Below are 62932 nucleotides of genomic sequence, written 5' to 3'. Positions count from 1 at the left end.
GCACCATGCTGCAGCCACCCCACGGCACCCACGGGGGCTGTCCCCACAGGGTCCCCCGCACCGGGCCAGCCGCTCCCCCCACGCACCCCACACCCACGGCGGCTCAGCCCCCGGCACCGCGTCCCGCCGAGCGGCTGCTTCCCCCCCCCCGGTAATGAACTCAGCAGATTATCAGCTCCCAGATTTAATCGAGGCACAGCCACACTCCAGCAGACTTTAAAACAGTCATTATTTCATCAGCAGCCCCATTAAACTGTCAGCGGCTTTTTTCAGGCGCGCTCACATTTTTTTTTTCCCCCTTGCTTTCCCTCCCGCCTTTTCCCCATCCCTGTTTTGTTGTGGGTTTTTTGTTTTTTTTTTTTTTTAATCGGAGCGTGGGGCTGTCTCCCTGCTCGGGATGCTACCAAGGGGTGACCAGGGATGGAGGATCATTATCTCTCTCTGCTCTCAGTTTACCCATCTGTAAAATGGGCTCAAGCTGGGGAAGGATTTTGGGAAACCTGCTGAAAATGCAACCGCCAGCTCCGCTCCCTGACCCCGCACGGAGAACACCCCCCCTCACCCCAGCAGCTCCACTCATTTCCAGTCCAACCAGAGCACTGGGAAGTGGCTCTTGATGGTGGGGAAGGAGGACAAGAGCCTTGGAGGGTTTTAAGAGCATGAAGCGATGGGGCAGAGAAGGGCTCCACTGCTCGAAGCCTTTTATCCATCGCCGTGCTCCCCCCCGCTCCCCGTGCTCCCCTCCTTCCTCCCCAGCAGCCGCCCACTTGCCGCTCCTGGCTTAATAGGAAAAATGAAGGAAATTTAAATAACTAAATAAACGTCGAGCAGGCGCGGGGGAGAAGGGGGTGCAGAGGCGGGTTGTGCCCGGGGTCCCACGGGATGGGGGGATCCGCTTCTCCCGACTCCCGTGGGGTGCCGGCAGCGCCGGGGGGGCTCGGTGCCGAGTGCCGGTGATGGGTGCCGGGGGCACCGGGCAGCTCTGGGCATGCAGAAGGGGGTGTTCGGGGGGGGGCTGCATGCCCAGAGCTGGGCGAGGAGTCACGGCCAAGGCCAGCTGGAGGTGGGTGGTGGGGGCAGGAGCCAAACCCGGATTTTGCCGGTCGGAGGGACCTCCCCAGCGCCGGGGGCTGCCGAGGGCCCGTCCCGAGGCTTGGGGAGCAAGGAGGGACAGGAGGGACAGAAGTGCCGCTCCCTGGGGACCACGGGGCTTTGGTGATGCTTGGGGGGGGGGGGGTGGCCGGTGGTGCAGCCCCGTGCCCCCCTCCAGCCCCGAGCACCGCGCACGGCGGGAGCAGAGCGGGGCAGCCCCCGGCACAGGCAGCTGCCAGACCTCTGCCCAGCCCGCGGGCAGCGCTGGCAGACGCAAACGGTGCCATTGCATCCAGGAGACACACGGATCCGGCACCCGGCGAAGGATGCTCTGGCCGTGCCCTCTGCGGGGGGGGGGCTCAGCTCTGCCGGGTCTCTGTGCCAGGGCTGCCGGGGCGGCTGGGGGACACCGGCACTGCCGCCGTGCCGGACACAGCAGCCGGATTTTGGCAAAGCCCCGGGATGCCGGCGCTGGGCCCCAGCACCTCGCCACATCGGCGGCAGCGGCTGGTTTTCACCTGCCTTCGTGGTGCTCGCTGCGAGGAGGAGCCGGGCTTGTCTTGCTCCGTTAAGCCGATGTCAATTTGCATTTATTTAAAAATAACAGAGCTTTCAATCTCTGTGAGCGTCGCCTCCGCCCCGCCGCCCCCCGCGGTGACGCTCCTGGGTTGTCAGCCTGGAGAATTCCCTGCTCCGTCCCTAGCCGGGGCTGGACACGGAGCAGGGACCAGCGCCAAGGAAGCAGGATGGGATCCCCAGGGCTGCGTGTGCAACGGGGGATGTACAGATATATCTAATTACTGCCTGAGCGTGGCCCTGGGCTGCTGGCTCGATCCTGCACCTGAACCTGGTTTGCACCCTTAGAGGAGCGGGCACGGCTCTGCTTCTCCTCCGTTTCTCCAGAGGAGCCCGCGCTGGGCTGTGCCTGCCCTAACACACGTGTGTGTGTGTGTGTGCACGTGCACGAGCACCCGGGCAGCGCACGCCACTGCAGGGATTCTTGCACTGACACGGCGTGCACGGATCTGCCCCCACACGTGGAGTGCACGAGCAGAACACGTGCCCGTGCGTCCAAACACGTGCACGCACTCGGGTGCACACGCGTTTATTTATCCCAGCGTGCGCGGCTAACGAAACGCCCAGGTAAGAAGCAGCTCTGCGCACACGCGGCCGCGCACGGCCCAGCACCCGCCGAACAAACTCACCCCGCTGCCATATTGGCTGCGGCCAGGGTAAACCCGCTTTGTTGCATTTGACACAAAGAAGTGTTGCGAGTCACCGTCGTACGGCAGCGGTCAGACCTTGAATGCGGCATAGAAGCAAAAACAATAATAATAAAAAGGAAAACCTAAAAAAAAAAAAAAACAAAAAACCAACCCGGTGGGACTTGCTCTCACACACACACGTGAAAAAAAGCTCTTTGAGGAGAATCACTTTAAATTGGCTATTTATCGGCGCAGCATCCCGCCGGGAGGTTTCCATGGCTACCTGCGAGCCCTGGCAGCCCGCTGCTGGGGCGACAGCGTGCCAGCCCCATGTGCCACGGCGCGTGTGCCCGCGGCCCCACCGGTGACAAACCCTCGCGCCGCACCGGCACACGTTGCTGCGGTGCTCGGCAAATTCCCGTGACCTCGGTCCCGGTGCGGGGTGCCAGTCCCGATGCCCGGAGCCCGAGGGTTGGTACCCGCCTGGGGAGACGCTGCTGGGCATCCCGAGGGGCTGGCAGTGGGAGGCAGTGTGGGAAGGGGGGGGGGGTGCCCTTGCAGAGCCCCCCACGCACTGCCGTGGCTGCAGCAGGGTACGATGCCCAGCCCGGGGGTGTCCAGGGGACAGGGTTATCCCGACCGACATCCCTGGCCCCGCAGGGAGGGACCGCCACTGCATCGCTTCCCAGCCCTGGGGGGAGAGCCCGGCGTGCCCATCCCCGAGTCACCGTTTGCTGGGTGATGGGGAGCCCCGCAGCAGTGACACCCCCCCCACCCCAGCTTGGTGTGTCTGGGTGCAGAGCTGGAGCTGGGGATGTCCAGCCCCAAGGGTGTGCTGCACGGCCACGTCCCTGCTCCAAGCATCGGCAACGCAGGCTGAATGCCGGCTGCCCGGTCGTTACGTCCCAGGGCTCCAGGTGACCCCCCCCGCCCTGCAGTGCTGCGTCCAGCTCGGGGGTCCCCAGCACAAGAAGGACATGGAGCTGTTGGAGCGAGTCCAGAGGAGGCCACGGAGATGATGCGAGGGCTGGAGCACCTCTGCTCTGGAGACCTCAGGCTGAGAGAGTTGGGGTGGTTCAGCCTGGAGAAGAGAAGGCTGCGGGGAGACCTTAGAGCCCCTTCCAGTCCCCAAAGGGGCTCCAGGAAAGCTGGAGAGGGACTGGTGCCAAGGGCAGGGAGTGACAGGCCAAGGGGAATGGCCTGAAGCTGCAGGAGGGGAGATGGAGATGGGATGTGAGGCAGAAATCCTTCCCTGTGAGGGTGCTGAGGCCCTGGCACAGGGTGCCCAGAGAAGCTGTGGCTGCCCCTGGCTCCCTGGCAGTGTTGAAGGCCAGGTTGGATGGGGCTTTGGGCAAGCTGGGCTAGTGGAGGGTGTCCCTGCCCATGGCAGGGGTGGCACTGGGTGGGCTGGGAGGTCCCTGCCCACCCAAACCCGTCTGGGGTTCTGGGGTTCTATGTGTCCCCGTTTGCTTCCACAGGGATCTCCCCACCCGACCTGCCAGGAGGAAACGACTGAGAGCGGGTTTGCAGCGAGGGGAGCAGACTGAGCCACCACCCGAGCAAGATGCTCCAGGGATGCTGCAGGGCTACTGGTCCTTCCTGCGACCCTTCTGCAGCCCAGGTGGTCACCAAGTCATGTGTGTCCCCCCCAGCCTGGAAACCTCAGCCCTGCTTTTCCCCACCGCAATAATCCCCGGAGCATGGCGGGGAGCGGGGCTGTCACCCAGGGGACACGCTTTCAGCGCCCTGGGGCGGGGGGGCTGAGCTCTCTCCTCCCCACCGTGGCCCACGGCTCGAGGCAGAGGGATTGGAAAGCGGCCCCTTGGAAAGCGGCTTTCGGTGCCTCGTGCCGTCCCTCGGGGATGCTCCTGGTCGCTTCGGGGGGATGATGTGCGGCAGCAAACGGGTTCCCCAGCTCAGCGCTCGCTCCCTTGGGCTCACTTCAGGGCTGCGGATGCTGCCGGGGTGGGGGGAACGACCGGGAGGCAGAGGGGACATTTCTCAGACCCCACTTAAGCACAGGGCTGATGCCACCTATGGATGTCCCAAATCCCAGGCGCGTGGGTGCCACCGACCCCGGGGCTTGTTCAACGCCAAGACAATTATCTGCACCGCTCTGTGTAGCGCGGCGCCTAATCATCGCCCGACAAAAGCCCCAGCCGCTGCCTGGCATTGATTTTGTGCAATCCATTCCTGCCTCCCGCACGTTTAATCCCTCTCTGCTGCCTTTTGTGGGAGCCCACCCGCGCGTGAAGGAGGCGGGCAGCAACGCTGCTAATTTCCACGGCCCCGCGTCTGGCTGGGCAAGGAGGTTATTTCATTTGTTGGTTTGGGGTTTTTTTTTTTCCTTCCCTTCCTCATTTTCCCTCAGCAGCCACCCATCGGGTTTTTTAGCCCTTGGGGTTTTTCCCCCCCACCCACCCCCGGTGCGTGGATGGGGCCGTGGGGAGGGAGAAGCTCATGGTCCCATCCTGCACCCTGGGTGCACCCGTGGGCTGTGCCAAGGGGACACAGGGTGCGGGGACATGGAGGGTGCAGGCACCCCTCCTCTCAGCTGGCCCAGCACTGTTGGGGTGCAGGACAGCGGGACACCCCCTCCCCCGGAGCACAGAGCCCCATCCTGCTCCTCCCGTGTCCCCGGGGGCTGCTGGGTCCCTGCCCCGTTCCCTGTCCCCAGCCCTTCCCAGCCTCATCTGGAACCCACCCTGGGGGCGAGGGGGTGTTGGGTGGAGAGGAAAAGCTGAAATTCCTGCTTCCCACCACCTCTATGTTGGGTGTCGTCCCCCCCAGCACCGCCCAGGGACGGATGCTGCCACCCCGGCATCGTGCTCCAGCCTTCGGTCTCAGGGACGCGTCAGGCCACGGGACGCGGGAAGCGTTTGACGGGTGATGGAAACGGAGGGTGGAAAGAGGGGGCCTCGTCCCCCCCCGGTCAGCGCTGGGCAAGGGCACCCGCGTGCAGACCTGGGTGCGATGAGGCCGGCGGGTCCGTGTCCCCTGGCTGCGCCCCGGTTGAGGGATGTGACGGGGCAGGGGGGCGGGCAGGGGCTGTAGGGCAGGTTCGGTGACCACCCGCCCTTCTGCTGCCCCCGCACGCGCGGAGCTGGGCTGGGGGCTGCTGGGACCAGCCTGCAGCTGGCACTGGTGTGACACCACCCCGGGGAAGGCGGCTGGCTCAGGTGCCTTCTCCTTCCCCTTCCCCTTCCTCTTCCCATTCCCCTTCCCCTTCCTCTTCCCATTCCCTTTCCCTTTCCTTTCTCCTTCCCCATCCTTCCCTTCCCCTTCTCCCCTTCCCCTTCCCCATCCTTCCCTTCCCCTTCTCCCCTTCCCTATCCTTCCTTTCCCCTTCCCATTCCCTTCCCCTTCTCCTTCCCTGTCCTTCCCTTTCTCCTTCTTTCCCCTTCCTCTTCTTTCCCTTTCCCCTTCCCTTTCTTTTTCCCTCTTTCCCCTTCCCCATCCTTCACTTTCCCCCTCTTTCCACTTCCCCTTCCCCATCCTTCCCTTTCCCCCTCTTTCCCCTCCCCTTTCCCCTTCCCCTTCCTCTTCCCTTTCCCCTTCCCCTTCCCCCCCCAAACCACTTTCCCAAAGCCAGGGGAAGTCCTGCCCCCCTTCCCCCAAGCTGCCCGAGCCCCTTCCCAGGACTTTTGGGGTGCTCCGTCCGAGCCCAGGAGGAAACTGGGATCCCGGCACCGCAGCCGTGGGCTGTGCCAGCCCTCCACCGCGGCCGCAGAGCCCCGGCACCGTCCCGGCAAGCGGCACGGAAGCGGCGGCTGGCCCGGGGCAGGGGCTGGCAACGCAGCGGCAGTTCTGGGTGGCCAAGTGAGCGCGGCCACCAGCTCTCGTTTCTGCTGCCGAGGAACAGAACGACAGCAAAAAATGGGGAAAAAAGCGTATAAAACGAAGGCGGGGTACTGAGCGGGGGTGCTGGGAGGGGAACGGGGCTGCTGGGCACGACCGGGGCGTTGGTCAGAGCCCCCCACCGAGCACGCCGCTCCCCCCGACGCCTCGTCCCCGTTGGAGGTGAGCAGGCGAGCGGGTCGCTGGCTTTCGTTTCCCGTCCCTAATCTGCTCAGAGGATCTTCTCATCGGCAGCTCCCTCCGGTTCCCCGGGCTGACGGGGCAGGGCATGCCGAGAGCCCCCCCAGACGTCCCCCCCTTCTTTGCTCCCGCTTGCTTTTGGGGAAGGCAACCGGCTTCGGCATGGGATGGTGAGAGCCGGCGTCGCGACCCGCCTCTCCCTCCAGCCTCTTCCCCCGCACGGGGACCGGGATTCGGTGGGATGCTGCACCCCACGACCCCCAAAAAACCTCCAAACAGCTCCCCGGGACCCCCATCCCTGCCCCAAAATACCCGGGGGGGGTCTCCCCGCCCTGCCCACGCCACGCAGAGCTGTTGTACCTGCAGACGTGGGAAATCATTTTCCCGATCATTGAGGATTTCTTTTTTTTTTTTTTTTTTTTTTTTTTTTTTTTTGAGAACAGCTTGTACCGACCTTGTGATAAAAACAAGGCTCCGGGTTCCTCTGGGTGTTGTTTTCTGTTCTTTTTCTGTTCCCAGGATAAATGTCAGTGAAAATGGAAAAGCTTTTCTCCGTTTCACCATTTTCTTCCTTCCCTCTAAGACTCCTCGGGTTTTCGAGCGTGCTGGGGAAAACGACGGAAAAATCAGAGAGGGGGAAAAAAAAAAAAACCCAACCCCACCTCAACTTGTCGAAATTGAACTTTCTCGCAGACGTTTCTACGGGCCGAGCGCTTCCTTCGGTGGAAATACCCACGGTATTGGCCCCGTCCCGTAGGGCCGCATCCAGCCCGGGCGGGCGGCTGGGCTGTGCGGGGTTCACACCATGCAAAAGCGCTGGGGCTTCCCCCAAATCCTCCCTCCTGCCCTGCCGGGGGCTGGGGCCGTAGGAAGGCAGAGGTTGGGGAGCGGGGTCTGCCGGGGGCTGGGGGGGTTGCGTTGCAGCTTGCGCCTGCCCTGGTTTTCTCCCCAGGCTCACCTGGGCGCGCGGGGGGGGGCTCGCAGGGAGAACGCGTTTCGGCGCAGGAGCAAAAACCGGGGCTGCAGACTGAGCTGCGTGCTGCTCCCGAGCCCGACGCTCTGCTCTCCTGCCCCTGGGGACTGCCCCTCGCCCCCAGCACCCCCAGCAACCCCGGCACCCTGCAGCGGCGGCTGCCCCGCTTCCGCCGGGAGCACCCGGCGTTCAGCACCCGACTCCTCCCTGCCCGGCTGTGGGTGCCCGGTGTTTATTCGGGGTGCACGGGGATGTACGCGGAGGGATGCTTGAGAGAGTGGCGAGGAAACCCTGGAGGTAGGAGAGCAGAGCGTGACCCCGTCCCGGGGTGCTGGGCTGAGCTGCCGGGGTACCTCGGGAGGAAGGAACGCTGGCGTGCACAGCAAGGGAGCAAATTGCTGTCTGGAAGCCCGCGGCTCTGAGCGCGGGGTGGCAGCGATGCCGAACCCTTTTGTGGGGAAAGTATCTGCAGAGCAAATTGCTTTGTATCAGCAAATACATCGCCATTAGCGGTGGAATTGGTATCCTGCACAATGAGCACTCGAGGACAATGCGCGGCTACTCAGCGCTCAGAAAATTCAATCCTGTAGCTAAGGAGGCTCCGCAGAAGTCGAACGCAAGGCTTGTTTCGTATTCACGCCACAAATATTGGTACGAGGGCATGGAACTGTAACGACGCCTTTGAAACACCGGCAACGCGTCGTCCTCCTGGCAATAAATAAAGATACAGAGCCCGCGTCAGCGCCGCGAGCGGGGATTGCCATGAACTCCGTTAAAAGGGTGTTTGCTGCAGAATCGCGCCGCGAAACAAGGAGGATTTGTAGGAAACGCCGCGTTGGACCCTCCCGGGATCCTCTCCCTCCTCGGGGTGGGGTGCACCCTTTGGACGCACCCGGAGCAGGTTTCTCGGTGGATCTTGCTGGCCATCACCGGGGCTTCGCTCCTGCGCCACGGCCCAGGTCTAACGCCCGTGCCCACCCTCGGGGTGCCCACCCTCGCGGAGCTCCAGCAGCCAGGCTCAGCACCAGCTCCGGGGGGGGGGTCTGAGCCCTGCGGGACCTCGGCGGGTGCAGGGCAGGTGGAGGTGGCCTCGGTGTGAGAGGGCTCGGAGGGTGCTGCGTCCGTAACGACGGGGTCCTAACGTGGGCTGGGGGCCGTCAGCGACCCACGGAACGGCTCCGGTGGGTGTCCACAGCGAGCACAGACGGTCACACCGGGAATATGGAGAAACCTCTCCACCGCCGAGCAGCGGAGGAGGTGGCCCAAAGAGATCGCGTGGTCCGCAGCCTTGGAGAGGGATCGGTGCAGTCCTGGCCTGACCCACGCTTGAGCAGGGGGTTGCACCGCAGACCTGACATCCCTGCCCTGCCGCAACCCCGCGGGGCATCACGGGGAGGGGACGGGCCACCGCAGCCAGCGCCCGCACCGCCTCACCCAGGCACATCCCTCCTGCTGCCCGCGTGGCACAGGGGCCACCCACCGATGCCCACCCAGTGATACCCACCCAGCGATGCCCACCCAGTGATACCCACCCAGCGATGCCCACCCAGCAATGCCCACCCACCAATGCCCACCCAGCAATACCCACCCACCAATGCCCACCCACCGATGCCCACCCAGCAATGCCCACCCAGTGATACCCACCCAGTGATACCCACTCAGCAATGCCCACCCAGTGATACCCACCCAGTGATGATGCCCACCCACTGATGCCAATCCAGCAATGCCCACCCAGCAATGCCCACCCAGCAATACCCACCCACCTATGCCCACCCACCAATGCCCACCCAGCAATACCCACCCAGCAATACCCACCCACCGATGCCCACCCACTGATGCCCACCCAGCAATACCCACCCAGCAATACCCACCCAGCAATACCCACCCACCGATGCCCACCCACAGATGCCCACCCACCGATGCCCACCCAGTGCCTGCATCCCTCATGCCCACAGCGCTTTGGGTTTGCTCCGGGAGGTCAGAAACCCGGAGGTGTTTGCAAACACCACGGGGGTTGGCTGCAGAAATCCTCGCCTTCTCCGACCGGCAGCGTCTCGGGGAGGCGCGGGGTGGCAGCTCAGCACCATCTGACGGGAGCAGGTAGGGACCGGCCGCTTTGGCGGAGAAGTATCTGCCCACAAAGCACAGCACCCGCAGGAAGAGAAGCTTTGATGGGTGCAGGGACAGTGCTGGAGCTGGTCGGATGTCTCCATCGTGACGATGGGGAGCTGCAGCAGAGGCAGAGACCTCTTTGCTTGAGGCTGGTGGAGAAACCTGCTGAGAAACCTCTTCAAGAGGTGGCATGAAAGCCAAGGCTCGGCGCTTCGGGATCCTCTGCCTTCAGCACCTCTGGACCTGCTGCCCGTTTTCATGGCATCCACCCGAAGGTCTCGTCCTCCTGACATCTGTGTGATGTCCCTCACCCCGGGTGGGGTCCTGTAGCCCTCGGGTGCTTATGAAACCGAGCCAGAAATCCCTCAGGACCTCAAGGCACCAATCCAGCCCTCCTGGGTGCTTCCAAGCAAAAGCAAGCAGGGATTTATATGAACACCCCCCCCCCCAAAAAAAAAAAACCCAAACCAACCCAAAACCAACCCCCAAACCTGAGTATTTTTAATGAAATGCATCAAAACATTTCAGAAGCAGAGGGAGCGTTCCATCAGGCTGTTTAAATTTCTCGGCATTTGTGAAACTCCCGGGACTGCACGCGCTGAGAGGAGGAACCGTGTCTCCTAGGGAGAGAGCCGAGCTGCCGTCTGCAGAAGGACTCTCAGAACCTGCTCGAGGAGAAAATAGCACCAGGCAAAGTGGAGCAGAGAAAAAAAAAACCCCACATCTTTTACACACTGGGAAGAACATTTGGATAGGGAAGAGCGCCAGGCATCACGCTGGCCGCGCAGAGGGATTCACAGGGGGGCGAGAGCGGGTTGGATGCTGGGAATACGCAGAGGCGGTGGTCCCTGCCCCGCATCTGGGGATGGATGGTTCCTTCTGCCGGGCATCGCACCCAGATCTGCTCTGATCTTCTCAGCTGCCTCTGGCTGGGGGCCGTCGCCAGACAAACCCACCTCTTGGGAATAGGAGAGCCTGGGATAAACAACCACGGGACCCAGCTTTTCCGGGAAGGAGCGGATTCCCCGTAGATGTCTTCGTGCCAAGATGATGTGGAAAGGCGGCTCCGTCACACGGGGGTTAGCAGGCTCGATGGGTGTTGCACGGCCCGTACGCAGCACCCGCCTTGCTCCCCTGCGCCCATCGCCGCCGCTGCAGGGTGTAGGGACCGGTTTGGCATCCGCGTGGGTGTCCGGGCACATCCCCTGCATCGTGGACTCGAGGTCAGCCTGAGGTCTTGGGCTCTAGAAAGTCTGCGAGAAGCGACAGCAGAGAGCAGGGCAGCGCCAGTCCTCCTGCGCAGTCCACACCTCCGCCGGACCCAGAAACTGAGAAAGACTGAAAGTGGCAGATCCCCCCCCAAAGGAGTGCAGGATGTGCTCCAAAACCCCAGGTGACCTCAGCCAGAGAATGAAAACGCCATTAAACCTGAGACTCAGGGTGGAAACAGGGATTAGATTAAAGTGATGGTCCTTAAAATAATCTCAAATTAGTCCTGGCTCTGCTGTCAGCTCTTGGGATAAAATTTGGGCAAGTCATCACAGGTCTGGGCCTCAGTTTCCCCCTCCGGACAGTGCAGGCAGGGGATCTCACGTAATTGATACGATACACTGCCTGTTTCTCCAGACCACGGGGATACTAATCCTCGTGAATTTGACAGGAACTGATGTGATTTGCGTGCTAATCTCTTAATATCTATCGCTGCTCTTGAAGTCCCAGCTGGCGGGTTCACGAAGGAGCAGGGGAGTAACCGCACACCCACGCTGCTTTTAAAGCACGTTTCTCCCCTCTGCCCACAAAAAGTGACCCTGGAGGGATGGAGATCCACAGGGCTAGTGAAGAGCAACCAAAATAGCTCCTTTTGGTGGAAAAATCTCCTTACACGAAGCCTAGGTACCGGTTCGGGGGGGTGGGGTGGGTGGGTACCGCTGTGCAGCACATGGAGGATGCAGGTACCTGCGGGGGGATGCTGCGAAGTCTGTGGACCCCAGAGATGCTGCTGGGTTCCCCAGACTAACATCAGGGTGGCTGATGTGGCCAAGGACGAGAGTAAGAGCAGGGCAAGTATATGCAAAAGTTTCCTGAGGCCTTTCCTGGCCTCTGCCCATGTGATGCTCAGGGATGTCCTGAGCTACCGATGTGTACATGAAAATGCTGCCCTTGAGCCATGTGAACTTTTAGCATCCACGACATCCTGAGGCAAGAAGTTTTGCTCCTCACCTTCACCTGCGGGATGATCTCCTCCCGCTCTTTGTTCAGGACCTGGCTCCTGTTAGCTTCGCCTGATGTCTCTAGTGCTTGCCTTGGAAGGAGCTGAAATGCTTAAATATCTTTAAAAGTCCAGGCTGTTCTCGCTCCTTCTTCATCCCCTCCCCTTGTGGCAGGAGATGTGGGGGTTCGTAGCAGTCAAAGCCTGCTCTGACCCTGATTCAGTGTAGGACGGATGCTTTTCCCTAGGGTCGCTCCTGGGAGCGCAGCTCCAGTGCACCAGGTCTTTGGTTGATCAGCCCCGACTGGAGAGCACGGCCGGGGCTGGCACTGGAGCAGCTATTGCCCTTCTCCAGCCACTCTGCCACCGTCCCTGCTCACCCTGACAGCCCAGGGAGGCCCAGGGCAGGAGAACCTGGTGTGGCCGTGGGGCACAAACCGGCTCGATGTCCTGCAAGCCTGAATGGACAATGCAGCGGCAACTCCAGCCCGGCCAAGACAAGCTCCGGCGTTGCTCGGTGCTGCACACGTGCAAAGGGCTGGGTGTTCAGCAAGACTCCCAGAAGGAAGCTGTGCTAATTCAGGAGGTGACAGCATGGGCGCAAGCATGGAGCGGTGCTGCAGGCACCTGGGAGGCTCCAGCTCCTCCACTGCAGCCCTGCCTGGGAGCGGGCTGGGGCCCGGGGCAGGTTCAAGCTGGGGGCACACCCGTGTGGGGTGGCCAGGGGCTCAGCATCCCCTCCCTGCTCCTGGCCCCAGCTGAGCAATGCAGTGGGCAGCATCCTGCAGCCAGCAGCTCCACGCTGCCTGGATGGCCTGGGCAGGGAGCTCTCGGGGCGGGGGGGGGGGCACAGCCACCCCGGTATTACCTGGGCTGGGACCTGTTTGCAGGAGTGTACTGCCCTGGCAGGGACCTGCTTGTGGGCCAGTGCTGCTTGACATTGCTCGATGCCACCCAGTGCCCCCGGTGAAGGAACCCGCCAGCGGGTCAGGTGCTGCCCAGCACCCCTGGGGCAGGGACCTGTGAGACCAGTGCTCCCCAGTATCCCTGGGGCAGGGACCTGTGGGTCGGGTGCTGCCCAGCACCCCTGGGGCAGGGACCTCCCTGTGGGCCAGTGCTGCCCCACACTGCCCGGTGCCCCCGGGGAAGGAAGCTGCTTGCGGGAGCGCGGGGCGGGCAGGGCCAGCGTGTGCCTCGCTAGACAAAGGCGGCGGCCCCTCGGAGCGGCGCGGCGCGGCGGGCGAGGCCGGGCGCGACCCGCGGCGGGCGGCGGCGGGCGGCAGGTGCGGACCCCTTCGGCCCCTCCGCGGGAGCGGCTCGGCCCCCGCCCAGCCCCGCGGAGCCGCAGCGGCGCCGTCAATCAGCGGCGCCCCCCCCACCCCCCCCCTCCGCCCTCCCCTCCCGCACGCCTCGGCGCGCTGCATCGGGCTCGGTGACAGCGGCGGGTTGGAGACACCCTCGCCGAACGCGGCGGGAGGTTCCGCTCCCAGCCGGCACCGAGAGCCGGGTTCAGCGGCGGCTCCTCGCTGTCCGCAACCCGCCGGCAGTCCTCGCCGAGCCCCCGCCGCCCGCCTGGCAGGGCTGCCGAAGCATGCGGAGCCATGGGCCAGGGCTGCGGACACTCCATCCTCTGCCGGAGCCAGCCGTACCAGGCGGCCGCGTCTGACCTGTGAGTCCCCTCCCGGCGGCACCGGGGATGGAGGGGAGGGGGGGACCGCGCCGAGAGGGAGGGATGCTCCGGGGGTGATGCCGGGTGAAGGAGTGAGGGAGCCATTGGGGAGAGGGGAGGCAGGAAAAAGTTCCTCCTGCCTGCCAACTGGCGGGGAGGGGGTGGTGGGGGAATGACAAGCGGCTGCGACCTGCCCCCCCCCCCCCCATTTCCCCGGCAGCCACCTCTGTTAGCCCAGGGCAGGTCATCGCTGGCTGAAGGGCTCAGTGCCGGAGGGCTGATGTGAACAGCGTCTCCCCGTTTCCCTCGCCACCCGAGCCCCACGGCGATTTCCTGCGGGGGTGAAAGGCTCCTGGTCTCCCGGTGGGCTGGGGGGCCCCGGGTGACTTTGTGAAATGCAGGTCAGGCCTCTGAATCGTGGTTTCGGCAGCTCCACGCGGGGCGAGAGAAGCTACCCCCCGCACACCCACCCACCCACGCAACAGGTCTGGGGGTCCTGGTGTTGCCTGCGCCTGTTGGCATGCAGCGAGGTGGGGAAGGGGCTCCGGGAATCACGGGGATCTCGTTCTGCGATGCAGGCACGAGGGGCTTTGCGTGCGAGTGAGGGGTGACCTTGCTGAGGGATGACAGTGCTCCCTGGAAGCGCTGAAGGGTGATGCTCCGGAGAGCCCACGTGGGCAGAGGGGCCGAGCTGGCTAACGGGAAGCATGCGGTGCCTGAATTCCCATCGCCCACGGGCTCAGCTAGGGATGGCGGAGACCCCCGGCTCTGCGCGCGCGCGCGTGTGTAGCGCTCACGAGGCTCCACAGCTGCTGGGTTGCAGGCTGTGCACAGACGATTCGCAATACGTGGGTGCTCTGCCTCCCGGGTACCGAGAGATCTTGGGTGCTCCCGATCCCTTGCCCCTCCCCTCGGTGGCTGCTGGGATCAGACCCCACGTTGCGGAGGGGTGAGCCGATCCGGCGGGGAAGGGATGCGGGTGTAAGGGGACGAGGAGGAAGGCTGCTCACTGCTTGGATTCCTTTGTCTGGCGGTGCCAGCTCCATGTGCTCAGGCATGGGCCGAACTGCCTGGCTCGGCAGCCTGCGCCGGGACCACCGCTCCCAGGAGCCGCCTCGCCGTGCGCGGATGTGCCCAGGAGCAGCCTCAGGTCTCCTGGAGCGGGTGCTTGAGGTGATTACAGAACCATCGGGGCGCGAGGGAACCTGCCGCCCGTTCCTGCCCCAGCCCCACGTTTCCCTCCGGCATCACCAGGTTTTCGCACCTTCACGAGGTGACCTTCAGCTGAAGAAGTTTGCCTCTCTCTACAAAATCTGTCCTGCCTACACGTGCTGTGGGGCTTAGACCCCCCTTCCAGAGGCACCCCTACGCTGCCGTGGGTGCTGGGTCCACCCTCCTCTGCGGGCGGCATCCTTCCCCCTCCCCGGCTCTCCTGGCTGGCTCTCTGGTGCTCGCTTTGTTCCCTGCAGAGATCCTTTCATGCTGCCGCCAGAACATGTGCCCATGTCCTTTTCTTTAAGCAAAACACACAAAGGTCTTGAAATGCCATGCTATCTCCACGTTTCCTCCGGCTGGAACGCCTCTGCTGACTTGCAGCTGCTGTTTAATGGCTTTTAAGAAAGGTAGATGCTATAGAAACTTAGTGCAGCCAGAGCGGCTGCGCCCCTCGAGCCGCCCAGGGCAGGAGAGGCAGGAACGGTGAGCCAAGATGCTTCCCCTTTTTACCCAGGACATCACCTCACGTCCTTCCTAGGAGATGTTTGTCCCTGTTCCTGTACACCCCGGGGGATGCATAGAGGTGGAAAAGCATCCCGAAAGCTTTCGGACGATGCCCTTGCCCGTGCAGCCAGCTGCCCCTTCAGCACTCGGCTGCGGGGTGATGCTGCCTGCTCTCTGCCTCTGCTCCAGCCCCGCGTTGTTTAGCGCTGGCTTGGCTTGCGCGCTGCCAGCAGAACCCGGCGATGCCGATGCCCGCCCTCGCAGAGTGCTGCTGCCAGGCTGGGGATGCTGCGTGGGGCCGAGATCCATCGGTGGGCCAGGTCTCCCACGTGCGTGGTTGATGAGCTCTGATTTATCGCAGGGGAGCGTCGGGTGGCAGCCAGTCAAGTGCCATTTTGTGTTATCCAGGTCACGTTTTAACCCATTTCCTCCTCTTTTTTTCCCCGGTGGGAAGTGTGTTCCCAGGCGGGCGGCTCCTGACCCGGTTAGCGGCGGGGTGGGATGCCAGGGTACCCGGAGCTGCTGCTCTCGCGGCAGCCGACAGCAGCCGGGGCTGGGGGAGAAGCAGCCGAGCTCTGCGGATTGAAAACGCGGAGGAGGAGACGATGCTCTGAGCATCCCTGCAGGGAAGGACCCGGCTCAGCGGAGGCTGGGAAGAGGTCAGGGCTTCCTTCAGGGAGCAGGCAGCCCTGCCTGCTCCTCGTCCAGCTCTCTCCGCTGCCTGGTTCGCTTCTGGCAGTTGCCTGGCAGGAGCAGACACAGGGATGTGTGAACCGGCCGAGTGTCACCACGCTCAGCGCTGGCCCAGTGACGGGGTCGGTGCCAGGCGCGCGATGGAGGAGGGACCGTGGCTGCTGCCGCAGCTGGGACAAGGGGCTCTGTCCTGCCCGGGGCACGGCCAGCTGAGCGGGCGCTGGCACAGGGAGGGACCCGGTGTCCCAGGAGGGGACAAGGATGGTCCTGAGGTGTCTTTGCAGGGCTGCGTTAGGCTCCGTGCTGGTTATTCCAGGTCGATGCCAGGACCCGGACGGTGTGTCCCCATCGAGGCTTGTGCAAGGGCGATGTGTAATGCACCATCCCCTTTTTACCTCCCTGGGAGCCTCTTCCTCCGGGGTCCTGGCCCGGGGGGTGCCCAGGGGAGGGGCTGCAGGCATGAGGTGACACTCGTGATGCTGCTGATGTCCCTACCTGTCACTGCCTGCGTGGCCCCCACACACACATCAGCAGGAGCCCCCGGTCCCTCCCCACCTCGTGCATCCTCACCGTTACTCCCCGCTCCTCTCCCGGAGCACGGCCCGAAGCGCAGCGCTGGCGGCAGGGGGGTGGCATCTGTGGGGGTTGGACTAGGTGACCTTTAAAGGTCCCTTCCGACCCAAACCGTGATTCTGTGGCTTGCTCCGGTGGCGTTAACTCTGCAGGTACCCAGGAAGCAATGCCGGCTGGGACACGGAGGGCACAAGCCGCCTGGCAAAGCGTTTCGGGTGCCTTTTGGAGGTCTCTGAGCACCTGCGAAGCCGAGGAGAGGCTGCCAAGCTGCCGCAGCCCGCCCCGAACCTCTGCCTCGTGGTTATTGCCCGTCCCCAGGTTGCATGTTTAAAGTGCCGCAGAAAATACCGACTCCATCGCCCCGTCCGGCGTAGCCGGGGTGGCTGTGTTCCTCACCGGGCACCCGCTTACCGGGGCCGAGGGGTTCGGTGGGGTTCGGGCAGCCTGGTCCCCGTTGCTGGGTTCCTCGGGCCCTGCACGCGGCTGCGTGCGATGTTCTGCAGGGTGGTGCGGAGCCTCAGGCTGTCCGTGCCTCCGCCTTTCGCACAGCCTGCTGCTGGGGGGTGTCTGGGGCACTTCAGCATCACCCGCCCGCGTGGGCACCCGGCCCTGGAGCTCGGAGGTGCCTTGCAGAGAGGATGGACAGGAAGCTCCTGGCACCCTGCACATCTCTGTGCCCGGGGAGGTCCCCTGGGTGGGCCAGGAGCTTCCTCTCCGTTGCCCCGGGACATCCCCCTGAGCATCCCCAGCTTCGGAGCAGCGAGTGGTTTTACCGTGTCGGGGAGTTAACCTCCGGTGCTAGTGCAGATGCAGGCAATCAGGCCGGCCCCTGCTCCGCCGGGCAGGCTGGCACACCGCGGCCCGGGGCGGCACCACCGGCGGCTCGGCCGGCGAGGGGCTGCATCGTCTCCAGCCGAGCCCCCCGGGATCCGCGCTGCTCCATCAGCTCCGGGAGGACGAGCATCCATGCGGGGCGGGCAGCCAGCTCTCCGGCAGCTCCTCCGTGGGGGATGCAGGATTCCCCGGGGCAGGGGTGGATGCGGCAGCCCTTTCTGGGAATCCCTCCTGCCTCCCGCTCTCCTCCGACCCCGGTCCCTGCTTTCGCTTTTGTCTCCTTCCCGGCTCCCACGTGGCTCGCCGAGAGCTGCGCTGGGCTGCGGCCAGAAATGCAGGCAGGGCCCGGAGCTGCCTGGGACTTTCTGTCTGTCCAGCTTTCTCCTGCAAAAGGCTGAGCTGTCTTCCTTAATGGATGGGCCTGTCTGGAGGGGGGAGCGAGGGGGATGGAGGGCGCCGGGAGATGCTTTGTCTGCTGCTGTGGCTCCGTCGGCACGGCACCGGGCGGGGGGGGGGGTTAGGTGATGGAGAGCCGGCAGAGCGCAGGCAGCGGGCAGCCTGGCAGCTCGCATCCCCCCCCCGTCGAGGTGTTGAGGGTGGGTGGGGGTCTCGCCTGCCTTGCAATGGGTGACGACCCCACGATTTGCTGCTTTGGGGGGTTGGAGCCTGGGTCAGGGGTCTCCGGCTGGTCCTCGGGCAGCCGTTCCCCGTCGATGGTGGTCCCCGACGTTGTGGCATCCCCAGGCAGCAGGAAGGTGTCCCCAAACCTTGTCACCCACGCAGCATCCTCAGGGGACGGACTAGCTCAGCAGCTTGTGGGACTCCCCGAGTGTCGGCTCAGAAATGTCCCCCCGTGGGGGCCGGTTATTTGGCAGCAGCAGCCCTTGGTCCCGCTCCCGTCCCCAAATCCTGCGCCCTGCCTGCCCTGGCACGGTCTGGCAGAGCCCTGCCTGCAACGCCAGCGTGGGGAGGCAGAGGGGAAAGGATGACTTGAGAGCTTGCAGGGAGCATTTTGGGTGGGTTCAAGCCTTCTGGGTCTTTGTCAGCCTGTGTTTTCTGTAACAAATCAAATAGGAAAAGGAGGTGGTTTCAGATGGGTGCATTTCCCACAGGAAATATTAAAACCTGATTTTTTTGGCTGGGGCTGGGGGGGGGGGTGGGGGTCAGGGCTTGGCCCGGGCGTTGCGGCTGGCGAGGACGGCTTCGCAGCGTGTTTCGGCATCCCCGAAGCCCTCTGCTCGCCAGATGCGCTGGAGGACCGCTGCGCCCGAGGAGGGAAAAGGCAAACGGCAGCTGCCGGTGCAGCCCCGTCACAGAAGTGATGACTTAGCCAGAAAGCCTCCCCTGCCTTGTAATCGCTTCCCAGCCCCTTCCCAGTTCGGTGACTCAGAAGACACGGAGGAGCTATTTATAATGAGCATTTGAAAGGCTAAGACGGGCGGAGGGCTGCTTTTCCCCTCCTCTTCCCTTGAGCTGTTCTGGCCAAATGCGGCTGCGCTCCCCATGGCCGCGGGCAGATGTGGCCCCGGGGCAGGCGGCTCCGGCGGGGGACCCGTCCCCGCTCCCCTGAGGTTCAGGGTCTGGTCGCTACGGGGTGAAGATGCTGATGCTCCCCTCTGCAAAGCCTCCGTGCAAACCCCTCCTCGCTGCCGGGCACCCCGAACCTCGCCCCATTGCAGCAGAGCCCTCGTGCTCCTGCCTGCGGGGGCAAGGTACAGGCAGGGCTGCCGGAACCGGCTCCTGCCAGGGGAATCCGGGGAGCCGTAGCCCCGGGGCACGAGCCCTGGCTGGCCTGGACGGCACCCAGCCTGGCTCCCGCGGCAAGCAGCCCTGCCAAGCGGTGGGATCGATCCGGCCGCTGAGGATGTCACGCTGATGGAGCTGGCGTGGGCTTGGGGACGAGGGGATGCGCCGTTTCTAGCCGGAGCCTCTGCTCCCCTCCGGGTGGAACTGGGGTGTCGGGATGGCTTCGCAGCACGTTCCCGGCTGGGGTTTATTCTCTGCGAGGGGATAACGGCGGGGCTGCCCCGTGCCCCTGGTCCCGCGGCCAGGATGGCTCCGCACCCCTGTCCTTGAGCCACTGCTCCGCTGGAGCCCGGCTGGAAGGACACAAGCCATGGCTGCTGCCGCGTTTTTCACCGCTTTCCAGAAAATGGGGCCTTTTCCCATTTTTTTACTATCGGTAAGACAGCCAGGCCGATGGCAGCATCCTTCCCGTGTGGAAAAAGCAGGTGGAAGCCGCGAAGGCTTTAAATAAGAAATCAGGGTCGGGCAAGGCGGCTCCGGCAATGGGGAGAGGCGTCAGTACCAGCAAAGCGTCTCCTGTCCTGGCTCGAGCGGGGCGACGATGCACCCCCTAATGATTTTATTATCAGCTGCTCCAGGCAAGAAATCTCTGCCCTGTCACCGCCACGGAGCCGGGAGCTCCTGCTGCCGGCCGGGCTGCGGCTGCCGGCCACCGGCCACGGGACCCGCGGCTTAGCGGGGGCCGGGGGGCTCGTTGGTCCTGAGCGTGATCATCCCGGGGAGCTGCGGGACGTGGGGATCCCCCCCCTCCCCGGTCCTTCTGCAGCATCTGGGGGTTCTGCTCAGGCGGGAAGTTGGGGTGCGGGGCTGCTCCGGGCTGCGGCTCTGCTGGGCTTGGCCTCCCTCCGGCTGCTGTGCGGCTAGGGCCAAGGTTAAGGCTAAGGCTAAGGCTGTGCTTAGGGTTAGGGTTAGAGTTAGGGTTAGGGTTAAGGCTAAGGTTAGGTTTAGGGTTAGGGTTAAGGTTAGGGTTATGGTCAAGGCTAGGGCTAAGGTTAGGGTTAGGGCTAGGGCTAAGGTTAGGGTTATGCTCAGGGCTAAGGCTAGGGCTGAGATTAGGATTAGAGTTAGGATTAGGGTTAGGGCTAAGGTTAGGGTTACGGTTAGGGCTAGGGCTAGGGTTAGGGTGATGGTTAAGGCTAAGGTTAGGTTCAGGGTTAGGGCTAGGGCTAAGGTTAGGTTTAGGGTTGGGGTGAGGGCTAAGGTTAGGGTTATGGTTAGGGCTAGGCCTAATCTTAGGGTGAGGCTTAGAGTTAGGGTTAGAACTATGGATGAGGTTAGAGTTAGGGTTAGAGTTAGGGTTAGGGTTAAGGCTAAGGTTAGGTTTAGAATTAGAGTTAGGGCTAAGGTTAGGTTTAGGGCTAGGGCTAGGTCTAAGGTTAGGGTTAGGATTAGGGATAGGACTAGAACTAGGTTTAGGGCTAGGGCTAGGGTTAGGGTTAGGGCTAGGGCTAGGGCTGGCTTTCCCAGGACGGGGACCTGGGCACCCTCGCTCTGCTCCCTCAGCACAGCAGGCTGCCTGGCAGTGCGGCCCCGGGGGTCTCCCCGTGCTCCCCCCCGCCTGAGCTGGCGCACGGCTGGGCCCTGCCGCCGTGGGTGGCTTCGTCTCCCACCCTTCCCGGCTTCACCCGGGGAGTGGGACCGACGCTGCGTCAGCAAACGCTCGTGGGTGAAACCCCCGAAACTCGAGTGTTTTGCTAAAGCTGGGGCTGGGCTGGGGGCACTGTGCAGCCGGGCGGGGGGGGCAAAGCAGATCTCAAGGTGGGAGAAGTTGCGGCGAGCCCACGGGTTGGCTGTGGGGTCGTCTCGGCGTCAGACGCCAGGGTGATGGGCACCTGGGCACGCTGCGTTTACTCGCAGAGGGTTCTGGTTGCTCCAGCCCGTGCCTGCAGCCGCCCACAGCAACGGCAGAGCCCTGCGGCTGCGTGCCTGCACCGGCCCCTCTCCCCATGGCCTCCCGCGGCTGCCTTCGGCTGCGGGGCATCCCAGGGGTCCCTCGGGAGGGAGAGGGTTGGGGCAGGCTCAGCGGTGTGAGCCAGGAGCGTCATGACCTTTGTTAATTAAATTTTTGCTCTTTTATTTCCCCTTGGTCCCCTCCAGTGCTCTGCACCGTCGGAGGCTTGGGCTCCTCCAGCGGAGCGCCGCAGTCTGTTAATTATGGGGTTTCTCACGAGCCTGGTATCGCCTGCCCGCGCCGCGGGCGCTGCCGCCCTGCCGTACCCCCGGGACGGGGTGTTTGGGCTGGGTCTGGCTGTGCAGCCACCCCTCACAGAGAAGCCGTGAGATGCTGGCGGGGGGGAGTTTATGTGGGGGATGCTCGAGGTCAGCCGGGCTCCTGCCCCAAAGGAAACCCCAGCCCAGCTGCTGAGGGTCGAGCATCCCCCAAAATAAGCACTAAGGTGCCCTTCGGGTGCTGGTTTCCCTTGGCCAGCCCCGGGGTGCGGAGCGGAGGCGGCTGCAGACCCAAGCAAGCACCCGCTCCGGAGGATGCTGCGGGAAAAGGGGCTGCCGGCGGTGGGAGCCCCAGGGGGGCTCGGGGAGGGGCCGATGGGGCTGGGGGGGGGGGGGGGGTGCGGGCTGTCCCCAGGCAAATGACACCCCTGGGCACGGCCTCCCTGCCAGGCACCCGTCTCCCATCCTGCCCCCGCCAGATGGATGGGATACCCCAGGGCTGCCCGCAGCCCCCGGGGAGCACCGGGGCAGGATACGTGCCGCGCTGTGCCGCGGGCTGGCTGGGAGGGGGCACCGGTGCCCTCCCTAACCCTGGGAGCTGCGTGAACCGCGTCAGGGCAGCGGTGGGGACACGTCCTTGGGCCCCCCCGCCCCGGCTCCAGCCGTGATCGTCACCCCCTCTTTGCGGAGCCGGAGCAGGCTGTCCCGCTGCACCGCTCCCGTGGGAATGCGGGGAGGGAAAGGGGGTCTCTTCCCCCCGGGGAATAGCGTGGGAGCCGGTTCCCGGGGCGCGTGGGTGGGCTGCGGCCGCGGCTGTTGCGGTGAGGATGGAGGGGCTCTGCGGAGGCGGAGGCTTGGCAGGGGCCCGCGGCGCTGCTGGGGACCCCCCCACCCCGCGGTGCTGGCAGGGAGATGGGACAGCAGGTCCGTGGGCTGGCAGCCCGCAGCTCCACCAGAAGCGCAGAGTCAGGCGCGCTCGTGCATCACTCGTGCATCGCTCGTGCATCGCTCGTGCATCGCTCGTGCATCGGAGCTGGGAGTGCGATGGGGAGCAAACCCCCGGCCGTGCCCCCCACTCCCCTCCCTCCGTCCCTCCCGCAGCCCCCAAATCTGCGGGCGCAGCAGCGGGGCACGGTGCTGCCAAGAGGACCTGAGGTGCTGCCCCGGGACCCCGTCTCATCCCTCCCCGCTCCGTCCTCCCCTGCGCCCCTCGGTCGGATCCTGGCACCGCAGCGAACCGGACCCTGCGATGGGGACCCCCCCGAAGGGAAGGGGATGGGGACACTTGGCGGGTGGCACCCGGCTGCCAGCGCCCTGGCCGGGCACGGCACGGCAGAGAGAGCTGAAAAGCCATTAATTCATGGAAAGGGCAATCCAGCATTAGCAGCCTGACCCGCTCCAGCGCCGGCCGCACCGACAGCAGGATTTGGCCTCCCTGCCGAAGCTGATTGAAGAGCCGGTGCCGAGGGGGGGTTGGCAGCACCAGGGACCATCACGGAAGGATGCGGCATCTCCGTGCCCATCCCGGGGTCGAGCTGCCCGCCTTCCCGGCCTTCCCATCGGTGTCAGGACCCGTGTCCCCCCTGCAAGGGACAGCTGGGGACGGCACCGGTGCCCCACCAAGGGAGGGGTCTGTCCCTTGCCACCGCTGCCCCCGTCACCCCCCGAGAGAGACGGAGAGGAGAGAGAGCCAGGGGAAAGCGTCTGCCCCTTGCGTAGGAGGCTTGGTCAGACATAAAACCCGCTTCGTCGCTTGATTAAGGAGCAAGATGCGCTGCCATCCCCGGGGCGTTGTGGCGGCCGGTGGTACACCCCTGGTCCCGGGGGGGGGCGAGCGTGTCCCTGCACCCCTCTAGCAGCCCCGTTCCCCCGCTGACGCCTGTGCCAGCCCTGGTACCTGCATCCCCCATCCCCAAAGCCACGAGCATCGTTTAGCCACATCCTTTCCCTTCCCTGCCCTGACGGTCCAGATCCCCGGGCTTGCTCTTGCCGGTATTAATATTTTGTGTTTGCGCGGTGCCCGCGAGGGGAACGTGCTGCATTTATTTCCCCGTCGTTGAGACCTGGCTCATTCTGGAGGGAAGCTGGCCCGGTGAGCGGCTGCCGCTGGCACCGTGGTGGCACATGGAGGTTTCGGTGAGAAATCCGGGGTGTTGCAACCCGGGAGAGGATCCCTGCTCCGGGAGGGGCATCCCCCAGGGAGGGATGGGGCGTGGACGGCAGCGGTGGGATCCTGGGGTCCTGCTCCATTCCCATGGCATTTTGCTGATGGCAGCAGCTGGAGGGGACCCCGGACCCCCCAAATGTGGGGTTGAGCCCGGTTCGGTGCTGGGCAGGGATGAGCAGGATGAGGAGGGGGCTTGGGGAAGGGGAAAAAAGCCAGGAAAGGGCTAAACCCGCCGCCAGTGCTGAGAAGATAACGCACACACACTAGAACACCACCTCCGGCTGCTTTTTTTTTTTTTTTCTTTTTTTTCCCCTGGTTATCAACTAAACCTACTAATTGAAAGATGAGTTGGCAGAGTCTGTAACGCTGCATTTATCCAAGGACAAATCCCCAGAGATTCGGGGTAACCGTGTGTTTCCTCCACTCCCCCCTCACCGCACCCGGCGCTGCTCCTGCCTGGTTCGGTGCCGGGGCTGCGGCGTGGGCACAGATCCCTCGGGGTGCCGGTGCCCTCGCTTGGAGGTCCCCAAGGCGGTGGCACTTGGGTTTTCCTCTCCTCCCTGCTCCGGTGCTGCCATGCAAAGCTCCTCGTGTCACCCGACATTCCTGGTGTCTCCCCTTGGGGACGATTTGCCGGGGGCTCAGGGCTATCGTCCTGCTTCCAGCGAGCTGGGTCCTGGCGTCTTGGGGTGCCATGCAGTGGGGATGGGGATTTGCAGGCAGGCAGGCAGGGCTGCCATGCAATGGGGATGGGGATTTGCAGGCAGGCAGGCAGGGCTGCCATGCAATGGGGATGGGGATTTGCAGGCAGGGCTGCCATGCAGTGGGGATGGGGATTTGCAGGCAGGGCTGCCATGCAGTGGGGATATGGATTTGCAGGCAGGCAGGCAGGGCTGCCATGCAGTGGGGATATGGATTTGCAGGCAGGCAGGCAGGGCTGCCATGCAATGGGGATGGGGATTTGCAGGCAGGCAGGCAGGGCTGCCATGCAGTGGGGATATGGATTTGCAGGCAGGGCTGCCATGCAGTGGGGATGGGGATTTGCAGGCAGGGCTGCCATGCAGTGGGGATGGGGATTTGCAGGCAGGGCTGCCATGCAGTGGGGATGGGGATGTGCAGGCAGGCAGGCAGGGCTGCCATGCAATGGGGATATGGATTTGCAGGCAGGCAGGCAGGGCTGCCATGCAATGGGGATGGGGATTTGCAGGCAGGCAGGCAGGGCTGCCATGCAATGGGGATATGGATTTGCAGGCAGGGCTGCCATGCAGTGGGGATGGGGATTTGCAGGCAGGCAGGCAGGGCTGCCATGCAGTGGGGATATGGATGTGCAGGCAGGGCTGCCATGCAATGGGGATATGGATTTGCAGGCAGGGCTGCCATGCAATGGGGATGGGGATTTGCAGGCAGGCAGGCAGGGCTGCCATGCAGTGGGGATATGGATTTGCAGGCAGGCAGGCAGGGCTGCCGTGCAGTGGGGATATGGATTTGCAGGCAGGCAGGCAGGGCTGCCAGGCTTTCCAGCCCCGTCAGGCAGGGCTGGGCTGCATTCCTGTGGCTCCTCGAAGCCCCAGGGAGCTGCTCTTCCAGCCTGGCAGCACAGGCAGCTGCCTGCGCAGGACCTAACGCTTAAGGGCTAGACCCGGGGAAGCGCGTTTGCCGTGCAAACAGAGCTCAACGCTCCTGCAGACTTATCGAAGGCACTTAGGGCTCGATGCGTTTGTTAAGCAAATAAATCGCACCCGGCAAGGCTTTGGTGCCACCGTTCCCCTTCCCTCCCGCGCTCCTGCCAGCTGGCGTGTCACCGCCCTGCATCCTGCAGCACCTGCCCATTAATATGCAGGCTCGTAATTACCCGGAGCTGACGACGGCTCCAAATTAAACACGGGCGCTCGGCAGCCACCCCTGCCCATCCTGCCCGCGGATGCCACGGAGGTGCTTAACCACGGGGCGCCCTATGTCGCGATCCGTCCCTCGGATGCGCACGATGAAATTCTCCAGCTTCAGGCTCGGCGATTGCAGTAAACAGGCAATTTTCTGCCGCCGCTTGAGGTTGGGGAAGATGAAACGCGAGTCGGCAGGTGCCAGCGTGGGAGGCTGCCTGCCTCCGCGTGCTCTTCGCCGCTGAAGGATGGGGGAGAGGTGTCCCAGGTGTGCAGGGACCCCGGAGCTCCCCGCCGATGCCTCCTGCTCCGCCAGCCCCAAACACCCCGATTTTGCTGCTCCCTCTGCTCCAGGCTCTCCCGTGTCCCCTCAGCATCTCCCCTCTGACCCACCCCCGTCCTCGTCCCGCCGTCGCAGACGCGATCTCCCGCGTTGCCTTTGCCCGGAGGCCGAGTTACCGGATCCCGGCCAGCCCGCGGGTCCATCTGGCCGGCGTGCCGGTGCTCCGGCTGTCGTGCTCCTCTGCTTCCCATTTATTCCTCCCTTCCAGATACGGTCTCGAGCCTTGGCCGCCTGCGGCGCGGGGCCTCCCATCCCGCTCCCTCCTCTGCCTCGCTCACGCTGGCCTCTCCCTCCGCCGCCCTTTGCCTGGGTGCCGGTGCCCACCCCAGGCTGTGCACCCCCCCCCCCATTGCAGCTGGGGTGATGCCCACCCTGCCCCGTGCCGCCGCACGCTCCCTGGGGAGCCTCTCGCAGCGAGGGGGGGATTTGCCCCCCGCTCGCCCGTCCCTCGGGTGCTGGCGGCATCGCCTGCCGTTTGCCGTCGCACCCGAAGATCTTCGTGCCGAGATGCGGCTGTGGGTACCGATCTGCCCTGCCCTCTGAGCATCCTCTGCGACGAGCCCCAGCTCGCCCCCGTGCCCTGCCCGAGACCGCTGCCTGTGTTTCCCGGCAGAGCCCGGGCAGCTGCCAGCTCTGCAGGCACCGAGGTCACCGTTGTCACCTCCCGTGGGGACACGGGCTCTCGTCCTGCCGAGGACCTCGCTAGCTCCAGGGCTGAGCCGCCCTCCAGGTTTACAGCTCCTCCTCAGTCACCGGAATCACTTGTGCACTTACGGGCCACTAAGTGCTGTAATTACAGATATGCTTTAATTAGCATAATTGTGTTTCTACACAAATAAAACATTTGGTGTAGTTAATTCCTAGTCTGCAGCTCCAAACCCCAGACTTTTCCCCCCACCTCGGTGGCAGGCAGCGGGCAGCTGCCTGCAGTGGGGGCTGGCAGGGGTAGGGGAGCGGGGGTTCCCACCCCCCCGCCGGTAGACCCCCCCCCCAGTCGCAGGGGGCCTGGGCCAGAGCCCCCCATTCACCCCCAGTGCTGAGGTGGGTCCCCTTCCCTGTGGCTTCCCTTTGACTCGTTAGGACACGGCACTGGGCTTGCTGGGACACAGCACTGGGATTTCTGGGACACAACACCGGGTTTTCTGCGGCACCATGCTGGTTTTGCTGGGATGCAACGCTGGGCTTGCTGGGATGCAGCACTGGGCTTGCTAGGATACGGCGCTGGACTTGTTAGGACACGGCACTGGGCTTACTGGGACACAGCGCTGGGCTTGCTGGGTCACCATACTGAGTTTGCTGGGGCACCATACTGGTTTTGCTGGGGCACCATACTGGGCTTGCTGGGATGCAGCACTGGGATTTCTGGGACATGGCACTGGGCTTGCTGGGGCACAGCACTGGGCTTGCTGGATCACCGTACTGGGTTTCCTGGGGCACCATACTGGGCTTGCTGGGATACGGCACTGGGTTTGTTAGGGCATGGCACTGGGCTTGGTGGGACGTGACTCTCGGTTTGTTGGGACACGGCACTGGAATTGCTGGGGACCATACTGGGTTTGCTGGGATGCAACACTGGGATTTCTGGGTCGTGGCGTTGCGTTTGCTGGGACACGGTACTGGGCGTGCTGGGACATGGTACTGGGCATGCTGGGACACGGCACTGGGCGTGCTGGGACATGGTACTGGGCATGGTGGGACACGGCACTGGGCATGCTGGGACACGGCACTGGGCTTGCTGGGATGCAGCGCTGGGATTTCTGGGTCGTGGCGTTGCGTTTGCTGGGACACGGCACTGGGCGTGCTGGGACACGGCACTGGGCATGCTGGGATGTGACACTGGGCGTGCTGGGACACGGTACTGGGTGTGCTGGGACATGGTACTGGGCGTGCTGGGACATGGCACTGGGTGTGCTGGGACGTGACACTGGGCGTGCTGGGACATGGCACTGGGCATGCTGGGATGTGACACTGGGTGTGCTGGGACACGGTACTGGGTGTGCTGGGACGTGACACTGGGCGTGCTGGGACACAGCTGGGGCGCAGGCTCAGCCCTCGGGGCCGTGCTGCTGGGCGCTTGCCGGGGCTGGACACCGCGGATCCGTCCTCTCCAGCCCATCCCGGAGCCTCCTCGGTGCCACCGTCCCCCCCTCCCCGAGCTGGCCCCGGGGTGCTCTGCCCCCCCCCCCCCACACAGCTGGAGCCCCCCGCACCCACAGCCACCCCCCTTAGCAGCACCCCGCAGCCCGCCGGGCTCCCGAAAAGCTTTCGCTGGAGGATGAGGAAGGAGCCGAGGAGCCGGCAGCGGCGGCATCGTCCCGGCCCTTCGCCGGAAAAATGCGGGGAAGAGTTGGGAAAATGGCCGATGCTCGAGCGCCTGCAGGGTTTGCTAAATGCCCTTTTCATTAAAAAAAAAAAAAAAAAGGAAAAAAAATTCCATTTTTCTCCAGCTGAAAATGAAAGTGATTATGTAACGAGCAATAAATTACTTAAAGAGAATGACTCATTAGAGCAAATACAGAAAAAAAGTCACCGCGTATTTTTAGCTCGAACACCCCGTGCCGTACCGGCGTTAACCCTTGCGGGGTGCAGCCCGGCCCCCCCCACCTTGCCCCCGGCGCGGACCGGGGCGGCCCCCCCGCAGGCGCCACGGTTTGTTCCGTAGGGATTTTGTCCCCGTCACGTATTCCCGGGGGAGCGCGGAGGCGACGGGGCCGAGCCGTGGGTTCCCCCGTCCCACGGCCTCCCTCGCTGGGACGCTCGCGGGTGGTCCAGGGGATGCCGCTCGCCCCGGATCCGGGTCCCCGTCCCGGGATGAGTCCCTGCTCCGCTTCACCTCTCGGTCATTCCCGCCGGGATAATTAATCCTGATCCCGAGCAGCACGCAGAGCCAGGGTGCTGCCTGTTTCTCCCTGCCAAAGAACTTGATGAATTAATTTAGAAATAGAAGCGCCGAACAAATTAATTGGAGGAGAACAAGCGAGCGAGCCGGTTTTAATCCAGGTTAAATTGGCGAGTGAATGCATCGTTAACAAAAGAGAGATAACGAGGGGGAATTGGAGCAGGCAGGTGCCAGGAGAGAAGGTGGCAGCGGGCCCCCCGGGCGTGGGATGCCAAGGGACGCCCACGGAGAGATGTCCTGAGAGGGGGACAATCCTGGGCACACCGGTGGGAACCTGCACGAGGGAGGGGAGCGAGAGCCGGGTGTCACCCCCATGTCGGGGTCCCTGGGCGGGGGGGGTGTCTTGGGGACGGTCCTGCCCACATCCCAGCTCCTGCCCTGGCCGGACTGGAGCATCCTCATGGCCGGATTTGGCTCCAAGGAGATTTCGCCCGGGGTCCCCGTTTGTCCCCGTTCTAAGGATAGGTCTCGTTGGGTCCTGAGGGGGAAACTGAGGCACAGCACGTCTCAAAGCGTCATCGTAGCAGGCTGTAGCGCCCGGGTGGCCGTGGTGCCTTCGGGGACAGAGCTGTCCCTCCCCAGGAATACAAGCGGGTGCTGCCAGCGAGGGCGCGTGCGGGGAAACGCGTGTGCTCGTGTCCCTGGGACCAGAGGAGGGTTGCAGCGGGAGCCCAGCGGGGCTCTTTTGAACGAGGTGTCCGTAAATCCACCGAATCCGCCCTCCTGTCCGTGCCGGGAGGGGGAGGGCAGGTTTGGGGGGCAGGGGCACAGACACCTGTGCTGGCCACATGCACCCAGCCCGGGATCGCTTCAGTGCGGTGCTGAGCATCCCCAGGTGAGGGTCAGAGCATCCCCAGGTCAGGCTCAGCCCATCCCCAGGTCAGGCTCAGCCCATCCCCGGTCAGGCTCAGCCCATCCCCGTGTCAGGCTCAGCCCCTCCCTGGGTCAGGCTCAGCCCATCCCGGGTCAGGCTCAGCCCATCCCCATGTCAGGCTCAGCCCATCCCAGGTCAGGCTCAGCCCCTCCCTGGGTCAGGCTCAGCCCATCCCGGGTCAGGCTCAGCCCATCCCGGGTCAGGCTCAGCCCCTCCCTGGGTCAGGCTCAGCCCATCCCAGGTCAGGCTCAGCCCATCCCCATTTCGGGTCAGGCTCAGCCCATCCCCATTTCAGGCTCAGCCCATCCCAGGTCAGGCTCAGACCATCTCTGGTCAGGCTCAGCCCATCCCGGGTCAGGCTCAGCCCATCCCCGGTCAGGCTCAGCCCTGGACTGGCACCCTGTTCCCTGTGCACCGAATTTCTCCGGAGTCTCCAACGTGCCGGACACCAGCCCCACGTCTCCCTTCCCCGGGCTGCTCCTGGTGGCACCTCAAGCTGTTGTCCCCTGGACGCCATCCCAGCGCCCGGGCGAGCGGAGGGGACCGCAGGGAGCGGGTGACAGACGTCCTGGAGCGGGGCCAGCACAGAGTGCCGCGGCCCGTTGCTAGCAGATATCACCTATTATTCTTTTATTTAATCCGGCAATAAATTCACATCCTCCGTATGCCCGGGCCGGTCTGGGGTCTTCCTTATTGCCGCTCGGCCACCTGGAATAGCCGGCATGGCACAGTCATTAGCGCGCTAACGATTTGCGTAAGTACTTCTGGAAGAACATTGCCCGCCTGGCTCCGATGCTTCATTTATTTTTTGCACCTGGAATGTATCAGAAGGGAGATTTACGGTGATAAAAGGGGGGAAACCCAAGGCGAACCCAAACGAAGCCGCTAAACGAGGCTCCTGTCGCGCCGGGCTGGGTCAGTCTGCGCCCCGCTGCCGTGCCCGCTGCCTGGGGCAGCCCCGGGGGTTTGGGGGGGGCGTCCGGGGCTGTTTTCTTGGGGGGAAACTGAGGCACGGGGGGGTGGTGGCAGGTCAGGCTCCAAGCTTCGCTCTCCGGAGTCCCAGCCCGTTGTCTGGGGCCGAACAACTCGCAGCGGGGGGCCGTGGGGCTGGGGGTGACCCTGCACCCTGCTGCACGCAGCGGGAGGGGGCTGTGTGCCTGGGGTGTGCTGGCCCCCGGGCGCTTGCTGTCCCCCTGTGCATGCTGTCACCCCAATGCACGCTGTCCCCCTGTGCATGCTGTCCCCCCAATGCACGCTGTCCCCCTCGATGGATGCTGTCCCCTGATGCACGCTGTCCCCTGCCCCGTGCATGCTGTCCCCCACCATGCATGCTGCCCCCCCCCGAAGGATGCTCTCCCCCCCATGCATGCTGACCCCCTTGATGCACGCTGTCCCCCCGCCCATGCACGCTGTCCCCCCCATGCACGCTGTCCCCCCCATGCATGCTGACCCCCTTGATGCACGCTGTCCCCCCATGCACGCTGTCCCCCCCCAATGCATGCTGACCCCCTTGATGCACTCTGTCCCCCCGCCCATGCACGCTGTCCCCCCCAATGCACGCTGTCCCCCCCATGCATGCTGACCCCCTTGATGCACGCTGTCCCCCCCAGTGCATGCTGTCACCCTAATGCATGCTGTCCCCCCCATGCATGCTGTCCCCCCCCAGTGCATGCTGTCCCCCCATGCCTGCTGTCACCCCAATGCATGCTGTCCCCCCTCGTGCATGCTGTCCCCCCCAATGCCCGCTCTCTCTCTGGGCACATCCTGTCCCTTCAGGCAGCTCCTGTCCCTCCAGACACGTGCTGTCCCTCGCAACACGCTGTCCCTCAGGTGTGTGGTGTCCTTCCAGATACATGCTGTCCCCAGATGCACGTTCCTCCAGATGCAGGCTGTCCCTCTGGACACAGCTGTCCCCCCAGAGCCAGGCTGTCCCCCCAGACCTATGATGTCCCCCCAGAGCCATACTGTCCCCATGGATGAGCAAGCTGGGCTAGTGGAGGGTGTCCCTGCCCATGGCAGGGGTGGCACTGGATGGGCTGGGAGGTCCCTGCCCACCCAAACCCATCTGGGGTTCTGTGATTCTCTGATGTCACCTGTCCTTGTCCCCCTGAGCGTGCGGTGGGTGGGTGCTCTGACCCCACGCGTGCAGGACGCTCTCAGGGGACAGGGGACAGGCTGCGTGTGCCAGCGGGGCTGAGCCCCCCAGGGTGCAAAACCCAAAACCCGCTGCCAGCCCGGCTGGAGATGCCCATGGCCACCATGGCCGGGGCTTGCCCACCCCTGGCGACCGGCCGCGCTGGCTCCGCGGCGGCGGGGGAAAAGCCCTGGAGGAGGAACGGGAGGGAGCAGCTCCCCCGGGGAGGGGATGGCGGTGGGCACGGGGTCAGGAGATCCCCTGCCGGGGGGCAGCTCTGCCCTCCCGCTTGCCCCCCTCCTTAGCCCTGGCTCCCCGGCCTCGGCTGGGGGATGCGGGGGCTGCCGGCGGCCCCCACCGCGCTCCGAGCTGTCTCCATAGAGACCCTCCGAGGGCTCCATCACTTATTCATCGCCGGCATCGCTCGCTCGGCCAGGCCCCTTCGTTATCCAGCTCAAAACCCGGGGGTGGCAATGACAGCAGCAGCAGCAAACCCTTCCACGTGCGGCCATGGGGTCCCCGTAGCTGGCGTGTCTTGGGGACCGTCCCCGCCGAGGGACACCTGCATCGCTGCTCGGCCCCGGGCTCCCGCTGCGCCTCGGTTCCCGTGGTCACGTCCCTTTGCCCGGGTGCTGGGGGTCTTTGGGGCTCGCAGCGTGCCGGGGTGCCGGGGTGCTGCCAGTTCTTGGGGTTCCAGCGACGGCAGGAGCGGCCCCGGTGGCGGCCGGGGTGGGAATGGGGCGAGGCGGTGATCCCTGCGCGTTGCTCAGCGTAAGCCGGGTGCCCCCCAGCCCGTGCTGGAGAGGGAAGGGGTGACAGAGCCCGTGCCCCGCTGCAGGCAGGTGTGGGGGATCAGGATGGGGCTGAGCTGCCACGGGGCTGCACAGGGTGCAAATGTGGGGCTGCGTGGGGTGCAAACAGTGGGGTGCACAGGGTGCAAGTGTGGGGCTGCGTGGGGTGCAAACCCTGGGGTGCACAGGGTGCAAGTGTGGGGCTGCGTGGGGTGCAAACCCTGGGGTGCACAGGGTGCAAGTGTGGGGCTGCGTGGGGTGCAAACCCTGGGGTGCACAGGGTGCAAGTGTGGGGCTGCGTGGGGTGCAAACCCTGGGGTGCACAGGGTGCAAATGTGGGGCTGCAGGAGTGCAAACCATGGGGTGCACAGGGTGCAAATGTGGGGCTGTGTGGGGTGCAAACCCTGGGGTGCACAGGGTGCAAGTGTGGGGCTGTGTGGGGTGCAAACCCTGGGGTGCACAGGGTGCAAGTGTGGGGCTGTGTGGGGTGCAAACCCTGGGGTGCACAGGGTGCAAATGTGGGGTGCAAACCCTGGGGTGCACAGGGTGCAAATGTGGGGCTGCACAGGGTGCAAACCCTGGGGTGCACAGGGTGCAAATGTGGGGTGCAAACCCTGGGGTGCACAGGGTGCAAGTGTGGGGCTGCAGGAGCGCAAACCCCAGGCTGCTGCCCCCTCAGCTGCTGCTCCTCCGTCGCGGCCCCGGGGCACCGCAGCCTCCCCCTGGGTAGCGTGGGGGCTGCCAGGCTGCGGGGTCCCCCCCGGGAGGCGGCTGTGGGGCTGGGGCTGGGGGGTCCAGCTGCCCACGGGGCGTTTAGCGTGAGCGGTGCCCGCGCTGGCTCTGGGGTCGGCCCTGGGGACCGGCCATCGGCTACAGGAGGGGGGGCGGAGGGAAAGGTGGGGAGTGTGTGTGTACTCACGCTCGCACGCACGCACGCACACCCCCCACATACATCTCATGCACACAAATACACCCCCCCCACATATGTGGGCACCCCCCATGCACGCACCCCCACGCATCAGCGTGCACGTGCCCCTCAAGCGCACGCACACAAACATCCCCTGTGCATATATGCACCCCACGCTTGCACAAGCACACCCACACACGCGTCTCTTGTGCGCGCATGCTCTGCATGCGTGCACCTCCATCCTTGCACCCCCCGTGCATGCACACACAAGAACACCCTCGTGCATCCCCATGTACACCCCCCCCGTGCACTCACCCCCATCCTTGCACCCCCATGTGCACACCCACACAAGTGCACCCCCACGCACCCAAGCGCACGCTCCCCTTGCATGCAGCCCCCATACGTGCAGGCCCTCTTGCACACGTGCACACTGCTAACGTGCAAACCCACGCATACCCGTGCACAGACTCTTGTGCACACACACGCTTGTGCACAGCCATGCACACGCGTCTGAGCCCTCTGCAGCTGCAGGAGCAGGCTCTGCCCTGGAAAGGAGCCACCCCCAGCAGCGATGCCCTCCTGCCCCGCTCTTCCTCCCTGCCCCGCTGCACGTCTTCCTCGCTCCTGCACACGCGCAGGTCTCCCCGCGGGCAGGCAGCAGGGATGTCATCTTTAACGGGAGGGGAAACGAGCCGGCAGCTTCTCCCTGCCGCTCCAGAGCGGTTTGGCTGCGGCCGCCGGTGCCATCGACCGTCTGGGCCCACGGAGCCTCGCGGCGCCCGGAGTTTCGTCCCCGGGACTCGGGGGCGGCTGACCCCGCGCATCGCATCGCCCCGGGGAAGGATGCTGCAGCATCCCCTGCTCCGGCCCGGCAACGCGATCCTCCCGCGGTGCGGGCACGTTTTAGCCACCGCCGGCCAGGGCCACGCTGTCGGGTAGGATTTATCGGTGAAGAACCCATCGTCACCTTCCTCTGAGAGCAGCAAATGAGATATCGATCTGCAGCCGCGTCCTGCGCCGCGTTACAGCCCCGCCGAGCGAGCGGCGAGGCTTGGCTGCTGCGGAGAGCCCCGGCCGGGGGGATTAGCGGCCGAGCGGGAGAACAGATGGATTTATTTCCGCCTGAATTTAGAGCTGGCAGAGTACCCCAGATTAGCAGCTCTGGAGAAATAACACCTCAATTTATCTGTAGATACAGCAGCTTGATTAGCGGCCGCGTCCCCAGAGCTCTGCTCGAGCCGGCTGAGTCCGGGTCGCCTCTGCGGCAGGGACCGCTCCGCAACCGCGCGGCCTCAGTTTCCCCACTCGCCGGTGCCCGGCCACGCACCTGCGGGACGCGAGGAGCCATTTTCAGCGCTGGAGGCGTTGCTGCAGCCCCAGCCATCCCGTCCTGCGTCCCCGGGGACTCCCACGGCCACGTGCACGGCGTCCCCGTGCCTGGCCAAGCCACGTGCGTGTGTGTGTGTGTGTACGCGCGTGTCCCCGCCGCGGGTCAGGGATGCTGTGAGGATGCTCGGGGAGGTGTCACGGTCCTCGCCCCGGCCGTGTTTCCCCGGAGCCGCCGCCGGAGCTGGGATCCGGCCCTGCAATATCCACCCCGGCTCTGCCGCCGCCGCGGCTTAATGAAGCTTCACTGATCCGACATGATTTACAGCAACGCTGGCACAGCTGGTAACCGCCGGGCCACGCTCGCCTCCCGCCCCGCCTCCCCCTGCAAGGTGGCACCCAGCCTCCCAGTCCTCCCAGTATACCCAGTATACCCAGAGATGCTGCTCTGGGGGTGGGTTTCTGCAGGTTCCCCTCCTACGTACACCCTGCAAAGGGGCCTGGGGACAAATGCGCTGCTGGTTTTTCGGGGCTACACGGGCTTCGAAGACTCAGCCTTGCTTCTTAACCCCCCAAAATCCCTCGGCTTTGGTGCTTTGCTGCCGTTTGCTGCCAGCACTTCCCGCTCTCCGGGGAAAAGCCGAGTCTGTGGGGCTTAAACACCAAAGAGGGGTTCTCCAGGTTTCCTTTGTGTGAAATAAGGGTTAATATTTACTAGCCCACATGAACTTTGCTCCCTCCTATGCTGAAGCAGGGCTGGGATGCCTGGCAGGCTGCCGCCCCGAGGCCCTGGGGAGAGGAAGGATGGGCAGCGCCGATCTATCCACCCCGGGTCGTCGGAAACAGGGAAAAAACCACAGGCAGAATGGAACCATAGGAAGCACGGCTGGGAAACGCGCTGCTTTGCCTCTCCCCAGCACCCGGATTTCTTCCCCAGCAGCTCCCAGCCCTGTGCCGGGATGTCCCCCATCCGACCGAGTGTGACGTTCCCCTCCCAGGGATGCCGTTCCCGGGGGGCTGCACGAGCCAGTGAGCCGGAGCAGCTCATAATTATACCGGGTCGTTAACAAGCCGGCTGGGAAGACGAGCTCTGTTGCATGCGTGCTGGCTGAGAAGCAACGCCTGCATGCGACCGTGGTGCTGCAGCCCTGTGTCCCTGCACCGCTGTGTCCCTGCACCCCTTTGTCCCTGCACCCCTGTGTCCCTGCACCCCTGTGTCCCTGTACCGCTGTGTCCCTGCACCCCTTTGTCCCTGCAGCCCTGGGTCCCTGCACCCCTTTGTCCCTGCACCCCTTTGTCCCTGCACCGCTGCATCCCTGCACCCCTGTGTCCCTGCACCCCTTTGTCCCTGCACCCCTTTGTCCCTGCACCCCTGTGTCCCTGCACCCCTGCGTCCCTGCACCCCTTTGTCCCTGCACCCCTGTGTCCCTGCACCGCTGTGTCCCTGCACCCCTTTGTCCCTGCACCCCTTTGTCCCTGCACCCCTGCGTCCCTGCACCCCTTTGTCCCTGCACCCCTGTGTCCCTGCACCCCTGCGTCCCTGCACCCCTTTGTCCCTGCACCCCTGTGTCCCTGCACCCCTGTGTCCCTGCACCCCTTTGTCCCTGCACCCCTTTGTCCCTGCACCCCTGCGTCCCTGCACCCCTTTGTCCCTGCACCCCTTTGTCCCTGCACCGCTGTGTCCCTGCACCCCTGTGTCCCTGCACCCCTTTGTCCCTGCACCCCTTTGTCCCTGCACCCCTGCATCCCTGCACCCCTGTCCCTGCTCCCCTTTGTCCCTGCACCGCTGCATCCCTGCACCCCTTTGTCCCTGCACCCCTGTGTCCCTGCACCCCTGTCCCTGCTCCCCTTTGTCCCTGCACCGCTGCATCCCTGCAGCCCTGCATCCCACTGCCCCATCCTCAGGCCCCCTGTCCCTGCTCCCCTGCATCCCTGCACCCCTGCATCCCTGCACCCCTTTGTCCCCGCACCCCTGTCCCTGCACCCCTGTCCCTGCTCCCCTTTGTCCCTGCACCCCTGCATCCCTGCACCCCTGTGTCCCTGCACCCCTGTCCCTGCACCCCTGTGTCCCACTGCCCCGTCCCCAGCCCCCCCGTCCCTGCAGCCCTGTCCCCGGGCTCCCATGGGTGAGCAGTTGGGGACAGGGAAGCCGGGGACAGCCCCACACTGTGCCCTTGTGCGTGCTCAGCAATGGCTCTCTGTCCCCCGGCAGCTGTGCGGGGCCCGTGACCTGCCCCGTGGGTGGCTCTGGTGACGCTGACGTGCCAGGCTCAGCACGGATCCTGCGAGCCCAGGAGCTGCCGCAGAGCACCCCGCTCTTCGGGGGGTGACTGCTGGCTGCCAGCCCCACGGGGAATCCGCCAGCCCCACGGAGAAATCTGCCAGCCCCACAGGGAAATCTGCCAGCCCCACGGGGAATCTGCCAGCCCCACGGGGAATCTGCCAGCCCCACAGGGAAATCTGCCAGCCCCACGGGGAATCTGCCAGCCCCACGGGGAATCCGCCAGCCCCACGGAGAAATCTGCCAGCCCCACGGGGAATCTGCCAGCCCCACGGGAAATCTGCCAGCCCCACGGGGAATCCGCCAGCCCCACGGGGAATCTGCCAGCCCCACAGGGAAATCTGCCAGCCCCACGGGGAATCCGCCAGCCCCACGGGGAATCTGCCAGCCCCACGGGAAATCTGCCAGCCCCACGGGGAATCCGCCAGCCCCACGGGGAATCTGCCAGCCCCACGGGGAATCTGCCAGCCCCACAGGGAAATCTGCCAGCCCCACGGGGAATCTGCCAGCCCCACGGGGAATCTGCCAGCCCCACGGGGAATCTGCCAGCCCCACGGGGAATCTGCCAGCCCCACGGGAAATCTGCCAGCCCCACAGGGAAATCTGCCAGCCCCACGGGGAATCTGCCAGCCCCACGGGGAATCTGCTTCATGCATGGAGCACAGGACCCGCATCCGAGCCAGCAGGATCCGTCCGGGCTGGGCAGAGCCGTCAGGCTGAGATGACGCTTGGTTGCTGCAGCGGGGTGTCCCCGGAGCTGGGGACCCCAGGGCTTGATCTTGGGGAGCTGGTGGGTCCCGTGGTGGCCCGGTCAGGGTGATGGGCACGGCGTGACCCTGCCCCGTGGGAGCTGACGCACCAGGAGCGGCCCCCGGCCCCCGCGGGGTCCTTCCCCCCCAGCCCTGGTGCTGCCCTGGCAGCTCAGCATCCCACCGCTCGGCCAAGGGGGGCTCGCTGGTTTTGGGGTGTTTTTCCACCCCTTGCACATGGACCTGCACGGCTGATGGCCGGAGCGGCTCTGCGTGACGGGAGTTGCTGTTTTCCAGCCCAAAATGCCCGCTGCTGCATCCCGAGGGGACGGGCAGAGCCAACCTTGCTCCCACCGCCCCGAGCGCGAAGCGCCGGGGTCGGGCAGGGCCGCATCCAGGCTGAGGCAGGGCACCGTGGTGCTCCCGGCGCCCGGAGCCATCCCAGGGGACCCTTGCACGGGCACGGGAGCTGTGCCCTCGTGGGCACGACAGGGTGATGCACCACCACCCACCGGGGCCGGATTCCTGCCCCTCGCCCAGCCCGATGCCCCCCGTGGGCACCCGATCCCCGGGACCTGCTTGGGGATGGGGTGGGGATGGCAGGGTCCTTTCCTTCCCCCCCTCAGCGCAGGGGTGCTGCCCCCCAAACCCCGGGGCGGTTGGCAGCCGCGGCTCCAAAGCTGTTTGCAGCATCTGCTCCCATCTCGGCGGCGCTTATCCCCATTGCCCTGGAAACAAATCCTGCCAGCGCCGATTCCCGCGCAGCGATGGGGGGAAACTGAGGCAGGAGCGGAGGACAAGCCTTTCCAGAGGCTGGTGTGTGGGCGACCTCTCCTTGGCGGGAGGACAAGAGGGACCGGAGCCAAAGTGGCCGCTGCCAGGGATGGGAGCAGAGAGCAAAGCAGCTAACGAGGTGCGAGGCGGGCAGGGGAGCGGGCAGGCGGTGAAGGCAGGCTGCCTGCCTGCCTGCACCATGGGGCTTTGATGGTGGGCAAGGCTGCAGGAGAGATGGAAGCTCCTCTGGCACTGGGCAAGGCGGCGAGGAGCTGAGCCCAGGGGTGCATGTGCATGGCCTCGTACCACTGCCCAGGGTGAGGTGCCCATCGCCATGTGTCACCACCCAGCGTAAGGTGCCCATCGCCATGTGTCACCATCCAGTGTAAGGTGCCCATCGCCATGTGTCACCACCCAGCGTAAGGTGCCCATCACCATGTGCCACCACCCAGTGTAAGGTGCCCGTTGCCATATGTCACCATCCAGGGCAAGGTGCCCATCGCCATGTGTCACCATCCAGGGCAAAGTGCGCATCAACGACTTGGATGTAGGACTAGAAGGTGTCGTGAGCAAGTTTGCGGATGACACCGAATTGGGAGGAGCTGTTGATTCCGTCGAGGGTGGAGAGGCCTTGCAGAGAGATCTGGACAGATTGGAGAACTGGGCAGTCACCAACCCCACGGGGTTTAACAAGGGCAAGTGCCGGATTCTGCACCCGGGAAGGGGCAACCCTGGCTGTACATAGACTGGGCGATGAGACGCTGGAGAGCAGCCATGCTGAAAGGGACTTGGGGTCTTGGTCGACAGCGAGTTGAACGTGAGTCAACGGCGTGCCCAGGCTGCCAGGAAAGCCAACTGTACCCTGGGGTGCATCAAGCATGGCATTGCTAGCCGGTCTAGGGAAGGGATTGTCCCACTCTACACTGCGCTGGTGCAGCCTCACCTCAAGTACTGCGTGCAGTGTTGGGCGCCACAGTACAAAAAGGACATAAACCTATTGGAGAGTGTCCAAAGGAGGGCAACAAAGATGGTGAAGGGTCTAGAGGGGAAGACGCATGAGGAGAGGCTGAAGTCCCTTGGTTTGTTCAGCCTGGAGAAGAGGAGACTGAGGGGAGACCTCATCGTGGCCTACAGCTCCCTCACGAGGGGGAGCAAGGGGGCAGGCGCTGATCTCCTCCCTCTGGTGACCAGTGACAGAACCCGAGGGAACGGCATGAAGCTGCGACAGCCGAGGTTTAGGTTGGATATCAGGCAAAGGTTCTTCACTGAGAGGGTGGTCGGGCACTGGAACAGGCTCCCCAGAGAAGTGGTCACAGCACCGAGCTTGACTGAGTTCAAGAAGCGTCTGGATAACGCTCTCAGTCATCTGCTGTGATTTGGCTGGTCCTGTGTGGAGCCAGGAGTTGGACTCGATGATCCTTATGGGTCCCTTCCCACTCAGGACATTCTGTGATTCTGTGATTCTATGTGCCACCACCCGGGGTGATGTGCCCATCGCCATGTGCCACTGCCTGGGACGAGGTGCCCATCACCCTGCACCCGTGGCCGTGTCACCCTTGGGTGCTGACACGATGCCAGCCAGTGCAGCGCTGAGGGCCAGGGACCCCTGAGCCGAGGCGGGGGCTGTGTCCCAACCTGGGGCTGCTCGCCACCCCCCCGGCCCCCCGGGGCAGGACCCCCCTGCCCGCCGCGGCTGCTCCCGGGGCGAAGCCGGGGTGCTGCGAGTGGGTGCCCCGGGGCACGGCGGGGGCCGGCCGGGGAGAGCCCCCCAGGGTGGCCGGGGTGGCCCCGGTGGCTTTGGCCACTAGATGGCCCTGCGGCTCCGCCGGTCGCCCTGACCCTCCCGCCGGGACCCCCCGCCCTGCCCCCGGCACCGCCCGGGGGCTGCGGGGTGCAGCGAGCGGGGTGCGGGTGCGTGGGGTGCAGGATGGTGGGTGCAGCACACAGGGTGCGGGTGCGTGGGGTGCAGGATGGTGGGTGCAGCGAGCGGGTTGCAGGTGTGTGGGGTGCAGGATGGTGGGTGCAGCACGCAGGGTGCGAGGTGCAGGTTAGAGGGTGCAGCATGCAGGTTGTGGGGTGCAGGGTGCGGGTGTGTGGGGTGCAGGATGGTGGGTGCAGCATGCAGGGTGCGGGTGTGTGGGGTGCAGGATGGTGGGTGCAGCACGCAGGGTGCGAGGTGCAGATTAGAGGGTGCAGCATGCAGGTTGTGGGGTGCAGGGTGCGGGTGTGTGGGGTGCAGGATGGTGGGTGCAGCGCGCAGGGTGCGAGGTGCATCAGGCAGGGAGTGGGGTGCAGGGAGAGGGGTGAAAGGTGCAGGGAGCGGGGTGTGGGATGCGGGGTGCAGGTTAGAGGGTGCAGCATGCAGGGTGTGGGGTACAGGATGCAAGGTGCATCATGCAGGGAGTGGGGTGCAGGGTGCGGGGTGCATCATGCAGGGAGTGGGGTGCAGGGTGCGGGGTGCAGGCTGCAAGGTGTGGGGTGTGGGGTGCAGGTTGGAGGGTGCAGCATGCAGAGTGTTGGGTGCAGCATGCGAGGTGCAGGGTGCCTCACGCAGGATATGGGGTGCAGGGTGCCACAGGCGGGCTGCAGAGTGTGGGGTGCAGGGTGTGGGGTGCAGGGTACAGGCTGCGCATGGGAGGGTCCTGCTGTCAGGCCCCCCACCTCCCCGGGGATCCTGGCCCAGCCACCCAAGGGTGCTTTGGAGCTGCAGCACCAAGCACGGGGCCTTCCCTGACCCGCTGAGGGGGGTTAGCTGGGGGGGGGGCTGCTTCGGTAGCCCCCAAACCCTCCCCCACGTGGCCACTGCCGTGAGGAGGCCTGGCTCTGTCACCCCGTGTCCCCACGGGACACTAATGGGGGTGAGGACGCCAAGGGACTTCTCCCTCCATCCCTCCACCCTTCGGGGACATTTCTGCCTCCGCCAGTGGCCGGGCAGCCAGGCGTTGGTGGGTTGGGTGCTCCCCCGCGGGTTGTGAGACGATGCGAGAGAGGTTGAGCCCCTACGAGCCCCCAGCGCATCCCCACAGCACCCAGTCCCTGGGAGCAGCCCGCGGGCAGGAGGGATCTGCGCTTTGGCTCTGGTCAAAACTCCCCCCGTGCGCCAGGCAGCACGTGCGGCTGCCCGGGCTCGCGCGCGTGTGTATTCTCTGCTGTCTGATAGCGCGGCTGCGCGCACAGCGTTGGTGCACGGGAGGTTCTTGGGGGGGTTTTGCAGAGCCTGTGGAGCAGAGGTCCCGGGGACACCCCTCTGCAGCGGTGCTGAGCCCCAGTGCCGTGAGTGGGGACACGCAGTGGGGGGGGACAGCTCGGCTGGGGCGGTCTCCTCGTGTTCACAACAGCTGTGGCGTGGTGGCGGAGAGGAAGAGTTCGGGAGGAAGGCTAATTTGGGGGCTGTTGGGGCCCTGCAAACCCGGACGTGCTGCCAAAACCTTCCCGGCAGGCTGAGGGCAGCGCCCAGTGCAGGCAGCGGCAGCCCTGGGGCAGGCAGGGATGGGGCCTGGGGCCGGGCACCCCGCAAAGGGCCCTGCACCCTGCAAGGGCTCAGCGCCTGCGAGGGCTCAGCACCCTGCAAGGGACCCTGCACCCTGCAAAGGGCCCTGCACCCTGCAAGGGCTGAGCACCCTGCAAAGGGCCCTGCACCCTGCAAGGGACCCTGCACCCTGCAAAGGGCCCTGCACCCTGCAAGGGCTCAGCACCCTGCAAGGGACCCTGCACCCGATGGATTTCCCACCCCATCCAGCCTCTCCACAAGCCTGGCTGAAGAACTGGCTTAAGATAACAGAGGCGATAGCTGCTGAGCACCCCTGGGAGAGGGCAAGAGCACGAGCAGCGCTTAAGTGGCTGTTACTGCTGGCTTAGGCCAGCTTAGCTCCGATTTAGCTGATCTGGGTGACAAGGAAACATCGAGCGAGCCAAGGGGTTCATGGGGTTTGGAGGAAGAGGAAGAGGCTTTCCTCCCCCAAAACCTTCCTCCTGTGCCCGGAGGAGATGGAGGCGGGGTGCCAGCCCTGGCAGGCCCTTCCTTTGTGGTCTTTGGCATAATATCTCCTTCGATTGCTCGTCTTTCTCCTTCCTCCTTTATTGCCCATTTATTTGTGCTTTCATTTGCTCGCGCTGCCTGCACCCCTCGCAGCGTGGCACGTGGCTGCCATGTCGCATCCCCGCCGGACCGATCCTTAGGGGCTCCTTGCCGTGCGCGGTGAAGCCAGTAACCTGTTGGTTCGTCACCGCCAAAGCCCCGTCTCTTTGGGGTGGGCTCCCCGAGCTGAGCCTGAGCGCCAGGGGATGGCAGGGTGGCGGAGCACCCCTCTCCTCTGGGGTGCTGCGGCGAGGTGGTCCCCGGGGTCCCTGTATGGCTCAGGCTGTGCAGGGGGAGCGGCACCCCCGAAATCCCGGTGCTTGTCCCTGGGAGAGGGTGGGAGGCTCGGCGAGGGGGTCGCTTCTCACCCAAGGCGACGAGGGGATATATGGGAGGCATCTCTATGATGGGGGAGGGTGACCAAGTGGGGTCTTCTCCAGCGTGTGAGATGGGGGTCCCTCCCTATCCAAGAGTGGGGAGGGGGTGCTCTTCCAATGCGGGGCTTGTCAGGGTGGCGGGTGGGACAGGGGGGTTCTTTCCGTCAGGAGTTGCCCTGGAGCCAGCAATGGGCGTCCCTGCCTAAAAATGGGGGGAGGCTTCCAGCACCCGACCAAGGAGGATGGGGGGGGACCCCCAATCCAAGCCTGGGGCACAGCCCTTGACGGGGGGGGGGGGGGGCGCTTTAGCTGGAGTCTGTACGGGGGTGTGTGTGTGAAATTGGGGGGGTGACCCCTGCCCAAGAAGGGGGAAGGTGCAGGGGGAGGCACCTCCCAACCCAAACCCTCCACCCCAAACGCCACGAGGGAGGGTTTACCATGGGGGGGGGTGGTGTGTGCGTACCCCCAGATGCCAGACCTGGGGGGGTACACCCGGTACCTGCCCCATAGCAGAGCACTACCACCCTCTCCCCACCCCGGGGTCCCCCCCCCCTCGGTCCCCCCTCCCTGTCCCTTAGGACCCCGCGGAGCCGGCGCGCAGCAGGTGCGGAGCGGAGCGCGGGGCGGAGCGGGGCGGGGAGCGGCGGGGCCCGCAGCCCCTGCCCGGGGGCGGGGAGCTCAACCGGGCCGTGCCGAGCCGTGCCGGGAGCCGGGAGCCGGCATGGTGCTGGGGCTGCAGCATCTCCTCACCGCCCTCCTTCAATTTTTCAGACGGGGCCAGCAGGTTTTCCTGAAGGTGGAGGACGCCGTGCCCGGCTCCGAGGCGCTACAGGTAGGGACGGCGGGACCCCCCCACGCTCCCCTCCCACGCGGGACCCCCGATCCGCTTCCCTTCCCACTCGCGACCCCCGTCCTAACCGCCTGCCCTCGCGTCCGGGACCCCTAACCCTCCTCCCCTCCCACCCGGGACCCCCATCCCGACCACCTCCCCTCCCACCCGAGACCCGCGACCCACCTCCCCTCCCACCCGGGGAAACGGGGACTGGGACAGCCAACAGCCCACTCCCCACCCGGACCCGGGGGTGCTGGGGGTCCCCGGGTTTATGCCGAGGGGGAACACCGCGGGGGGGGGGGCGCGGAGGAGCCTGGACTCCCGCTCTGCCGTGCTCGGCGCTGCACGGGGTGGGGGTGCGGCGGGACCGGGGGCTACGGGACCCCCCCACTCCGCGCCGGGGCTCAGGGGGGGCTTTCCCGAGCCCACTTATCCCCCCCCCGCCCCCCCTCGGCGGAGGGCTGTGAGCCCCCAGGGAGAGCTGGGGGTGGGCTCCTGCCCGGGGAAGGGGAAACTGAGGCACGGAGCTGCGGGACCGGCCCGGGGGGAGCTGGCCGGGGCGGTCGTGCCCCCGCCGGACCCCCCTGCAGCTGCGGGGAGCTCGCCGGGTGCCCGGCGCTGCACGGAGCCGGCCGGGGCGGGGGGGCGGGCAGGATGAGACCCCCGCGGGCCCGGTGGCTCCCGGGATAGGGGGGCGGGCGGGGGTCCCACCCGGGGTGCCTTGCAGGCGGCGGGGAGGGGGCTCCCGGGGCGGGGGGCAGGAGCGTCTGTGTCGTGTCCCCCCCCCCCGGCCCCCCACTCCGGGGCTCGGGGACACGCTGGGCTCCGTGTCCCCACGCAGGAAGGAGGTGGCGAGGGGGGTGCGGATCCCGCCGGGCCGGAGGAAATGGGCTGGACCGGGCGGCCCCGGCCCCGGTGCTGGTCCCGGCGGGTCCGCAGCACCCTCCCGCAGCCGTGCCGGGAGCCGGGCCGTGCCATGGGCACCCTCCAGGACACCGTAAGCGACCCCGGGGAAACGGGGGTCCCGGGGGGGGTCGGTGGCCTCGGGGCCGGGGGTGCAGAGGGCTGGGGGTCCCGTGCGTCCGGGGGTCCCTTGTGTGCTGAGGGTTTGGGGGTGCGATGCGTTTGGGAGTGCCGGGGTCCTGTATGTCTGGGGGTATCGGGGTGCTGGAGTCGGGGTGCCCACTCCCCCATGTCCCCCTGCCCTGCTCCGCTCGCAGTGGGAGCCCCCAGAGCTCGGCTGCGGGCAAGGCAGGGGCGGGCAGCGTGCCCCCACCGCGGGGCCAGACCTTGGGGGGTTGTACTGGGAAAGGGGGACCCCCCGCAGACCCCCAGCAGACCCCCAGCAGCACCCTGCCCTGAGCACTCCCCTCCCTCCTTGCACGAGTTGCACATTTTGGGGGGGGGCAGGCTGCACCCCAGTATGTGGATGGGAAAATGTTTGGTCCTTTGTGCTCCGGCGCCTTCAAACGCATCCAAATTTGGGGAAGAGGTGGCTTGGAGGGATTCACCCCCACCCGGGCCGGATCCCTGACCCAAGCGCTGGGCAGAGCCGATGGTTTTGGGTGCGAGGGCCGTGGTCCCCCCTTGCGTGCCCGGAGCTGGTCGGTGGCACGGCCCCTCTGCACCGCTCCGGGGGGCTCGGGCTGGGCAGCGGCTCCGGTGGCTCCAGTGGCTCCGGTGGCTCCGGGTTCAAGGCCGGAGCGAGGCAGGGACCCGGGGCTTTGGGCTGGGAAGCAAAGGGAAGGAAACGCTCTCCGGGAAACAGCCGAAAGCTGCTGACAGAGGGAAAGGAGCTGAGCTGGGCTGGCCCGTGCCCGAGGGGGCCGGTGCTCACCGTGGGGTGCACTGAGCCACCCCCCGGGAGGAGCAGGGAGAAGCTTGGGGACATCAGAGCTGTCACCCGGCACGGGGGCAGGACGTGTGACTCCTTACTGGCCAGGGCAAGTGGCCCTCTGCGGTGCGGGGGTCCCTGCGACCCCTCTTGGTCCCAGACCCCAGCACCCAACCCTGTCCCAGGAGGGTGCTCACAGCTGGGTGGGCACCCAGCCCCGGCTGCAGCCCCCTGAGGGCACCCGGAGGTGTGTGGGGGGAGCCACAAACCGCAGTTTGGGGGAGCAAAAGCCACCCAGATATGGGGGGGGGGGGGGGTTAACCCAGACCACCAGCCTGGGCCGGGGCTGCTGGGGTGGCACCGAAGAGGAGGAGGGGGACGCGTGATGGGGCAGAGCCACCCCTCCAGCCGTGCGAGGCCACAGCAGCACGGGGCAAAGGGACGTGACCGGGGACGTGCGAGGGATGGGTGGTGGGGGACGAATCCTGCCGGGCTCCCCGGTCCAGCACACGCCAGCTCGGGGTGGGCGAGGAACAGCTCATGCCCCCCCCAAAATGCTCCAGGCCCCCGGCCCCCAGCGGTGCCCTGGGTGCTGGCTGCATTTGGGACCCCCATCCCCAAGCCTGGGCGGGGGGAGGAGTATATGGGGATTGGGGCTTTATTGCCCCCCCCAACCACCCTGCTCTGGGGTGAGGCTGAAGATGTCTGTGCCTCCTCTCCCTCCCAGCCGCCGGCCCCAATGCAATTACCCGCTGACGGGCCCATGAATCAAACCCTAATTGATACGTGTTCGCAGCCTGGCCAAGCAGGAAGGAGCTGGGGGGGGGGGACACCACGCTGCACCCAGGGGCTGGGGGGGGGGGGACACGCGCGCTCGGGCGCTGCCTCCCCCCGCTCCCCATCCTAGCGCGGGGGATGCCTTTGCCGACGTGCCAGCGCTCAGGGCGCCTCGGCTGGCGGCGTGGGGCTGTTCCTGCCTCAGTTTCCCCATGCGTGGGTCAGCCAGGCGCGTGGGGCGGGGGACCCGTCGAGGGCGGTGTGGGGACATGCGTGTGCGGGCGTTTGTCCCGGCGCTGCCGGCGTTTCCTCCGGCGGACACAAACACATCAGCAGGGCAATAAAGGGGAGGAAAGGGCCGCGGCGCACAATGCGGCAGGGGCGCTTCTTTCCATGAGGTGGAGCAGGGCTGGCTTCCTCCCCCACCCCACTGAGCCGCAGGGCCGGGGGGCAGAGCGGGACCCCCAAACCGGGGTGGGTGGACACATCCTGGGGGTCCCCGGCCTGGGGGTCCCCGCTGGTAAAAGTTCTTTCTGCACGGCTGCTCCAAGGAGCGACTGCTCGCGGGTGCAGGATCAGTCCGTGCTGGCATTACGTGTGTCCTGGCACTGCTTTTTGGGGGGCTGTGGGGTTCAGCCTGGGGGTCCTGGCCCTCTTGTGCCCCACGGCATCACACTGGGCTTGTGGCCGCCTCCAGGCACGTGGAAATCAGGCTGGGGTGCAGAAATGGCCCTGCCACGGTGGCACAGCCCTGTGCCGCCCGGGGGGCTGCACCGCGAGCCCAGAGCCCGGCTGGGGTGCGGGTGCTGCTGCTGCACCCCAGGGATGGAGGAGCAGGGGTGTGGGTGCTGCTGCTGCACCCCAGGGATGGAGGAACCGGGGTGTGGGTGCCACTGCTGCACCCCGGGGATGGAGGAGCAGGGGTGTGGGTGCTCCTGCTGCACCCCAGGGATGGAGGAGCAGGGGTGTGGGTGCCACTGCTGCACCCCAGGGATGGAGGAGCAGGGGTGCGGGTGCTGCTGCTGCACCCCGGGGATGGAGGAACAGGGGTGTGGGTGCTGCTGCTGCACCCTGGGCAGGGGGGAATTGGGGTGTGGGTGCTCCTGTTGCACCTTGGGAAGGAGGGAGCCAGGCTGTGGGTGCTGCTGCACCACGGGCAGGGGGGCTGCGCGCAGGAATCGGCACCGATGGATGCAGAGTCGGGTCAGGAGCAGCTGGCGCGGGGGGGGGGGGGTTGACTTTTGCTGTTTGCGGAGGGGAGGAATTTCTCGCGCAGGGTCCGGCATCGCAGCGTCGTCCTCCCAGCCACGATGAGCACCGCGGCCGGCCTTGGCTTTTGGAGCCGAGCTGAGACATTTTTCGGGGAGGTGATGGCAGAGATCCCCTGCCTGTGGTCGGGCAGCAGAGCCGCGCTGCCTGCAAGGCCGGGATTGGGGGGTGGCTCGGGTGCCCGGGGGGCTCGCTGAGGGGACGATGGCATCCCTGGCAGTGCAGGGGACAGAGGGGTGAATTCAGCGGGGTCTTCTCATCCACCCCATGCTGACGTGGGGGTCGGGGTGTTACTGGGGAGGCCTGAACCTGGGTCTCAGCTGAGCCCCCCCCCGCCAAGGAGCCAAACCAGCTCTGGGGTGACCCTCGCAGAGGTGGGTCCGTGGACCTGGGGACCGGGCTGGGATCTGGAGCTGCTGGATCTTTGCAGCCGGAGCCGGTCACATCCCTGTCCCGGCTGCCCCATGGATGTGGGGGAGAGGACGCTGGGGACCTGCCCCGAGGAGGACGCGTAGGGAGGGAGGTGCTGGGGGATGCGGAGGGGAGCAGATGGGGAGCAGGGCTGGTTCCTGAGACTCCCCGTTCTTGGCGCAGGAGAAGGGATTGCTGCTCCCGGCCTGGCTCCGTCGGGATGCTGCCAAACCCAGAAGCAAATCCTCCCTGGCAGCTGTGTGTCAGCCAGAGCGGGGATTTTCTCTCCGCTTTTTGGCTCGGGCAGATCCCCACAGGCGCGTCCCTCTGCCACCCGCGCACCGGGCAGGATGGTGCCCGCGGCTCTGGCGGGCGCACGGTGCCTGGCACCTTTGGGTGGCCTGGGCATGGCTTTGGGACCAGCCGTAGACAAGGGGGTTGGAGACTGGACCCCCAGCTGGGGGCTGATCCGTTAAATACCAGTGCGTGAACCTTCCCGCGTGGGGAGCCACTGGCTTTGGGCTCCCACTGGCCGTGCCTCAGTTTCCCCAGCTGAATAGCGAGACCCCCGTGATTCCCACGCCCCTCCACGGTGGCTGAGAGCTGGATCCCGTAACCAAACCTTCTTATATATGGAAAATAAAAGGTCTCCGTGCATATAGCGCAACCCCCCCGCCGAGGAGGCGGCTGTGCCAGCCCCCGGCCGCCCGGGCCCTGCTCTGAAGCGCTGCCCCAGATTGAATTCCTCCCCAGCTGCAGATGGCCGGGAATTCAATTTTCCCAGATCCCATCAGAGGCTGATAAATGAACTCCCTAATCACCGCGCAGATCCCATTAGCGCCGGCCACGCCGGGAGGGGATGCGGGAATGCTGCGTCTCCCCTTCCCACCGCTCCAAGTCCCCCGCCATGGGACCCGCCTGTCCCTGTCCCCCCCCAGCCCCTCTCCGGCCGCATCCCTGGAGCGCCTGGGGAGGCGGCTTTGCCCCGATGCTCCCACGCAGAGCCGGGCCAGGGGAGCCTCGGCACGGCTAATCCACCAGAAAACATCGAGGAAAGTCCTTAAAACCCAGCCGGGAGGTGCTGGTGGCCGGCGGGGACAGGAAGGGGACCATGTGCCAGGGAAAGCCTTCCAGGAACGCCGCGTCCCGGGGATGCGCACGGTGCCAGCTCCCCCCCCCGCCCCGGCACTGCCCGCAGCCGGGGCCCCGCGGCAGCGATGCTCAGCCCCGCGCCTGGCTCTGCCGGCGGTGCCAGCACCGAAGGTTCGATACCGGTCACCCCTGGGAGCTGGGTGCCAGGGTGGGCACGGCGCGTGCTGTAAATATCCGCATCCCTCGGGATGAAGGCGGCCGGGTACCAGGGATGCTCTGAAGGATGGAGCAGTTTCCCTGCGGCTGCCTCGGGAGGACGGAGAGGGCTCCAGGGCTGCGGCCGCGGCGCACGGAGGGCGTGCGGTGCCCGTGGTACGAGAGGAGGGTTTTAGGGACTGGCGTGGCTTCGTCCTCTTTCTGTCCCGATGGCCCCCGAGCCCTGGCAGGCGCTGGCATCGCTCGCCGGGATGCGGCCGGTGATCCAAACGGATGCTGGGCCAGGACCATTTTCTGCCCTGAGTTTGCAGGATAACCCCAGCTGCACCCCCATCCCATCCGTGTGATCCTCCACCCCCAACCCCCCGTGGGTCCGGGCACCCCCCTGGCCCCGCGTACCCCACAGCCGGGCCCGTTGTCCCCCCGTCCCCACCTGCTCCCACGTTATTTATCGGCACCGCAGCCTTGGGGGGCGGGCAGCTCCGTCCGGGAACAGGAGGGCGGCCGGGTCCCGTCCCTTCCCGGGGACGCTGGGGTGTCATTGCGCTGACCCTGCACCCCCAAAACTGGGGGCAGGAGATGGTGGGCTGAGGGGGGGTCCATGCCCCCCTCCCCGTCACAGGACATGGGTTAGGGGCAGGAGACAACGGGCTGAGCAGGGCGCAGGCAGCAGTGCAGGCAGCGGTGCAGGCAGCAAGGTGCACGGGAGCTCCCAGGGGGGCCGCGGGCAGGGGAACCGGTGGTCCCTGGGGTGCAGGGGTCCCCACGGGTGGGCAGGGCTGGCTGACCAGCCATTTATCTGCTCCTCGCCATTCATTTCCCACCCAACTAACAACTTCCTTCCTTCCTTCCTTCCCTTCCCGGCGGGAGAGACCCCCCGGCCCCTTCCAGCTCCGCTCTTATCAGCAACTAATTAGCGGCAAAACGCTTGGCCAGGCGGGCTGGGAATGCCGTTCCAAGAAGGCCGCGATGTTCTTGGGGACGGGAAATCCTTGAGGACGACGGCCGCGGTCCGGCCGTTTGTCCTGCCCAGCAAAGGGACATCAACAGGAAACGACCTTGACCCCGGCCCCGTTCCGTCAGCCCCGGGAGGAGAGGCCGGGATGCGGGGGGACGACCCGGGGAGCATCCCTGAAGGGCTGGGGCGATGGCGGAGCTTGGAGAGGTTGCTTGGAAAAGTAAAAAAATCTCCACTCGGAGACCGCGGTGTCCTCAGGGAGCGTCGGTTCACCTGGTCCCGGTCCGTGCAAGCGGCCCCGTGCAAATGGCTGCAGGCAGGAGCGTGCAAAAGGTCCGTGCAAACGCCCTGTGCGAATGGGTGGACTACCCGTGCAAACGGCTTGTGCAAATCACCCTGTGCAAACGGCCTGTTGCAAACTGCCCCGTGCAAACTGCCTCGCGCAAATAAATGACCTGTGCAAACTGCCTTTGCAAATCACCCTCTGCAAATGGTCAGTGCAAATGGCCCCGTGCAGATGGCTTGTGCAAACCGCCCTGTGCAAACAGCTCGTGCAAATGCTCCGTGCAAACCACCTCACGCAACCGACCCTGTGCAAACGGTCTGTGCAAACCGCCTTGTACAAATGGCCTGTGCAAACCGCCCCGTGCAAACGGCTCGTGCAAATGCTCCGTGCAAACTACCTCATGCAAATGGCCCCGTGCAAACGGTCTGTGCAAACCGCCTTGTGCAAACGGCCTGTGCAGACCGCCCCGTGCAGACCACCCTGTGTTCCCCGCTGCGGCTTGCAAGCCCGGCTGCCCGCCGTGCGCCTGGCAGGACGATGCCGTGCCAGCCGCCGCTCTCCGCCAGGCTCAACTGTGATTATATTGCAGCCTCGTCAGCTGGGACTCACTAATAGGCCGAGAGCACCTGCAATGGCTTTTCAAGTGCTATTTCAGCAGAAGCAAACAGCTCACGCTGGTGCAGTTAGGCAGCTCCTTGTGCCCGGTGGGTGGTGGTGAAGGCTGCGGTTAAGCGCGGCAGGCTCGAGCGAGGCCGGCGCACGGGCGAGAAGGATGGGGCGGAGGGATGCGCCGGGCTCCGGGGTCGATGCTGGGTTCAGCACAACCCTTCCCATCCGGACCCGACCCCAGTGCCGCCCCGAGCTGGTCCTGCACGGCTGCGACCCTGCGCGGTTGGGGAAACTGAGGCAGGCGTGGGCACGCGGGGCTCCTGTGCTGGTTTTGGGTGGCTGATCCCGCAGGTTTGCATCCTCAAAGCCTCAGCCCGGCATCGCCGGGTGCCGGGGGGGGGGGGGCTCCGTGCCGGACCGCTGCCCTCCAGCCCCTGCCCGCGGGGCCCAGCTCCTCATCTGTCCGCTGCAGCAGGACCCCGGGCAAATGACCGTGGGGAGACAAGAGCTATCCCAGAAGTGTTTCCTTCCCGTTTACGCTCATTATCCCCCTATAAAAGATGAGGTAATTAAGGAGCTACCTCGGGTTACAGGTTGTTGCTGCCTGATTAGATTAAAGCAATGTAATTTGGGACCGAAAGCAGTGCTCTAATCCGGGCTGGGCAGGCTCGGAGGCGATAGATGTCTTCCCGGGCAGGGTCAGGCAGGGCTGCTGGCTCTCTGCTCTGCCCGTCGCTCCATCCCTCCATCCTCCGCTGCCCCCGACCTCGCCCAGCACTTACCCCAGGGATGCTGCTGGGTGGGGGGGGGGGTGTATCGGGGGTGCTGCCTCTATATCCCCGCCCCGATGGGGAACTGTGGCTCTGGGGGAAGGCTCCTGGAGCAGTGCGGGGACGGGGACAGGGTGACGGGGACCTCAGCAGCGTCACTCAGAGCTGGCGATAACAAAATTCCCGCTGACGATGGGACCTGCTGCCTTCAGGAGCCGCTTCCCTGCTCCGTGCCTCAGTTTCCCCATTTGCACCGCGGTGTTTTAGCCTGGCGACGTTCTCTGCCTGCAGCGAGGCTCCTGCCTGGCCCTGCCTGCTTGTTGTCAGCTCCGCGTTGCTAACACACAGCCGGAGCTTGGCTATATTTAACCGCGGCGGCCGGAGCACGAGGCCTTGCAGCCGGGGGGGCGGTGGGGAGCAGCCCCCCGGGGAGGGGAGCGGGGCCGGGGGGCTCGGCATTGCCGGAGGCGAGGGGGAGGCGGGAGAGGAGGATGAATCACGGCTCGGGGATATTTTTAACACCGCCAGATTGCTCGGCAAATGCTTGGGCAGGGCGGCGCGGGCGCCGGGGCTGGGTGTTTGCTTGCAGCCGCTGGCTGCTGGGGCTCAGCTTGGGGGTCCTGGGGTGGGGGGGGGGCTCGGCTGCTCCCCTGGGATCCCGGGGTGTGAGCGCGGTGTCGTCACCCTGCTGCTGTGCACCGGAGAGGTGGCAAAGGCAGGGACGTCGGTCCCCGTGCCCTGGGAGACAACCCTGGGTGCAATCGGGGCGGGGGGCAGAAGTGGGTCCTGGACCAGCATCTTCCTCTGCAAAGAGGAGGCGGGAGGAGAGAAAGCGCCCTAGAAAAGGGAAAGTGATGGGGAGAGCTAGAGCTGTGGCATGGGAGAAGATCTGGGTGTCCCTGCCTGCAGGCTGCCTGCAGGTTTGGGAGCAGGCAGGGAGCCCCTGGGGCTGCCCTGGCCAGGGAGGGTGACCCAGGCACCCGGGTGTCCCCAGGCTGGGGACACGGGGAGCGGCGCAGGGCTGTGTCGGTGGAGGCAGGCTGCCTCCCAGCTGGCAGCGAGCGGCGGCAGGAATACAAATGTGATTTGCTTTTTGCCTGTCAGACGGGAGAGCGTAACGAGATCCAGAGGCTGGCGGCTGCGGCCGAGCCAGCGCGAGCTAAAAATGCATCCGATGGGATGAACCCACGGAGGGAGGGAGGAAGGGAGGGAGCTGCGTCCCCAGCTCCGGCTCTGCGAGACCACCATGGGGCGACCACCTCGGCGACCACCTCCTTTGCCAGCGGGCAGGAGCCCTGCCCAGCCCAGGCAGGGGACCGTGGTCATCCTCCCCGCCGAAGGCTCCGCGCTGCAGGGGATGCCCCGACGAGCAGCGGGGGCTGGGAGATGCTGCTCGGTCCCTGACGCCTGCAAACACCCGGCAAGAGGCAGCGGGGCTGGTGGGAGAGGGCTGGGGGGGTCCTGGCTGCACCGGGGCTCTGCCGGCTGCAGGGCTGCCATCTCTCACCCCATCCGCTGCCAGAGGGGGGCTTAGGGTGAGGCGATAAATGGGGTGATGGGGGGGGGGGGGGCTTTCCCTGCCCCAGACCCCCCCCCTCGCCGTACGCCGCGCTCTCAGGCATCCCCATCCCTTTGCGCCCCGAGCCGGCAGCCCGGCGAACCCGTCGGCCCGTGGGTGGGGGTGGTTCTCGCGGGACGTGGGTACCGGGGGCGGGGGTGCGATGCCCGCGGGCGCGGAGATCTGCGTACTCAGCATCTTGGATGCTCTAATTTGATTTGGGTTCCCCAGCTCGGGGAGCGAAGTCGTCCAGACGAAGCAATGTCCGGCTTCATCCCGAAGGCGATCGCTCACGCAGGGGCTAACGCACTAATCCACTTACAGAATTAATTGGGATCATTTCCCTCGCGTTCCCAGGTGGATAAAGTCCCGCGGGAGGGGCAGGAGCCGAGCTCCAAAGGCTCACGGGGAGACGGACGCCTCTGAGCTCCAAGGGTCGTGTCGGTCAAATAATTTACTTGCAGTTTTTACGGCAAAGCTGGGCTGGAAGCTGAGCTGGGAGATGATTCATTTCCTCGAGGTTCCTCGGCCCCGCGGCGAGCAGGGGCTGCTGGCCCCGCGGGGGTGGCACGGGGAGGGACGCGGCAAGAGCCCGCTGCTGAAACCTGGGCTGATGCCAGCATCCCCCCCCCTGGAGCCCGCACCCATGGGTGCTCCTGCAGCGATGATAGCATCCAGATCTGCCCTCCCCCCCCTCCGCCTTCACCCACCCACCCAGGACCCCTGTCCTCAGCCTGGGAGCCAGGCAGGACACCCAGCACCGGCTGCCCTTGCAAGGCAGGGTGGGGGCCCGGCAGCCCGGCTCCGCGTCCCTCGGGGTATCGCTGCCTCGCTTTCTGTGCCTCAGTTTCCCCCTTGGTACCCCCAAGGGTGCTGAGCATCCCAGTGGGTCCCTCGCTGCACTGGCTCCCGGCTTCTGCCCGCTCCGGGGGGGCTCCCCCTCACCCTGGGGGGGCTCTGGGCGGGGGAACATCACCCCGAGCTTCCCCACGGGGGAAAATCCGTTACCATCCCTCACCCAGGAGCGAAGCCGGGGCGATGGGCGCAGGCAGAGCCGGCGAGCGCGGGTGCTGGCGGGGGGATGCGGGACACCCCCGGTCCCTCTCCCTCCCCGTGGCAGGCGTGAGAGGAGCCTTTCCGGAGAGGAAGCCGGCCGAGATGGGATTTCTCTATCCCATAAACATCCAGAGAGGCCGGGGGGGGGGGGGGCTGGGGGCCGGACCCAGCTGCCGCGGCCGGTGGGGATGAGCAGGGGGACAGATCTGGCCCAGAAATCCCCACCCAGCGCGTGGCCATCCCTCCCCGCAAAAAAGCCGGGTTTTTGCTGCCGGTGAATTCCCTCCGCTGGAAAAGGTGCTTTTCCATCCCGGCAGGGTCCGTCGGAACCTGGGGGGGGGACTGGGACGAGTTGGGGGGCCGTGCTGGGGGTCCCCACCCTCGCATGGCTGGGGGGGGAAATCAAAAGGTGCCATTTTCCACGGGGAGGAGAGCAGCCCCCGCTCCGGCCGGCTGGGCCACGGCGAGGTTCGGCTCTGCCAAAGCCGTGGGGGTTTGTGCTGTGTGGGGCCGCGCTGAGCCCTGGCTCGTGTCAGAGCAAAGACAAATTGCTTACTCTAATGAGATGAATGGCTTCATTAATCACCCGGTGGCTCCAGCGGGAAATATTGAGGCAGATACGGCTCCGGCATCGCGCCGTGCCGGGAGATGCTGGCGTGCCAGCCGAGCGGGAGCCGGCACAATCCCTGCCGGCACCGCGGTCCCGTGGGGCACCTGGGGGGCTGGCGATGGCACGTGGCAGCCGGTCGGTTTGGTGTCGGGCTGAGCAAGACCTGCGTCCCCATCCTCCCAGGGCAGAGCAAAGGTGACGCCGGTCCCAGGTTGATGGTCCCACCGGGGGACAGGGACGGGGACGGGGATGGGGAGGGGGATGGGGATGGGGACAGGGATGGGGACAGGGACAGGGAGGAGATGGGGATGGGGACAGGGATGGGGACAGGGACAGGGATGGGGATGGGAACAGGGATGGGGACAGGGATGGGGACAGGGACAGGGATGGGGACGGGGACAGGGATGGGGACAGGGACAGGGACAGGGATGGGGACAGGGATGGGGATGGGGACGGGGACAGGGATGGGGATGGGGACAGGGACGGGGATGGGGACAGGGGACAGGGATGGGGACAGGGATGGGGATGGGGACAGGGACGGGGACAGGGATGGGGGACAGGGATGGGGATGGGGACAGGGATCAGGATGGGGACAGGGGACAGGGATGGGGGACAGGGATGGGGATGGGGACAGGGACAGGGCGCTGCTCCCCTCCTCTAGCCTGCTCTGCATCCTCAGCTCCTGGGGCTATGGGTGATGCCCAGCACCGTGCTGTGCCCCCTGCCCCCCCCCCCGGTACCAGGAGCTGCTGCCTGCACCCTGCCTGCACCCTGCCCTCGGGTCTGGCCCCAAACCCCCCCCAACGCCTGTCTCTTGCCATCCCATTTCCAGGCAGCATCTCCCAACGGAGCCGCTCGGCACGAAGCCCTCGGGATGAGGGTGTCAGCCGCTGCTCCGACAGCTGGGAAATACAATCGCTCCACGTTTCCCCCCGCTTGGCTGAAGTTAATTACCCCCCCGTGCCCCCCGGGGAGCGGCACTATTGCTCTGGGGTGCGGAGCAGGCTCTGGCAGCGGCGGATGGGACAGCCTCTCCGGGGAGCGTTTCGGTCCCCTGCCCCGATGGATGCGGGTCCGGGGCTGCGGTGAGCCCGGCTCGGTGGCTCCCGGTGATGGCCCTGGTGACGGGGATGCGGTGACCGATGGCTCCGGCTCCTGGATGGGGCTCGCGGTGCGGAGTGCCAGGAGTGAGACGCGGGGGGCCCCGGCCCCTCGCTGCCAACCGCAGTGTCCCAGGGGCTGGCGAAGCAAGCTTGGCTCGCTGTGCAAGTTCCTGCCTTCGGGAGCCTAATTAGCCCCTTAATTAGCTCCCTGGCGGGGGTGCAGCCTGGATCCCGGGCTGTGAGCGTGCCAGTGCTGCTGGCACTCGGGGGTGCTCCCTGCCTGGTTTGGGGGGGTGTGGGGGGGGGATGGATCCTGCCCCCCCATCCCAGTGCTCTCCGGGGAAAGATGCAGCGGGTGCACGCTGCCTGCACGCTGCCTGCACGCTGCCTGCAGTGGGGACCCATCCGGAGCAGGGATAACCCCCTCCCTGGGCACTGCTGCTGCTGGGGCACGTGCAGGCAGAGGCTGCCCACATCGCAGGAACAGGCAGCCTGCCTGCACCGGGTCACCCCGAGATGCTGGCGGTGGGGACACCCCCATCCCATCTGCGCCCCCCCCCCCCCCCCCAATTCTCCTGACGGTCCCAGCACGCTCATCACCTCCCCGGCAAACACAGGGACCCGGCGCGTCACGGCATCCCGCTGCCGGAGGGACCCCTTCCCCGTCGGGAGGAGGAATTGGGGGGGGGGATATGGGGAAACCTGTGCCCCCCCCCCCCCGTGCTTTGCGTGGCTCCGAGCTCTCCCGGCGCCCTGGGCGCCCGCAGGCGCTCGCTGCTTCAGCTCCCGAGTGGGGGCATTAAATCAGAGCAATAAACAGAGCTGACAGCGGGGCCCCAGCCGGGCTGAGCCTGCGGCAGGATCGGCCCGGCCCGAGGCCATCGGGAAATACTATTTATGGCAATAAAAGGGACGCGGCCCGGCTGGTGGCCCCGGCCGCGCGCTGGCTCCTTGCCCGTCATGGGGCAGGGCCGCATCCTTGGCAGAGAAAGGGTGCAGAGCCCCCCCGCGGGGCTGAGCGACACGGGGCGAGGGGGCGTCTGGAATAACGTCCTGCTCCGGGCTGGGAGTGGGAGCAGTGGGACCAGTGGGACCAGTGGGATCAGTGGGATCAGTGGGATGAGCGGGACGAGTGGGACCAGTGGGACCAGTGGGATCAGTGGGACGAGTGGGATCAGTGGGACCAGTGGGACCAGTGGGACCAGTGGGACGAGTGGGATGAGTGGGACCAGTGGGACGAGTGGGATGAGTGGGATGAGTGGGACCAGTGGGATCAGTGGGACCAGTGGGATCAGTGGGACCAGTGGGACCAGTGGGACGAGTGGGATGAGTGGGACCAGTGGGACGAGTGGGACCAGTGGGACGAGTGGGATCAGTGGGACCAGTGGGATCAGTGGGACGAGTGGGATCAGTGGGACCAGTGGGACCAGTGGGACCAGTGGGACGAGTGGGATGAGTGGGACCAGTGGGACGAGTGGGATGAGTGGGACCAGTGGGATCAGTGGGACCAGTGGGATCAGTGGGACCAGTGGGACGAGTGGGATGAGTGGGACCAGTGGGACGAGTGGGATCAGTGGGACCAGTGGGACCAGTGGGACGAGTGGGATCAGTGGGACGAGTGGGATCAGTGGGACCAGTGGGACCAGTGGGATGAGTGGGACCAGTGGGATCAGTGGGATGAGTGGGACCAGTGGGACCAGTGGGATCAGTGGGACCAGTGGGACGAGTGGGACCAGTGGGATGAGTGGGATGAGCGGGATGAGTGGGATCAGTGGGATCAGTGGGATGAGTGGGATGAGCGGGATCAGTGGGATGAATGGGACCAGTGGGACCAGTGGGATGAGCGGGACCAGTGGGATGAGCGGGATGAGCAGGATGAGCGGGGTGCCCTTCCCAGGCCAGCCTCGCTCCTCCGCCTCCTGCCCATGCAGCAAACACTCCCGCCCGCCTCCACCGCTCTCTCCCCATCTCGGGGACGAGGTTTTTTTTAGCTCCTGCAGCTTTTTCCACCCTCTCCGGGGACGGACCCGGATTCCCAGCCCCAGTAAAGCCATCGCCCGCATCCAGCTGCCACCTGTCCATTCCCGCACCGAGCGTGCCGCCGGCGTCTGATGCTCCGAGCCGCCCCGGGGCTCCCGCTCGGGCTCTGCCCCGTCTCCCCCCGCACATGGCAGGGATGCTGAGCCGCCGCGGAGGGCCCGGAGGGACAGAGGGACGGCAGGATGGCCACCCGGCCGAGGCCTGGCTGTATTCTACAGTGCATGTGTCTCCAGTGTGAGTAAGCGACTGGAGATGCAGCCCTGTTGGAATAACAGCCAGCGCCGATGTCTTCAGCCGGAAGCGCCCTCGCCGCCGCCGGCCACGCTCCCACCCGCCACCGGGATCCAGCCCCGGTGCCGAGGATGCTCCCAGGGCGGGCGGGTGGCACGGTCCCGGCGAGGGGGTGCTGTCCCGGCCGGGGTCCCTGGGGTGCGGGATTGGGGACGGTCCCCGGAGGGACCCCGCGGTGGCACCGGGGCCGGTTGTCGGTGCGGCCGGGGATGGAGCCTGGAGCCACCGGCAAAACTGGGAGCGAAGGAAGAGCAAACCCGGCGCCGGGAGCTGGTGCCCGACTTGGAGCCTCCCCGTCCACCTGCGCCAGCAGCGTCCTTATCCCGCTGCCCCGGAGGCAGGAACGGAGCCGGGGGGGTGTCGCACCGCGGAGCCCCCTGTGCCCCCCAGCTTTTCCGTGTGTCCATCCCGAGAGCCCTGTCCCTCCGCGGGGTCGTTAATCCTCAGCCCAGCTGCCAGCGCCCGCGATTTGCATCACCCAGCTCCTCGCCCCGTTTCTGTTCCCCGCGGGTGACTGATGGCGCTGGCAGGGGACGGGCAGGAATTGTCCTGCCTGCGGGGCTGCCCTCGGGTGTCTGGCAGGAGCCCCCCGGCAGCGGCTGCGCCCCGGCACCCTCCGGCAAACCCCAGGGAGGTGGGGGGCAGCGGGGAGGGGGGGAGCGTGGTGCCTCCATCCCGTGCACCCTATGGGTGCCCCAGGGCGGCGTGGGACGGGTCCGGGCTGAGCCCCCGTTGATTCACCCAAAGGAACCAGCACCGACTCGGATCAATCCAGCCCGAACCCGGCGTGGGATAGTGAAGGGCAGGTGTGCTGCCTGCCCTGCCTGCCCTGCCTGCCCTGCCTGCCCTGCCTGCCCCACGGGCAGGAGCTCGGCTGTGCATGGAGCCTTGAAAAACTCTGGGGATGAGGCGGGGGGGGTGAGGTGTGGACGTGGCTGGTGTGGCTAGGGCAGGTATTGTTGTGGCTAGCGCAGGTATTGACATGGCTAGTGGTGGGAGTGGCTTGGCTGGTGCAGGCATTGACCTGGCTAGTATAACCATTGACATGGCTAGTGCAGGCATTGGCATGGCTAGCACTGGGGGCGGTGTGGCTAGTGCAGGCATTGACGTGGCTAGTGCAGGCACTGATGTGGCTAGTGCTGGCACTGGTGTGGCTAGCACTGGCAGTGGCATGGCTAGTGCAGGTGTTGATATGGCTAGTGCAGGCACTGGTGTGGCTAGTGCTGGCACAGGCTCTGGCACGGCTGGTGCAGGATCTGGTGTGGCTAATGCAGGCACCAGCGTGGCTCGTACAGACGTCGGCGTGGCTCGTGCTGCACCGTGCACACCCAAGCGTGGCTTTAGGGCCACCTCCTGCAAACTCGGCTCCCTGGGGACCGGGTCCCCAGCCCAGTGCTCCCAGTATGCCGGCAGGCTGAGCCCAGTGCACCCCCCACCCTCCGCTGTGGAAGCCTCTCCAGCCTTTTGGGGACCCCCCGGCTCCCCCATGACGGGCATTGACCGAAAAGGCACGTTCTAGCCCCAAAAAGGAGCTGGGCGGGCTGGAGGCTGCTCCCCAGGGGGGGCCGGGGCTCTGGGGGAAGGAGGACCCGGCATCGCCCGTCCCTGTGCCGTGGGGACGTTGGGGACATGCCGGAGGGGGGAGCGGTTCCCTGGTGCCCCTCACCGTGGCTTCGGGCCACCGTAACCCCCCGCCCACTCTGCTCTCTCCCCAGGACGCCCTGCTGAGCCTGGGGGCCGTGATCGACGTCTCCTGCCTGCGGGACGCCCTCCGCCATGCCCTCGTCTCCCTGCTGCCCAGGGTGGTACGTGGGGGCGGGACGGGGCCCGATCCGCATCCGGACCCCCCCCGGGGGATGGCGGGAGGGTGCTGTGCCTTGGGGAGCTGGGGGGTGGCTGCTGGTGGTGGTGACCCAGGGGTGCTGGTGACTCTGGTGCTAGTGGTGACCCTGGGGGGCTGCTGGTGGCCCCAGGGTGCTGGTGGCCTCAGGGTGCTGGTGGTCCTGGTGGTGCTGGTGGCCCCAGGGTGCTGGTGGCCTCAGGGTGCTGGTGGCCCTGGTGGTGCTGGTGGCCCTGGTGCTGCTGGTGGCCTTGGGGTGCTGGTAGCCCTGGTGGTGCTGGTGGCCCCAGGGTGCTGGTGGCCCTGGGGGTGCTGGTGGCTGCAGGGTGCTGGTGGCCCTGGTGGTGCTGGTGGCCTCGGGGTGCTGGTGGCCCCAGGGTGCTGGTGGCCCTGGTGCTGCTGGTGGCCCCAGGGTGCTGGTGGCCCTGGTGCTGCTGGTGGCCTTGGGGTGCTGGTGGCCTTGGGGTGCTGGTGGCCCCAGGGTGCTGGTGGCCGTGGTGCTGCTGGTGGTGCTGGTGGCCCTGGTGGTGCTGGTGGCCTCGGGGTGCTGGTGGCCCCTGGGTGCTGGTGGCCCTGGTGGTGCTGGTGGCCTTGGGGTGCTGGTGGCCCCAGGGTGCTGGTGGCCCCAGGGTGCTGGTGGCCCTGGTGCTGCTGGTGGCCCTGGTGCTGCTGGTGGTGCTGGTAGCCCTGGTGGTGCTGGTGGCCTCGGGGTGCTGGTGGCCCTGGTGCGTGGTGCCAGCGCCATACCGTGGGGAGCCACAGCCATGGCCACAAGGTCAAGGGCAGGGCTGGGGTCCACGGGAGCCGTTGGGCGATGGGGCCGGAGCCTGCAAAGGGGGGTGAGCGAGCGTGCGCACGCGTGTGAGGTCTGTGTGTGGGTATGCACGTGTTGCTGTGTACGCATGTGTGAGTGTGCACAGGGGTGCACGTACGTGTGTGCGCAAGCACGTGTGCAGGTCTGCATGCGTGTGCAGGTGTGTATGGTGCATGTGTGTGTGTAAGTGTGCAGGTGAGTGTGCATGCATGTGCACGACTGCATGTGTGTGCAGGTGTGTATTCGTGTGTGCGCGCTTGAGTGCATCGGTGTGTACGTGTGTGGGTATGTGCGTGTGTTTATGTACGTGTGTGGATGCGTACCTGTGTTTACATACACGTGTGGCTACGTATGTGTGCTTATGTACACGTGTGGGTGTGTACGTGGGTTTATGTACATGTGTGGGGGTGGGTGTGTATGGGTGTGTGGGGGGTGTGTACCCATGTTCATGTACACGTGTGGGTGTGTACGTGGGTTTATGTACCTGTGTGGGGGTGGGTGTGTATGGGTGTGTGGGGGGTGTGTACCCATGTTCATGTACACGTGTGGGTGTGTACGTGGGTTTATGTACATGTGTGGGTATGTGTGTACGTGTGGGTGTGTACCCGTGTTCATGTACCTGTGTGGGTGTGTACGGGTGTGTATGTGTGGGTGTGTACAGGTGTGTATGTGTGGGTGTGTACCCGTGTTCATGTACCTGTGTGGGTGTGTACAGGTGTGTACGTGTGGGTGTGTACCCGTGTTCATGTACCTGTGTGGGTGTGTACGGGTGTGTACGTGTGGGTGGGTATGGGTGTGTACGTGTGGGTGTGTACCCGTGTTCATGTACCTGTGTGGGTGTGTACGGGTGTGTATGTGTGGGTGTGTATGGGTGTGTGTGTGGGTGTGTACCTGTGTTCATGTACACGTGTGGGTGTGTACGTGTGGGGGTGTACCCGTGTTCATGTACCTGTGTGGGTGTGTACGTGTGGGTGTGTACCCGTGTTCATGTACCTGTGTGGGTGTGTACCCGTGTTTATATACCTGTGTGGGTGTGTACAGGTGTGTACGTGTGCGTGTGTACCCGTGTTTACGCACGTAGTAGCGCACGTGTGTTCACGCGTGGGGTGTCACGGCTCAGCCCCGTGCACCTGGGGAAACTGAGGCACGCAGCCGGTCCCTGCGGAGCCGGGCGGGGGGTGCTGGGGGGTGACGGCCTTGCCGAGGCGGCGGTGGGATGGGGGCGATGTTGGGGGGGGGGGGGGTGTCCCCCCGTGCCTCCGCCCCCCGTGCGGCAGCGCTGCCCGCTCTCCCCGCAGGAGCACGTCTACATCTACCTGCTGGACGGGGAAACCCGGCTGATCTGCGACGACCCCCCCCACGAGCTGCCGCCCGAGGGGAAGCTCAGGTGAGCCCGGCCGCGCCCCCCCCCCCCCCATATCGGTGCACACGCGTGTGGCTCGGTGGGTGCGCGTGCACACGCATGTGCCCAGAGGGTGCGAGGTTTCCCACGGCTGCTGCCTGCCCCCAGCCCCCGAGCCCCTCTGTCCCCCAGCACTGTGCTGTGCCCCCAAAACGCAGCCGTTCCCACCGTGCCCCCTCCCGGCCGTGGAGCCCAGGCCCGGGTGACGGGGCAGGGACCCCCGACCTGGTCACGGGGCAGCAGGGACCCCCGACAGACAGCAGCAGCGCTGCCCTGCGGCTGGGAGCGGGGGGAGAGGATGAGCCACCCCTGCCCTGTCCCCGTCCCCATCTTCATCTCATCCCAGTCCCTCTGCCCATCCTCATCCTCATCCTCATCCTGATCCCATCCCATCCCATCCCATCCCCATCCCATCCCATCCCATCCCATCCCATCCCCATCCCATCCATCCCATCCCATCCCCATCCCCATCCCATCCCCATCCCCATCCCA

General features: G+C 65.8%; 1 protein-coding gene across 2 annotated transcripts; it reads left to right on the top strand.

Annotated features, from left to right (window-relative positions):
• The first annotated feature begins 13031 nt into the window (after window positions 1–13031).
• Window positions 13032–62737, top strand: LOC129200226 (cGMP-dependent 3',5'-cyclic phosphodiesterase-like). Of its 2 annotated transcripts, XM_054811545.1 has the most exons (4): window positions 13032–13298; window positions 43444–43504; window positions 60100–60189; window positions 62337–62455. In XM_054811545.1, the coding sequence occupies exons 1-4, from the start codon at window positions 13231–13233 to the stop codon at window positions 62427–62429; spliced, it is 312 nt and encodes a 103-aa protein (XP_054667520.1). In that variant the 5' UTR covers window positions 13032–13230; the 3' UTR covers window positions 62430–62455. The 2 variants fall into 2 exon arrangements, with proteins under 2 accessions (XP_054667520.1, XP_054667521.1); XM_054811546.1 differs by lacking the exons at window positions 13032–13298; window positions 43444–43504 and adding an exon at window positions 44371–44501 and having other exon boundaries at window positions 62337–62737.
• Window positions 62738–62932: the final 195 nt, after the last annotated feature.

The sequence above is a fragment of the Grus americana genome, unplaced genomic scaffold (assembly GCF_028858705.1).
Source record: "Grus americana isolate bGruAme1 unplaced genomic scaffold, bGruAme1.mat H_1, whole genome shotgun sequence".
NCBI lineage: Eukaryota > Metazoa > Chordata > Aves > Gruiformes > Gruidae > Grus > Grus americana.
The sequence above is the reverse complement of the archived record's forward strand: the minus strand, read 5'-3'. Positions and strand labels throughout refer to the sequence as shown.

What these genes read in the sequence shown, in the direction of transcription:
- LOC129200226 (XM_054811545.1), top strand. Translation starts at nt 13,231, where the DNA reads ATGGGCCAGGGCTGCGGACACTCCATCCTCTGCCGGAGCCAGCCGTAC. An exon ending in CAGGCGGCCGCGTCTGACCT is followed by an intron (nt 13,299 to 43,443) that starts GTGAGTCCCCTC and finishes TCAATTTTTCAG; the next exon opens with ACGGGGCCAGCAGGTTTTCC. An exon ending in TCTCCCTGCTGCCCAGGGTG is followed by an intron (nt 60,190 to 62,336) that starts GTACGTGGGGGC and finishes CTCTCCCCGCAG; the next exon opens with GAGCACGTCTACATCTACCT.